Genomic DNA, 71,749 nt, shown 5'->3' with positions numbered 1-71,749 from the left:
GTTGTACAGTAAAACAGTAAATAGGGCACGCATCCAATCTGGAGCACAATAAAACAGTTACTGTTGATATTTAAAGCTCTGGCTTTATGATTTAATATCCTGTTGCATTTCAAATAAGAGTGTTGGGCCTGTCACCGAAAGACTAGGTAAAAAAAATCTGGTCTCAGCTTTCAATAGTGCAACAAGCCTAGCCCAGGCTACATGTAAAACGTGAATGAGAATGTCAGAGCAGCAAAGTCCTGTCTCAGCGTTTTCTTAGTCTGGCAGTGAGCCATCACCGGGTGGTTGTTGACGCGTCTTACCTGGTTCTCTGTTGATCTCCACATCAAAGTAGCACTGAGGACGCTCCTTCACCCCCATCCTGACCACAGAGCAGACTGGGACACCTGCAAGGCAGAGAGCGAGAGAAGGGGGGAGTGAGAGCGAGCGAGAAAAGGGGGAGGGAGCGAGAGAAAGGGCATTACTACTATAGGCAGACCTTTACGTCAATAATATTTTTGCCACATTTGCACAGTTGAGGGAAATGTACGATCTCCCCGCATCTAACTTTCTTTGACATCTTCCGAAACTATGTGCCACTGAGGCAATTACACCTGCACGCGAATTGTATATTTTCATGTACCTCGCCCCTGGCTCCAAGAGTTTGATCTCTTTACAGCATATGACTCTGTATCCATACAACATTTGAAGGAGACCTGGGAGGAAGACCATGGTATGGAGATTACTGATGACTGTTGGGCTGATTGCCTTCGAGATATTCACTTGTGCTCCCGACACCAACTTATTCAATACAAAGTGACTCACAGACTCCTGTCGTGTCTTTGGAATCATTAAACTGAAGACTTATTTTTATCAAAAATTCTCTGTAATTATTATTACGTGATTGAACTGACTTAATTATGTAATTGTAATTAACTAGGAAGTTGGGGCACCAAGGAAATTATTCAGATTAAAGTTATAATTTTTCTAATATAAAACTTTCAAATATTTTAATATCAATCAATTAATCTTCTAATTAATAAATGATTCTTTACCTCACGTTAGTCTCATTCCAAACGTCGTAAATTGTTGGTTATCTGCACGATCCCAGTCTTCACTATGAGTTATCGATACATCAATTGTCTTAAATCATTTATTTACTAACTAAATAATCAATCAATCACAGAAATGCATAAACAAACAGTAGATATGGTTACAAGGAAATGATAGCGGAGGTTCCCTGGTGGGAAAAAACGGTATCGCGGCTTGGTGGACAAAAGGGAAGTGGGGGTCGACTGAGATACAAGACACTACCAAGTGATAATTATAACAATTGAATGCTAATCCTTTGTACATGAACACTCACTCATTCAGGAATAATTGCAATCAACATATATATTTACGCTCAGTGCGTTGTCGTGATCTCTGTTGGAAAGTTTGTTTCTGTTGGAGAGTTTGTCCGCCCTCTAGCTCTCTGCCGTGGTTAGAATGGATTGTTCAGAATAACATTCAGCAATGTTGTTATAGAATAGATGTTTCGGCGGTTGTTGGTCTTCGCGTTCAATGATACCGAATTCCTAGCTGCAGACTAGTAATTAGTATCAAGGATTTGTTCTTATTCTGTCGGTTCGATAGTCTCAGAGTTTAACCTCATGAACCTCTGGGGGCAGTATTTCATTTTTGGATGAAAAACGTTCCTGTTTTAAACAAGATATTTTGTCATGAAAAGATGCTCGACTATGCATATAATTGACAGCTTTGGAAAGAAAACACTGACGTTTCCAAAACTGCAAAGATATTGTCTGTGAGTGCCACAGAACTAATGCTACAGGCGAAACCAAGATGAAATTTCATACAGGAACTGAGCCAGATTTTTGAGGCGCTATGTACCAATGTCTCCTTATATGGCTGTGAATGCGCAAGGAGAGAGCCTACACTTTCTGTCGTTTCCCCAAGGTGTTTGCAGCATTGTGACGTATTTGTAGGCATATCATTGGAAAATTGACCATAAGAGACTACATTTACCAGGTGTCCGCTGGGTGTCCTCCGTCGAAACTATTGCGCAATCTCCAGGTGCGCGCATTTTTCCATTTTGAAGAGAGGAGAAACCAAACTGCCAGTAGTGACTTATCATCGAATAGATATGTGAAAAACACCTTGAGGATTGATTCTAAACAACGTTTGCCATGTTTCTGTCGATATTATGGAGTTAATTTGGAAAAAAGTTTGCGTCGTTATGACTGAATTTTCTGGGTTTTTTCTCAGCCAAACGTGAAGAACAAAACGGACCGATTTCTCCTACACAAATAATTTTTTGGGAAAAACTGAACATTTGCTATCTAACTGAGAGTCTCCTAATTGAAAACATCTGAAGTTCTTCAAAGGTAAATTATTTTATTTGAATGCTTTTCTTGTTTTTGTGAAAATGTTGCCTGCTGAATGCTAGGCTTAATGGTATGCTAGCTATCAATACCCTTACACAAATGCTTGTTTTGCTATGGTTGAAAAGCATATTTTGAAAATCTGAGATGACAGTGTTGTTAACAAAAGGCTAAGCTTGAGAGCTAGCATATTTATTTCATTTCATTTGCGATTTTCATGAATAGTTAACGTTGGGTTATGGTAATGAGCTTGAGGCTATAAATAGGATCCCGGATCCGGGTTTGCTCGTCGCAACTGGTTTTAACCACGTGGTATGGTTAGGAATTCAGCAATCGTCTGAAACCTTAGCCCTCTCGTAATTGAGAGAAGCATGGTCTCCAGATAAATTCCCAAGGTGGGGTTATATTCAGAAGAGCAGAAAGGGGCTGTCCCATGACGCCAGATCAATGTCTGTGCTCATGGGGCGAACCTATGATTTAGTTAAACTCCAAAGGGAATTGGAGTTTCCTTCATTAAACACATTACATAATTTCACAAATATTTTCATTAATCTTTACTCATTCATTTTATACAACAATTAGATGCGATCCTCACAACTGAGACTCATGTATAAATAGGGTTATGGTAATGTGGCTGTACTGTCTCTGAGTTTCACAAAATTGTACCAAACGGACAAGTTCGTAGCTGGCTACTTCACCGACCATTTATACATTCTCCAAAACATGAATATTGTTCAGTTCTCAAGTTCTGTGAGGTGGAAGAAGTTACTTTGTTTGCTCTATGAAAACTCTCTCTCTAGACTGTCTGGCCATGAGGAAGAATCTCCTCCAGGAATGTTTGACCTGCCTAACAGAGTCTGGTGTAGGGGGAAAGAGAGAGAGGGGTGGTGCAGAGAGAGGGGGATGGTGCTCGCTGTAACCAAAGAGGGCAACGTCATGACACTCCACTATTCCTGTACCAAATTACACACGTTCTACTTCAAATCTGCAGAGGGTACCCTGGGTCACCTCTTCTGGTCATGCCCCAAACTGCACACATTCTGGCAGGATATTTATATAAGTGTTTCTCATCAGTATACAGCTGTAACCTCATACCAGCCCTGGATACTGCTGTTTTAGGAAGGTCACAGCACCTAACGACTTTAACCAACTGAGAACAGAAAACATTACAATATGGCATGTTTATTGGAAAAATAACAATTTTGAGCCTTTGGAATAAGGAGACTGTACCGGTTTTTAATACCTGGTTAGCTGAAGTCACTAGCTTGCTACATGTAGAAAGGATTCGACATGACATCTCTGGCAGATCTAATACATTTGTTAACTTCTCTAGGATAGGGAGCAGCATTCAGAATTTTGGATGAAAAGCATGCCCAAATTCAACTGCTTGCTACTCATCCCCAGAAGATAAGATATGCAAATTAGTAAAACACTCTGAAGTTTCTAAAACTGTTTGAATCATGTCTGTGAGTATAACAGAACTTATGTAGCAGGCAAAACCCAGAGGACAAACCATTCAGATGTTTTTTGTTTTTGAGGTCACTCTCTTTTCAATTGGAATCCAGATTTCTAAGGGACCTTCTTGCAGTTCCTACTGCTTCCACTGGATGTCAACAGTCTTTAGAAATTGGTTGAGGTTTTTCTTTGTGTAATGAAGAAGTACGGCCATCCAGAACGAGGGTAACTTGAAGTGTACTGTTAGATAGAGGCGCGTGACCAGAAAGCTAGCTACAGTTTGTTTTCTTCCTGTATTGAACACAAATCCTCCCGTCTTCAATTTTATCGATTATTTACGTTAAAAAATACCTAAAGTTGTATTACAAAAGTAGCTTGAAATGTTTTGGCAAAGTTTACAGGTAACTTTTGAAATATTTTGTAGTCACGTTGCTCAAGTTGGAACCAGTGTTTTTCTGGATCAAACGTGCCAAATAAATGGACATTTTGGATATATAGACGGAATTAATCGAACAAAAAGGACCATTTGTGATGTTTATGGGACATATTGGAGTACCAACAAAAGAAGCTCGTCAAAGGTAAGGCATGAATTATATTTTTATTTCTGCGTTTTGTGTCGCGCCTGCAGGGTTGAAATAATAATATATGCATATAATAATATATGCATATTAGTAGTAGATTTGGGTAGAAAACACTGAAGTTTCTAAGACTGAATGATGTCTGTGAGTACAACAGAACTCATATGGCAAGCGAAAACCTGAGAAAAATCAAACCAGGAAGTGGGAAATCTGAGGTTTGTAGTTTTTCAACTTATTTCTATCAAAAATACAGTGTCTATGGGGTCAAATTGCACTTCATACGGCTTCCACTAGATGTCAACAGTCTTTAGAACTTTGTTTGATGCTTCTATTGTGGAGGAGGGGGGAATGGGAGCTGAATGAGTCAGAGGTCTGCCAGAGTGGCATGAGCTGGTCACGCGCGTTCACGAGAGAGTTAGCTTGTGTTCCATTGCATTTCTGAAGACAAAGGAAATCTCTGGTTGGAACATTATTGAAGATTTATGATAAAAACATCCTAAAGAATGATTCTATACATCGTTTGACATGTTTCTACGAACTGTAATATGACAGCTAGATCTACTGTCTCTATTATATAATGACAGACCAGCTAGATCTACTGTCTCAATTATTAGTAAAACTGATTCAAGTTTGCCTGCATTAAAGTCCCCGGCCACTAGACACGCCGCTTCTGGGTGAGCATTTTCTTCTTTGCTTATGACCTTATAGAGTTGGTTGAGAGTGGTCTTAGTGCCAGCTTCACTTTCTGGTGGTAAATAGACGACTACGAATAATATAGATGAGAGCACTTGGTAGATAGTGTGGTCTACAGCTTATCATACGGTACTCTACCTCAGTATGTCAAGACTTCTTTAATATTAGATAACGCACACCGGCTGTTATGACAAATAGACAAACACCCCCACCCCTCATCTTACCAGAGGTAGTGTCTCTGTTCTGCCGGTGCATGGAAAATACTGCTAGCTCTATATTGTTCGTATCGTCGTTCAGCCACATCTCGGTAAAACATAAGATGTTAGGACGTTACAATTTTTTATGTCCCGTTGGTAGGATAATCTTAATCATAGGGCATCAATTTTATTTTCCAATGATTGCACGTTAGCAAGAAGAACTGATGGCAGTGCGAGCTTACTCTACGGATTCTCAGAAGGCTGTCCCATCTGTGGCCCCTTTTCCTGCGTATTTTCTTCACACAAAAGGTGTGGATCTGGGCCTGTTCCAGTGAAAGCAGGATATCCTTCTCGTCGGACTCGTTAAAGGAAACAGTTTAATCCAGTCCGCAGTTGAAACCCATGCATTGAACGGTATTTTTGCAAAACAGTGATTGACTAAATCTGACAGTGATTGTCTATCCAATCTACTCATCACAGTATGAATAGTAGGCTATCTTACATAGGTCTGCAAACACAATGATGCATGGACTGCTTTATTATAAAGGTGCATTGTTATGGTGAAAATGTGCTTCCCCAAACTTGAAACTCACACAGCCTATGCATAGGTTAGTGATTTTGCCATTTGTTACTTTTCTTATTGGCAGAGGAAAATTAAATGTGGGGGACCCCCACTGTAAGGGACACAGAACACAACACCAGCTTGGCTGTTTAGCTCACATTTTTTAACATGATTGACCGGGACACAGAGTGACACCCCACCCAAAATGGGCAGGGTTTGAGGACAAGGAAATTGATTTGAATACCAGGGAGGACCCAGTGTCTACTTTATTGTATTTAACTAGTCCATAGCCTATTGAAAGTCTGCTAGATTGGTAGGGAAAACACTTTGCCAAGTTACATGACACCATAGGCTCTTTTTGAACTGGGCAAATGTTGTTGATCAAATTGTCGACCCTAGCCCAATTAAGGAGTAACGTTAGGCTCCTTTGGCAGCCCAAAACGCCATCTAAACACGAATGAATTCTCAATTGCTTTAAGATTCATGAAGCCCTCTACTTTCATATTGTATCAAAAAATAATTTCACAAACGCAAAATACATTTACTGTACATGGTTTTAACATTTGGAGCAGACGGTACTTCAGTGACAACGCATTTGTGGCATCCATCTTCCGCTTACACACATGTGTTCAGAGATGCAGATGTTAATTACCGTCTGTTTTCCGTGAACAAGCGCTGTATAACATGAAAATATGGCCGTGTGGGAACCCCAACCCCGTAAAAAGCTGCAATAACTAAACTTTGTTTTTATTAGTTCTCGCTAATATCAACGACATGTTCCTTGTTTCCAAAACCGTAACGCGAGCGATGCGTTTAGATTTAGAGCAAGCGTTGAGGCACTCAACTCAACGACCGGAAAATACCATCTTCATTAAACACTAAAGATAGTTACAGTCGCGCCCATTGTTGACCTACTTTCACTTTCAGTTAGGATATTGTCTGTAGCTACTGCGAAGTACTGAGCCATGGTTGCGAGGTTAATTTGTGTTGGAGTTTGAACAATTATAGTACCAGCACATAGTATGCCTGCTAAATCGACATATCCGCCGTGACTTGATATGCAATGTTTACTTGGCTGTGATCTGGCTATCTGGCTGCTGTTGTTGACTGATCTGGCTGCTGTTGTTGACTGATCTGGCTGCTGTTGTTGACTGATCTGGCTATCTGACTGTTGTTGTTGACTGACTCCATGGCGTTTGTCACAGTTTGTTACAATCTAGCTCTCTTGGAAAGGCACGATACGAATGTGTTTTATCAAGCTGGTTTTATACGCCAACAAGCTAAAGACTCCGTAGTAGGCTACTAGCACACGTACATTAGCTAGCTAACGTTAGCAATCTCAATTTAACACGTTAGTTAGCAAGCCAGCTAACCTTGCGATGTCCAGGCCGTTTGTTGAGCTAAACAAACAACATCGGTTGTTTATTGATTCCCAGAGGTTGACAAGATGCCACCGTTAATAAAAAAATTAAAAATAATAAACAATATCGTTTCGATGAAGCAACCTAAGCAGGCTTTACCTACCTGTGATCTGCGCACCGTAGCTGGGCGTTGTATGAATGCAACAGCCGTGTGCGAGGATCAAAACTGCAATGTATCATGGGTAATTTGTCTGACTGATCAACAAATAATGAGCTGTTATTTGATGCAAGGTGATTTGTAGATCAGTCAATCGACTGTGTCATGTTAAAAAGGTCCGTGCTAAACATCTTCCCAGCGTGAAATTAGTTCCGAGGCGTTCAGATCGTGACGGCATGTTGTAACTTTTTACATGACACCCTGCAGCCGTTTTGATGCCTTCTAACACTGTATGGTGAATGCAGCTAAAATAAGATGTATTTCCCGCTCGAGTTCGTTAGGGATGAGCCTTTCGAGTATTTGTGAGCCGGCTCATTTGGTTAGTTCACATTAAAGAGCAGGGTCTTAGTTCAAAATGCTTCAAAATCGACCTAGAACCATGAACAAAATTGCAAATCTCCAATGTTAAACACAGAAGGTGGGCTACCATGATGTCAGATCGTGAAAAAATACAAATACATTTTTACCTGGCCAAATTAATATAAAATAATAATACAGAAACGCACACACAAAAAGAGAATCAGCGTGGACGAGATTGAGGTGCTCTCCCCACCATTTATTCTTTCTTTAGATAGTTACTGTGTAACTTATCTGCAGAAAAACGTTGTTCTGAACTCAGAAAGCAGTACTAGCGGTATGCAAATCAGGGAGCCAAATGAACGGCTATTTGACCGACGAAATTCGGTTCCCGACTTTAACCAAAAATATCATTTAAAAAAGAGCCGTTCGTTCGCGAACGACCCATCAATAGATCCCGTAGGAACCCAACTCTTCACAATAGAAAATAACAAATCAATCAAAGCGGCTACCAGCCTTTGGAATAAAAGTCTCAGAGGAAGCACTGTAAACTACTGAAGTACAGTATAAAAATAACTAAATAATGCGTCCAAGATGTCTGACCATTGTTTAAGGTGATCTACTCGCGCTCGCATACACCATTCATGGACTGTCTACATCCAGGTTGCAGCCGGTGTACACATGCCAACTTCACATGTGTACTCAGGGAGCAGTGATGACGTCATCCAAAAACATGGCAAACATTGGTTGAATATAAAATGTTAATATCCTCCTAACTGTGAGTCATTAAATAAATAAAAATCCTCTGCTCCGCAGCAATTATTTGAATCATTTAATTTATGTTTTGAGCACAAAGGTGATGACTAAAGTGTGTTCTTAGGAATTATCCAAATCTGACTTCTCTATGGAAATTGGCTTTCTGGGCCGGGCGTCAGTTAAACGGCAGTACCAAAGCAAAACTGTAGGATCAGTCGAAACTGTGCTTGCTTCGAGACTGAAACCCTGGCCCCTTGCTGTAAAAGCATTTATATACACACTAGATGACAAATAGGGGGCGCTAATGTTGAAGCTGTAGTGCCTCCATCTTGGCACTCCCTCACCGTTGTAAATAATATTTTGGAAGCTATAGAAATGCATTTATTAATGCCTACATTTGTTTTATACCATGTGTATTATATTATAGACACCTTAATGCATACTGTAATGAGACAGCAGGGAGCAGGTCTCGAACCCTCAACCTTCTAGCTTGAGGTCCGGGGCGCTATCGACTGTGCCGCAAAAGCGTGCTCGTGCGGCAGGGTCGATTTCCGCGTTTATAAACCCAGGGTCGTTACAATACTTTGACATATTATGTGAGCTAAACATAAAAATAAAAAACATCAAAACATTTTCTTAACATTTTTTGACATTAGTAATGTTACTGGCCCCACTACAAAAAAAAACTTAAATACATGTAATTTTGTCAGTGAAACATTTAATTGAAATACTGTAGAATTCCATTCATTCCTATGGGGAGTGCCAATATGGCCGACATGTGGGTTCAAAGCCTCTCAATGGCCAATACATAGCATCAGCAATCCAGGGTTTATATACTGTATAATTTGTGTAAACATTGAAGCATTGAGTTTATGGTAGCAGCAGCCAGAGTGTGGGTGAGTGGGTGTGTCGAACAGAAAATAGTGAGCGTGTAAAAAGTTGTGGGTGTGTGGAACAGGCTCTAGCAGTCAAACAAGGAAATGGTTCCAATCGTTTTTCCACCATTCATTTTTTTCCATAGGGGATTTTAGAAACATTAAATAAAAGCTGTTTTGTGTACACTAGGCAAAGGTAATCTCTGGATTCACTAATGTTAGCTAAATTTAGTAATTAATAAATTGACTAAATGTCTTTGAATTGACAATTCTATGAACTGTATTGTGCATGCTTTAAATTGACACAATACCTGTTAGCAAAGGTGTCAGCAAGATATAACATGCAGGAGCTGGCAGGGATTTGTAGTCTTGCATGATGCGTACTTTGATGCTAATTAGTATTTTCGAATCAGAGTAGAGCCTACACAAAACACAGCCCTTGTTTTAAGTGTTTCTAACATTCCCTATGGGAAAAACGATTGGAACAATTTCCCTGTTTGACCGCTAGGTTTTATGACACCTCCACTGTGGGGCTCTATAGGTTAGATGGTTTTGATCAAGCAGTGTTTTTATTTTATTTTATTTACCACGCGACTACCACAGAGTTTCTAAACCCAGAGGCGAAAAGTCACGAAACTTCCGGGAACTCTTGTGAAACAGACCAAGCAGACCAGGCTGAGGTTTGGGAAGCCAATAGCCGTGTTTGAGAGCATCAAATACATGATGCATTGTGGGCAAATGACTGAAGGATCGATCTACAAATAATAATGAATATTTATTTATGATCCAAAGTTATTTATAGATCGTCAGTCACCTGCAATGTCGGCTGTAATGTCGAGCAAGCCCATTGAGAGAAGTAAATTTTAAAAAATCTGAAAATGTAAATGCATAACCTAGATTTGAGCCAATTGGCGAGTGACTGACTGATCTACAAATAATATTGAGTAGTTATTTAGGAAGCAAGGTCATTTGAATATCAGTGAGTCTCAACTCGCCTTTAAAGTCAGGTGCAATGTCAAATGCGTCAAATGTCTTAAGTAGTTGAACATGTTATTACTCCAACCTTGTGAAAGTGACACTTTTTTAGTTGTTGTTAAAAACAACTATACTGTATATCGGAGTGCCTTTGATTTGACGGCCCATACATTCGCAATTTGGTGCAAGATGACTGTTTCTGTGCATGAGTTTAGCTAGCCGTTGCCACATTCAAAACAACTGGGAACTTTGAACTCTTCAACTTCCAACTTTTGGACAATTGGGAACTTGAGGGGAAAATTTGCTCAGACTGGGAAAAATCGTTTTGAACAGTCATCCAACTCAACTCGTTTTTTTTCCCAGTTGTCTTGAAAGCACCAATAGGCAAAGTTGGATAGCTAATCTCATGTGCAGAAACACATCATCGGGTCTAACGGTCGTCTCACACCAAACTGCGCATGTGCAGGCCATCAAAATCACTTGTTCCATATCAAGTCGTTTTTGACAAATTAAAACGTGTCAGTTTATCTCTTTCACGACGTTAGAGTAATAACATGTTTAACTTCTTAAGACATTGGGCTCGTTTGAATAGTGAGGTAAAAGCAACCGACTGTTGACGAAAGTCTAGGAGAGAAGTTGGGGCTAGAGCAATATGACTAGCTCCCTGGTATACAGAAAAAACCCGAGCCCTGAAGCTTGTCTTCATGCCTGCTTCGCTGACTTGCCTCCTCATATCATCGCCGCTCTGCTTTAGCTGCCTCCAGTTCTTCCCTTGGACGGTGATACTCCCCAGCCTGTCTCCAGAGTCCCTTTCACCACGCTGCTTGGTCCTTTGGTGGTGGGAAGTTCTGTCACGGCCGTTGAAAGCAGTGTGGTGAGCGTACATTTTTCCTTAATTTAAAATGACGCCAACAAAACAATAAACCATACAAAACGACCGTGAAGCTTAAGGGCAAAAGTGACACAAACAAAGACAACTTCCCACACTGAAAGTAGGGAAAAGGGCTACCTAAGTATGGTTCCCAATCAGAGACAACGATAGACAGCTGTCCCTGATTGAGAACCATACCCGGTCAAAACAAAGAAATACAAAAACATAGAAAATAGAACATAGAATGCCCACCCAAATCACACCCTGACCAAACCCAAAATAGAGACATAAAAAGCTCTAAGGTCAGGGTGGGACAGTTACTGACTTTCCATTTGCATTCATTATCCAAAGTTGTTCTAACAAATGGTCTTGGTAGGGGTCATATTGCATTGTGCAGTGGTACTCTGATTTTGCTCTGCCAGCTTGAGGTATATGAGCCTGAATAAACCTACCCCACTTCCCTATGGTTCTATTCACTTCTTTCTCAATGTTCCCTAACTAATACCCATTTGCTGTCTCTCCTGTCATTATCTCCACCTACCAAAGGACGTCAGAGTACAAAAATCAGTTAACCACCTAACTGAGGAACTCAATTTAACCTTGCGCAATACCGTAGATGCAGTCGCACCCCTAAAAACAAAAAACATTTGCTATAAGAAACTAGCTCCCTGGTATACAGAAAATACCCAAGCTCTGAAGCAAGCTTCCAGAAAATTGAAACAGAAATGGCGCTACACCAAACTGGATGTCTTCCGACGATCTTGGAAAGACAGTACCGTGCAGTATCGAAGAGCCCTCACTGCTGCTCGCTCATCCTATTTTCCCAACTTAGTTGAGGAGAATAAAGAACAATACAACATTTTATTTTTGATACTGTCGCAAAGCTAACTAAAAAGCAGCATTCCCCAAGAGAGGATGGTTTTCACTTCAGCAGTGATAAATTCACGAAATTCTTTGACGGAAAGATCATGATCATTAGAAAGCAAATTATGGACTCCTCTTTAAATCTGCATATTTCTCCAAAGCTTAGCACAACACTGCCAGGACCTAGGATCAAGGGTGACACTCAAGTTTTTAAATACTAGATCACTAGACACATTGATGAAAACAGTCTTAGCCTCTAAACCTTCAAGCTGCATACGAGAGCTTATTCCAACTAAACTACTGAAAGAGCTGCTTCCTGTGATTGGCCCTCCTATGTTGAACAAAATAAACGGCTCCCTATCCACTGGATGTGTCAAACTCACTAAAAGTGGCAGTAATAAAGCCTCTCTTGAAAAAGCCAAACATTGAAAATATTTAAAAAACGATTGGCCTATATCAAATCTCCCATTCCTCTCAAAAATCTTTGAAAAAGCTGTTGCTCAGCTGCCTTCCTAAAAACAATGCATACAAAACGCTTCAGTCTGGTTTTAGACGCCCATCATAGTACTGAGACTGTACTCGTGAAGGTGGTAAATTACCTTTTAATGGCGTCAGACCGAGGCTCTGCATCTGTCCTCGTGCTCCTAGACCTTAGTGCTGCTTTTGATACCATCAATCACCACACTCTTTTGGAGAGATTGGAAGCCCAAATTGGTCGACACGGACAAGTTCTGGTCTGGTATAGATCTTATCTGTCGGAAAGATATCAGTTTGTCTCTATGGATGGTTTGTTCTCTGACAAATCAACTGTAAATTTCGGTGTTCCTCAAGGTTCCGTTTTAGGACCATTATTGTTTTCACTATATATTCTACCTCTTGGTGATGTCATTCGAAAACATAATGTTAACTTTCACTGCTATGCGGACGATACACAGCTGTACATTTCGATGAAACATGGTGAAGCCCCAAAATTGCCCTCCCTGGAAGCCTGTGTTTCAGACATAAGGAAGTGGATAGCGGCAAATGTTATACTTTTAAACTCTGACAAAACAGAGATGCTAGTTCTAGGTCCCAAAAAACAAAGATATCTTCTGTTAGATCTGACAATTAATCTTGATGGTTGTACAGTCGTCACAAATAAAACTGTGAAGGACCTCGGCGTTACTCTGGACCCTGATCTCTCTTTAGACGAACATATCAAGAATATTTAAAGGACAGCTTTTTTTTACATATTCGTAACATTGCAAAAATCTGAAACTTTCTGTCCAAAAATTATGCAGAAAAATGTATCCATGCTTTTGTCACTTCTAGATGAGACTACTGCAATGCACTACTTTCCGGCTACCCGGATAAAGCACTAAATAAAATATAGTTAGTGCTAAACATGGCTGCTAGAATCTTGACTAGAACCAAAAAATGTGATCATATTATTCCAGTGCTAGCCTTTCTACACTGGCTTCCTGTTAAGGCTAGGGCTGATTTCAAGGTTTTACTGCTAACTTACAAAGCATTACATGGGCTTGCTTCTACCCATCTTTACGATTTGGTCCTGCCGTACATACCTACACGTACGCTATGGTCACAAGACACAGGCCTCCTTACTGTCCCTAGAATTTCGAAGCAAACAGCTGGAGACAGGGCTTTCTCCTATAATGCTCAATTTTTTTATGGAACGGTCTGTTTATCCTTGTGAGAGACGCAGACTCGGTCTCGACCTTTAAGTCTTTACTGAAGACTCGTCTCTTCAGTGGGTCATATGATTGAGTGTAGTCTGGCCCAGGAGTGTGAAGGTGAACATAACGGCACTGGAGCGATGAGCTGACCCTTCTGTCTCTGCCTGGCCGGTTCCCCTCTTTCCACTGGGATTCTCCGCCTCTAACCACATTACTGGGGCTGAGTCACCGGCTTACTAGTGCTCTTCCATGCCGTCCCTAGGAGGGGTGCATCACTTGAGTGGGTTGAGTCACTGACGTGATCTTCCTGTCCGGGTTGGCGCCCCCCTCGGGTTCGTGCCAGGGGGGAGATCTTCGTGGGCTATACTCGGCCTTGTCACAGGGTTGTAAGTTGGTGGTTGAAGATTTCCCTCTAGTAGTGCGGGGGCTGTGCTTTGGCAAAGTGGGTGGGGTTATATCCTGCCTGTTTGGCCCTGTCCGGGGTTAGGGCCACAGGGCCACATAGTCTCCCGACCCCTCCCGTCTCAGCCTCCAGTGTTTAAGCTGCAATAGTTTGTGTCGGGGGGCTAGGGTCAGTCTGTTATATCTGGAGTATTTCTCCTGTCTTATCCGGTTCCTGTGTGAAGTTAAGCATGCTCCCTCTAATTATCTCTCCCTTTTTCTCTTTCCATTTCTCCTTCTCTCTCTCAGAGGACCTAAGCCCTAGGACCATGCCTCAAGACTACCTGGCCTAACCCTAACCCTAACCCTAACCCCAACCCGATGCTCCATTTTCAACTGTTCTGCCTGTGGCTATTCGGCGTGTTAATCGGACCTGCTGTTTTGGGCTCTCCCTCTACCGCACCTCCTGTCTCTAACTCTGAATGATCAGCTATGAAAAGCCAACTGACATTTACTCCTGAGGTGCTGACCTGTTGCACCCTCTACAACCACTGTGATTATTATAATCTGACCCTGCCTGTCATCTATGAAATTTTGAACATCTTGGCCATGTACTGTTATAATCTACACCCGGCCCAACCAGAAGAGGACTGGCCACCCCTCAGAGCTTGGTTCCTCTCTAGGTTTCATCCTAGGTTTTGGCCTTTCTCGAGTTTTTCCTCGCCACCGTGCTTCTACATCTGCATTGCTTGCTGTTTGGGGATTTAGGCTGGGTTTCTGTACAGCACTTTGTGACATCGGCATAATAAGATGGCGCCAAAGAACATGGCTGACATTTTACCAACCAATTGTGCAAAAAAATTAATAAATTGGGGGGCGTTTTGTGTAACTTGTTTTTTTTTTATACCTATTGTCTACATAATGTTGCTGCTACCGTCTCTAATGACCAAAAATAACTTCTGGACATCAGAAAAGTAATTGCTCACCGCAGACTGGAAGAAACTTTTTCCTTTAACGAGTCCGACAAGAAGGATATCCTACTATCACAGGAACAGGCCCAGATCCACACCCTTTGAGTGAAGAAAAGACGCCGGAAAAGGAAGCAGATCGGTGATTCTTCTGAGAATCCGGAGGCAAGTGAGCAAAGTCCCAATGCCTTCCATTCTCCTTGCTAATGTGCAACCGTTGGAAAATAAAATTGATGAACTACTATTAAGACTATCCTACCAACGGGATATTAAAAACTGTAACATTTTATGTTTCACCGAGAAGTGGCTGAACGAAGAAACGGGCAATATAGAGCTGGTGGAATTTTCCATGCACTGGCAGAACAGAGACACTACCTCTGGTAAGACGAGGGGTTGGGGTGTGTGTCTTTTTGTCAATAACAGTTGGTGCGTGTTGTCTAATATTAAAGAAGTCTTGAGGTATTGCTCGCCTGAGGTAGAGTACCTTATGATAAGCTGTAGACCACAATATCTACCAAGAGAGTTCTCATCTGTATTATTCGTAGCCATCTATTTACCACCACAAAGCGAAGCTGGCACTAAGACCGCTCTCAACCAACTCTATAAGGCCATAAGCAAAGAAGAAAATTCTCACCCAGAAGCGGTGCTCCTAGTGGCCGGGGACTTTAATTCAGGCAAACTTAAATCAGTTTTACCACATTTTTACCAGCATGTCACATGTGCAACCAGGAAAAATCCTAGACCATCTTTACTCCACACACAGAGATGCATACAAAGCTTTCCTCCTACCTCCAATTGGCAAGTCTGATCATAATTATATCCTTCTGATTCCTGCTTACAAGAAAAAACTAAAGCAGGAAGTACCAGTGACTTGCTCAATACGGAAGTGGTCAGATGACGCAGATGCTACACTACAGGACTATTTTGCTTGCACAGACTGGAATATGTTCCAGGATTCATCCAATGGCATTGAGGAATACACCACCTCAGTCATCGGCTTCATAAATAGTGCATCGATGACGTCGTCCCCACAGTGACTGTACGTACATATCCCAACCAGAAGCCATGGATTACAGGCAACATCCGCATCGAGCTAAAGGCTAGAGCTGCCGCTTTCAAGGAGCGGGAGACTAATCCGGACGCTTATAAGAAATCCCGCTATTCCCTCAGTCTAACCATCATAAAAGCGTAAACAAAGCCTCCTGTATTACCTGTTCACCCACGACTGTGTGGCCAAACACGACTCCAACACCATCATTAAGTTTGCCGATGACCCAACATGGTAGGCCTGATCACTGACTGGCAGTGTGGTGCCAGGACCAACAACCTCTCCCTCAATGTGAGCAAGAGAAAGGAGCTGATCGTGGACTACAGGAAAAGGCAGGCCAAACAGGCCCCATTAACATCAACGGGCTGTAGTGGAGCGGGCCGAGAGTTTCAAGTTCCTTGGTGTCCACATCAACGAACTCTCGTGGTCCAAACATACCAAGACAGTCTTGAAGAGAGCACAACAAAACCCCTTTCCCCCTAAGGAGACTGAAAATATTTGGCATGGGTCCTCAGAAGGTTCTACATCTGCACCATCGAGAGCATCGTGACCGGTTGCATCACCACCTGGTATGGCAACTGCTCGGCATCTGACCGTAAGCCGCTACAGAGGGTATTGCGAATGGCCCAGTAAATCACTGGGGCCAAGCTTCCTGCCATCCAAGACCTACAGTTGAAGTTGGAAGTTTATATACACTTAGGTTGAAGTCATTAAAACTAGTTTTTCAACCAATCCACATATTTCTTGTTATTAAACTATAGTTTAGGCAAGTCGGTTAGGACATCTACTTTGTGCATGACACAAGTCACTTTTCCAACAATTGTTTACAGACAGATTATTTCACTGTATCACAATTTCAGCAGTTTACATACAATCAGTTGACTGCGCCTTTAAACAGCTTGGAAAATTCCAGAAAATGATGTCATTGCATTAGAAGCTTCTGATAGGCTAATTGACATCATTTGAGTCAATAGGAAGTGTACATGTGGATGTATTTCAAGGCCTACCTTCAAACTCAGTGCCTCTTTGCTTGACATCATGGGAAAATCAAAAGAAATTAGCCAAGACCTCAGGAAAAAAATTGTAGACCTCCACAAGTCTGGTTGATCCTTGGGAGTAATTTCCAAACTCCTGAAGGTACCACGTTCATCTGTACAAACAATAGTACGCAAGTATAAACACCATGGGACCACGCTACCGCTCAGGAAGGAGACGCGTTCGGTCTCCTAGAGATGAACCTACTTTGGTGCAAAAAGTGCATATCAATCCCAGAACAACAGCAAAGGACCTTGTGAAGATGCTGGATGAAACAGGTACAAAAGTATCTATATCCACAGTAAAGCGAGTCCTATATCGACATCATCATCATGAATCAAGTCGCCAATCTACTGGCAAATAATTTTCAATCCTTGTCATATATAGATAAAACGTACCGGTGCTCATCAGCCATAAACATTACACAAGTTGGAAATTGCAAATTCAACAATGAGTGGTTTGGAAGGAATCAGTGGCTAACTGCAAGCATTGCAATGCAAGCACTAGCCTGCTTGCTATTCAGTGGAGTGGGTGTGTGGTCCAAGTCTGCGTTTAAGGGTTTCTTTTCCAAGCTTAAAAAGGATAGACAATCAACATTGGCCATGCTGTCAATCCAGCATGACTTCTGTCGTGGAAATTCAGAAATGGGAAATCTCAGACTTCAGTGAGTTCTTGACAAGTGGAAACTCCGAACAAAACGAGCCCCGACTGGGAAAATAAGTTTTGAACGGTCATCCAACTCAGAATTCCAAGTCAGGAACTTGGGCCTCTTTCTAGAGCTCCGACCTGAAGATCACTGACGTCCTGATTCGTCCTTGTTTTTTTCCCCGAGTTCCCAGTTGTCTTGAAAGCACCATAAATCCAGAGAATGTCAGACTTTGATGTCAAAGATTGATGACAAAATTTGCCCACAAAGTCCAAAAATGTCTTGTACGCTGCTGTATAAATGATGTAATATGCCAGGGTGATATGGATAATGTAGTTAAGAAAGTAATACTAAGTATTTTGTGTAGTAAGCTGTTCGTAGCCCATGTGCTTTACCCAAATAATTTGGTCCCTTTTCCTCTCCTAACTTAGCCTACTGTTCTGACTTGGTGGTGCACATGTAGCCTGTAGCCTGTTTTAGAGAAATGTCATAGAATATTGTAAGAGCTTTCATTGTCTGCTTACATGCCCCCTTTATTTATCCTACGGTTCTGACTTGGTGTACAGTGAGAATACTGTAAAAAAGGCCCATGATCTGAATTATGTCCCTGTACATTTCAAAAGTGCTGAACAAATAGTTATATTGACTACGTCAGTCCAGGCTCGCTAATTAATGTCTTATTTTAAAATTACGGATTCCCTCATGCCGTAGTTTGTACATATCAATTGTCAGGACTATGGGAGGCACACAGTACTACATAGAGCCATGACTAGATGGAACTCTATTCCACATCAAATAACTGACGCAAGCAGTGAAATATTTCAAAAACAGATAATAAAAAACACCTGTGAAGCAACACAAACATTGGCACAGACACACATGATAACATACGCACAATACATAGACATGGATTTAGTTCTGTAGATCTGTGTTAGTGGTGGAGTAGGGGCCTGAAGGCACACAGTGAGCTGTACATCTGTGAATGTATTGAAATGTTTTAAAATTGTATAACCTAATTTTGCTGGACACCAGGAAGGGTAGTTGCTGCTTTGGCAGCAGCTAATGAGGATCCAGAATAAATACAAATTAGTCTGAATTAACTGTTTCATTGTGATGCGGTAGCACAAAAAGGACTCTGAGGACACCTTTGCTGGGTCCGTACACACCTTCACCACCGGCTCCACCTCTTAAGTGGGAGCAAAATAACTGGTTCGATGAGATACCTTACGTTCAAGTACCGCACCCAGATGAGAAGGAAGGCGAGCCATCGACAAAACAAGAAAAAGCTAAACCAACAGTAGAATTTGATTGGGTTAACCTGATGCAAGATTTGGGCTTAAAGGATGCATAGACACTGTCACTGTTGATAGTTTCACAGTGACATTTCACAGTGACATTTTCCCAGTGACAGCTTGCCGCATCTAAAAATGTGTCGGTGTGATGTGCCAGTGACATGTCAAACTGACCCTTTTCCAGGAATAGCTAGCCGCAAGATTAGAATGTGCCTCAGAGCATGGGTTGACTTGGTCCTGAAGAAAGAGTATATAGGAAGCATGCTTTCAATGGAAAGGTGTGATAGTGCTACTTGACTTATCACTGGCAGACAGCATGCGATGCTTCAACTATCATCAACCTAAAAGGTAATATCTGACTTTCATACTCTAGAACAATCGTAACTTTTGATTTCTGGATCTTGTAAAGAGACGAACAGAGCTCACTACCCAGTACATTCCTATTGCCTACATAATCCACCCCGTAACTGGAGGAGATACACAGCATCAGTGGAGATACGAAGGGTCTTGATCTCAACACAGCCTTTTAACAAGATTCAGCGAATCATAGTTCAACTTCTAGTAGGAGAAACAGATACTGAGTGACTGGATAAGCCTCTGGAGAAATTGTGAGTGGAAGAACATACTCTTTGGGGACCAATCAGGTCAACCTGCGCTAAGGTAATTAACCGCTTGTTGTAATACGCATTAGTAAGGCATTAGTAGTAAGTGTTTTGATGATTGTTGATGTTATAGATTAAGGACCAAAAATAAACTGTAATAGCGTGTACAACTATGTGAATTGCAAACATTGAATAAAAAGTAGAAACTAGACCCAAAACCCTAGGGGAGAGAACACCTCTGACACTCCTAATCTAGGGGAACAAGGCTAGTTTCTACACTAAAGACAATATGATGGTTTGGACAGAATAATAATTTTATTGTAACAGGTATCCTCTATATTAATACTCAAGTAGTATTAGTCGACGGACACTGTAAATCGTAACTAAGGTATAGCTTGTGTGAGTCTAGATATAAGAGCATACAAAGGGAAAGTGAAAGTAAAGCAAGAGGTACTCTAAGTCTGATTGATATTATCTAAGATCCAGAAACAAGCCTAGCGGCATCACACAAGGCTAATCTCAGAATAAAAGGGCAGGATACACACAGTGGGGCAAAAAAGTATTTAGTCAGCCACCAATTGTGCAAGTTCTCCCACTTAAAAAGATGAGAGGCCTGTAATTCTCATCATAGGTACACTTCAACTATGACAGACAAAATGAGAAGAAAAAAATCCAGAAAATCACACTGTAGGATTTTTAATGAATTTATTTGCAAATTATGGTGGAAAATAAGTATTTGGTCAATAACAAAAGTTTATCTCAATACTTTGTTATATACCCTTTGTTGGCAATGACAGAGGTCAAACGTTTTCTGTAAGTCTTCACAAGGTTTTCACACACTGTTGCTGGTATTTTGGCCCATTACTCCATGCAGATCTCCTCTAGAGCAGTGATGTTTTGGGGCTGTTGCTGGGCAACACGGACTTTCAACTCCCTCCAAAGATTTTCTATGGGGTTGAGATCACTCCAGGACCTTGAAATGCTTCTTACGAAGCCACTCCTTCGTTGCCCGGGCGGTGTGTTTGGGATCATTGTCATGCTGAAAGACCCAGCCACGTTTCATCTTCAATGCCCTTGCTGATGGAAGGAGGTTTTCACTCAAAATCTCACAATACATTCATTCTTTCCTTTACACGGATCAGTCGTCCTGTTCCCTTTGCAGAAAAACAGCCCCAAAGCATGATCTTTCCACCCCCATGCTTCACAGTAGGTATGGTGTTCTTTGGATGCAACTCAGCATTCTTTGTCCTCCAAACACGACGAGTTGAGTTTTTACCAAAAAGTTATATTTTGGTTTCATCTGACCAATCTTCTTCTGGATCATCCAAATGCTCTCTAGCAAACTTCAGACGGGCCTGGACATGTACTGGCTTAAGCAGGGGGACACGTCTGGCACTGCAGGATTTGAGTCCCTGGTGGCGTAGTGTGTTACTGATGGTAGGCTTTGTTACTTTGGTCCCAACTCTCTGCAGGTCATTCACTAGGTCCCCCCGTGTGGTTCTGGGATTTTTGCTCACCGTTCTTGTGATCATTTTGACCCCACGGGGTGAGATCTTGCGTGGAGCCCCAGATCGAGGGAGATTATCAGTGGTTTTGTATGTCTTCCATTTCCTAATTATTGCTCCCACAGTTGATTTCTTCAAACCAAGCTGCTTACCTATTGCAGATTCAGTCTTCCCAGCCTGGTGCAGGTCTACAATTTTGTTTCTGGTGTCCTTTGACAGCTCTTTGGTCTTGGCCATAGTGGAGTTTGGAGTGTGACTGTTTGAGGTTGTGGACAGGTGTCTTTTATACTGATAACAAGTTCAAACAGGTGCCATTAATACAGGTAACGAGTGGAGGACAGAGGAACCTCTTAAAGAAGAAGTTACAGGTCTGTGAGAGCCAGAAATCTTGCTTGTTTGTAGGTGACCAAATACTTATTTTACACCATAATTTGCAAATAAATTCATTAAAAATCCTACAATGTGATTTTCTGGATTTTTCCCCCTCATTTTGTCTGTCATAGTTGAAGTGTACCTATGATGAAAATTACAGGCCTCTCATCTTTTTAAGTGGGAGAACTTGCACAATTGGTGACTGACAAAATACTTTTTTGCCCCACTGTAACCAGGCCAGTCCGGCGGGCCTGTGAGTCAGCTGTTAGCCGGGTGACATAAGAACTTGTATCACTCTCGACGGGGTACCTTAACGGTCCTATAGCAAAATCCCCTACCGCGACAATTGCCAGACAAGGCTCCGCTGATAGCCAGGTGTAGCAGTGGTAAGGTGTTGGGACAGGTTTATTAGGCCCCTGGGTACTGTTTAATCGCACTATAATGGTGACACTGTATTGTTTAGTGGTTTTGCTGGCATGCATCTAAAAAAAAACAAGATTTACATGCTAAAATCGCCACTCTGTTGATCCATGGAGTTAAATAAGTGTTATTGTATTTATTTTCTCAGCTGCTCATATTAAACGCGTTCCACTATAAAACCAAAGTAGCCTACAAAACGGACCATTGGGAAGAGCACAGCCTCCATTCGCTATTCGAGTGCATACACATGACATTTTTCCCCTGCCCCTGTCCATTTGATAATGGGCCATTCTAAATTGAAACTAATTTGACATAGTAAAGACATGATTCAATTGAGAATAGTCTGATGGGTGAAAATATGCTCATATGATGAGAGAACAGCTGTGCAACCTGAGGTAATGAACAGATGACAAGCTTTACTTGCAATTTTCTCAGATCAATAGCTTATAGTCACACCAAGCAGGATATAGTCACACCATGCAGGATATAGTCACACCATGCAGGATATAGTCACACCATGCAGGATATAGTCACACCACGCAGGATATAGTCACACCACGCAGGATATAGTCACACCACGCAGGATATAGTCACACCATGCAGGATATAGTCACACCATGCAGGATATAGTCACACCATGCAGGATATAGTCACACCATGCAGGATATAGTCACACCATGCAGGATATAGTCACACCATGCAGGATATAGTCACACCAATGCAGGATATAGTCACACCATGCAGGATATAGTCACACCACGCAGCACATATATGTTTTGATTTGTAACACATTCCTAGGTTTGTGTCATTCACAACTAAAGTTGCCAAACAATTAAAAATCAAGTATAAGGACTGGTTTCAGATTATCACTTTTACACTCAACATAGCCACTTCATATGCGCTCCGTAATGGGAAACATATCCTTTCTCTTTTTAGTTGTTACTCTGTTTATTTAGACTCTAACGGAAAACTAGGAAAAGCTCAAACCAAGTTTATTCACCTACTGCGTCAAACAGCTGCAAAGACAAACATATATTTACACAAGCACTGGTACTTAAACCTTCCTCCTATGCAGTCTCCTCCTTCCACATCTGGACAGCCACTACATCTCTGTTGCTGGACAAGACTTTAGTGATTCCTGTTCTCTCACTTCATCTGACCTGACCTCGGCCCAAATTCCTCCCTCCTCAATGTTCTGACATAATGTAAACTCTCTGCATTCCCCTCTCTCCCTCATGTGAATAAGGACATTTCATATTTCAATTTTGGAAGTCAGTGCCCATCACTATTTTATTCTGCTAAGTAAATTTATATTCTTACTATTAAATCATATAAAATAATGGCACAGGATTTATAAACATATCTTGTCAGCTAAATGAACAAGCCTACAGCATGAAGCATTGCCAGATAACATAGTTGGCCAACTCATTCTGTTCTTCTGAAATTCATTTTCTTCATATCATGTTTCTTTAAACCGGACTAAAATAAAGAAAATGATTTGTGATGGTGGATATTATATTGACTTTAAAAAAAATATGTTCCAAAAGGCACCTGTATGCCTGGAGATGCTAAACAGGTTTGTTAATTAACTGTCAATTACCGTGAATCCGGCAGAATTTTGCGTGACAATAACCAGCTGACAAAATTTCAGGACGGCCACAGTCCTAATCATGCCTCCATTTGGTTACTCCCCTCCTATAGGCAGAAACTCAAAACAGGAAGCACCTGTGGTAAGGACTGTTCAATGTTGGTCTGACCAATCTATGCTTCAAGATTGTGTGTACACACACACACAACCCTAAAAACTACGGTCTATACACACACCATCCTGTCTATGCTCAACAGGGGTGGCAGGTAGCCTAGTGGTTAGAGCATTGGGCAAATAACCGAAAGGTCGCCGGATTGAATCCCCAAGCTGACAAGGTAAAAATGTGTCATTCTGACCTGAGCAAGACAGTTAACAGTAGTTATATAGGATGGTGTGGATGTTGATTAAGGCAGCCCCCTGGGTTAAATGCAGAAGACACATTTCAGTTGAAGGCATTCAGTTGTACAACTGACTAGGTTATCCCACTTTCCCTATATAACTACTGTCCACACACACACACCATTCTACACTGCTCAAAAAAATAAAGGGAACACTTAAACAACACAATGTAACTCCAAGTCAATCACACTTCTGTGAATTCAAACTGTCCACTTAGGAAGCAACACTGATTGACAATACATTTCACATGCTGTTGTGCAAATGGAATAGACAACAGGTGGAAATTATAGGCAATTAGCAAGACACCCCCAATAAAGGAGTGGTTCTGCAGGTGGTGACCACAGACCACTTCTCAGTTCCTATGCTTCCTGGCTGATGTTTTGGTCACTTTTGAATGCTGGCGGTGCTTTCACTCTAGTGGTAGCATGAGGCGGAGTCTACAACCCACACAAGTGGCTCAGGTAGTGCAGCTCATCCAGGATGAGACATCATTGCGGGCTGTGGCAAGAAGGTTTGCTGTGTCTGTCAGCGTAGAGTCCAGAGCATGGAGGCGCTACCAGGAGACAGGCCAGTACATCAGGAGACGTGGAGGAGGCCGTAGGAGGGCAACAACCCAGCAGCAGGACCGCTACCTCCGCCTTTGTGCAAGGAGGAGCAGGAGGAGCACTGCCAGAGCCCTGCAAAATGACTTCCAGCAGGCCACAAATGTGCATGTGTCTGCTCAATCGGTCAGAAACAGACTCCATGAGGGTGGTATGAGGGCCCGACGTCCACAGGTGGGGGTTGTGCTTACAGCCCAACACCGTGCAGGACGTTTGGCATTTGCCAGCGAACACCAAGATTGGCGAATTCGCCACTGGAGCCCTGTGCTCTTCACAGATGAAAGCAGGTTCACACTGAGCACATGTGACAGAGTCTGGAGACGCCGTGGAGAACGTTCTGCTGCCTGCAACATCCTCCAGCATGACCGGTTTGGCAGTGGGTCAGTCATGGTGTGAGATGGCATTTCTTTGGGGGGCCGCACAGCCCTCCATGTGCTCGCCAGAGGTAGCCTGACTGCCATTAGGTACCGAGATGAGATCCTCAGACCCCTTGTGAGACCATATGCTGGTGCGGTTGGCCCTGGGTTCCTCCTAATGCAAGACAATGCTAGACCTCATGTGGCAGGAGTGTGTCAGCAGTTCCTGCAAGAGGAAGGCATTGATGCTATGGACTGGCCCGCCCGTTCCCCAGAACTGAATCCAATTGAGCACATCTGAGACATGTCTCGCTCCATCCACCAATGCCACGTTGCACCAGACTGTCCAGGAGTTGTCGGATGCTTTAGTCCAGGTCTGGGAGGAGATCCCTCAGGAGACCATCCGCCACCTCATCAGGAGCATGCCCAGGCGTTGTAGGGAGGTCATACAGGCACGTGGAGGCCACACACACTACTGAACCTCATTTTGACTTGTTTTAAGGACATTACATCAAAGTTGGATCAGCCTGCAGTGTAGTTTTCCACTTTTTTCCAGTGTGACTCCAAATCCAGACCTCCATGGGTTGATAAATTTCATTTCCATTGATAATTTGTTTGATTTTGTTAGCACATTCGACTATGTAAAGAAAAAAGTATTTAATAAGAATATTTCATTCAGATCTAGGATGTGTTATTTTAATGTTCCCTTTATTTTTTTGAGCAGTGTATATAACTGTCTATACACACACCATCCTAAATAACTACTGTCCATTGTTAGTTTCTAATTATGAGTAAAAAAAAATATAAAAAAAATAAAAAAAACTCTACAGACACGATGAAAGCGTAACAAAGTTTATTCTGCTCCGAGGATCAATACAGCTGCATTAGACAAAACATGTTGTTTCCACCACCACAAGTATATACAGTGGGGAGAACAAGTATTTCATACACTGCCGATTTTGCAGGCTTTCCTACTTACAAAGCATGTTGAGGTCTGTAATTTATATCATAGGTACACCAACTGTGAGAGACGGAATCTAAAACGAAAATCCAGAATATCACGTTGTATGATTTTTACCTAATTAATTTGCATTTTATTGCATGACATAAGTATTTGATCATCTACCAACCAGTAAGAATTCCGGCTCTCACAGACCTGTTAGTTTTTCTTTAACCTGTTGCATCTCTAGGGGCGCTATTTCATTTTTGGATAAAAAACGTTCCCGTTTCAAGCGCGATATTTTGTCACGAAAAGTGACTATGCATATTCTTGTCAGTTTTGGAAAGAAAACACTCTGAAGTTTCAGAATCTGCAAAGATTTTGTCTGTAAGTGCCCCAGAACTCATTCTACAGGCGAAACCAAGATGATACGTCAACCAGGAAATGAGCAGAATTTCTGAAGCTCTGTTTTCTAATGTCTCCTTATATGGCTGTGAATGCGACAGGAATAAGCTTAGACCTTCTGCCGTTTCCCCAAGATGTCGGCAGCATTGTGACGTATTTGTAGGCATATCATTGGAAGATTGACCATAAGAGACTACATTTTCCAAGTGTCCGCCTGGTGTCCTGCGTCGAAACTGGTGCGCAAAGCCAGGTGCAAGTATTTTTCCATTTGATTGAGGGGAGAAACCATGCTTCCACGAACGATATATCATTGAAGAGATATGTGAAAAACACCTTGAGGATTGATTCTAAACAACGTTTGCCATGTTTTCAGTCGATATTATGGAGTTAATTTGGAAAAAAGTTCGCGTTTTGAGGACTGAATTTTCGTTTTTTTTTGGTAGCCAAATGTGATGTATAAAACGGAGCTATTTCTAATACACAAAGAATCTTTTTGGAAAAACTGAGCATCTGCTATCTAACTGAGAGTATCCTCATTGAAAACATCAGAAGTTCTTCAAAGGTAAATTATTTTATTTGAAGGCTTTTATGTTTTTGTTGAAATGTTGCGTGCTGGATGCTAATGCTAACGCTAAATGCTACGCTAGCTAGCTACTTTTACACAAATGATTGTTTTCCTATGGTTGAGAAGCATATTTTGAAAATCTGAGATGACAGTGTTGTTTACAAAAGGCTAGGCTTGAGAGATAGCATATTTATTTCATTTGCGATTTTCATGAATAGTTAACGTTGCGTTATGGTAATGAGCTTGAGTCTGTATTCCTGATACCGGATCCGGGATGGGTAGATCAGAGAGGTTAAGAAGCCCGCCTGTTCTCCACTCATTACCTGTATTAACTGCACCTGTTTGAACTCGTTACCTGTATAAAAGACACCTGTCCACACACTCAAACAGACTCCAACCTCTCCACAATGGCCAAGACCAGAGAGCTGTGTAAGGACATCAGGGATAAAATTGTAGACCTGCACAAGGCTGGGATGGGCTACAGGACAATAGGCAAGCAGCTTGGTGAGAAGGCAACAACTGTTGGCACAAAAGAGGACTGGCCATCCCACATATGCTCTCTCTAATTCTCTCTTTCTTTCTCTCTCTCAGAGGACCTGAGCCCTAGGACCATGCCCCAGGAATACCTGACATGATGACTCCTTGCTGTCCCCAGTCCACCTGACTGTGCTGCTGCTCCAGTTTCAACTATTCTGCCTTATTATTATTCGACCATGCTGGTCATCTATGAACATTTGAACATCTTGACCATGTTTTGTTATAATCTCCACCCGGCACAGCCAGAAGAGGACTGGCCACCCCACATAGCCTGGTTCCTCTCTAGGTTTCTTCCTAGGTTTTGGCCTTTCTAGGGAGTTTTTCCTAGCCACCGTGCTTCTACACCTGCATTGCTTGCTGTTTGGGGTTTTAGGCTGGGTTTCTGTACAGCACTTTGAGATATCAGCTGATGTACGAAGGGCTATATAAATAAATTTGATTTGAATTATTAGAAAATGGAAGAAGTTCAAGATGACGGTCAATCACCCTCGGTCTGGGGCTCCATGCAAGATCTCACCTCGTGGGGCATTAATGATCATGAGGAAGGTGAGGGATCAGCCCAGAACTACACGGCAGGACCTGGTCAATGACCTGAAGAGAGCTGGGACCACAGTCTCAAAGAAAACCATTAGTAACACACTACCCCGTCATGGATTAAAATCCTGCAGCGCACGCAAGGTCCCCCTGCTCAAGCCAGCACATGTCCAGGCCCGTCTGAAGTTTGCCAATGACCATCTGAATGATCCAGAGGAGGAATGGGAGAAGGTCATGTGGTCTGATGAGACAAAAATAGAGCTTTTTGGTCTAAACTCCACTCGCCGTGTTGAGGAAGAAGGATGAGTACAACCCCAAGAAAACCATCCCAACCGTGAATTTGTGGATGCTTTTCTGCAAAGGTGACAGGACGACTGCACCGTATTGAGGGGAGGATGGATGAGACCATGTATCGTGAGATCTTGGCCAACAACCTACTTCCCTCAGTAAGAGCATTGAAGATGGGTCGTGGCTGGGTCTTCCAGCATGACAACGCCCCGAAACACACAGCCAGGGCAACTAAGGAGTAGCTCCGTAAGAATATTCTCAAGGTCCTGGAGTGGCCTAGCCAGTCTCCAGACCTGAACCTAATAGAAAATCTTTGGAGGGAGCTGAAAGTCTATTGCCCAGCGACAGCCCCGAAACCTGAAGGATCTGGAGGTCTGTATGGAGGAGTGGGCCAAAATCCCTGCTGCAGTGTGTGCAAACCTGGTCAAGAACTACAGGAAACACATGATCTCTGTAATTGCAAACAAAGGTTTCTGTACCAAATATTAAGTTCTGCCTTTCTGATGTATCAAATACTATGTCATGCAATAAAAAGCAAATTAATTAAAAATCATACGTGATTTTCTGGATTTTTGTTTTAGATTCCATCTCACAGTTGAAGTGTACCTATGATAAAAATAAGACCTCTACATGCTTTGTAAGTAGGAAAACCTGCAAAATCGGCAGTGTATCATACTTTTTCTCCCCAATTTAGGCACTCCTATCCTTAGGCACTCCAATCCTTACAGGTTTCATGGTGACATGAAAATGATTAGCCCAAGGAGATCGGACCTGACCGCAACCCCCTTGATGCCTAATCCAAAGACCTCCACCCGTATCGCTCTAGCACTCCTAATCCAAAAACCTCCACCTGTATCACCTCCAGCACTCCTATTCCAAAGACCTCCACCCGTATCCCCTCTAGCAATCCTGCGACTTCCTCCCACCCACCCAATACATGCCAAAGCCATCTGGCCCCTACAGATAACCATTAACTTCTGGTGTAGACCCTCTAAACCTCAGCACTCCATCAGTGACATGAATAAGTAGATATCCTATTCTCAGAACCCAACACCATCCTAAATAAACTACTGTCTACACACACAAGCTTATAGAACTAGTCTATACACACACACCATATATAATTTATATTCTGGAAACTGATTTCTCATTCTGATATCTCTTGGTATTTGTGTATTGTTAAGTATTACTGCACTATTGGAGCTAAAAAATAAAAACAGGCATTTCGCTGCACCTGCAAAATATGGGTATGCGACATGGTTCGGACAGGTCCGTCTGTTTGAAAGGACCCAGAGGAGAGGAGTTCTCATCCTGACCAACCATTGGTCAAGACACTGTGCGCTGATGCATTTAGATCAAGAAAACAACTTGCAGGTACATTCTATTGTATAATGGGTTGGAAAGTCATCCAGAATCTCTCTCCGGTGTGTGTGAGACCCTCTTACCCAAGTGCAGCTTCTATTAAATATAGACTTTAGTGTCCATAGACCCAGTGTGCAGTTCCTTCCATCTCCTAACAGTACAGATCGGGCTCCCTAAAAACACAGGACACCAGTTAAATGAGACATTTTGATATTTAATCTATTAATTTAAAAGGAAAACAACTTTTCGGTTGGAGGTTATCTTAAGAAAACAAAGAACCAGACATATAAAAGAAATACAGCTGCGAGCAATATGGGCTGTTAATTACTGTACTGAAATCCTACTTCCTGATTGGAGGAAATAGTCCTATGGTACTAGAGATCGAGGTTGAGTAGCTGGGTACAGCAGCTGCAGAAACACTGTTGGTCCAGCCGGGGAGTTCTTATAGTGTGACCATAGAGGTAGATAGAGGACTCATCTTTGTATCTATGCCATTATAGCGTATGTGACAGAATGAGCAGTGCCATTGAGTCCATATCCATTTTAAAGTAGTACATTTTCTTATTGGCCAATTGCTCTCCACTCAGTTGACTACTTTAAAATGGTGTAAGCCCTCTATGGCAATGTCCATGCTAAAATGGGTTTTATCCATGAGGAGTCCTCTCTCTACCGAGTGTGACAGACAGGAAGAGTCAAGTGCGGGAGCTTTTCCAGTGTGACACAGGAGGGTGTCTTCCTCAAGAAGTCTTCTCAACAGCAGCAGCCTCCTCCCTCTCCATCTTGGCCTCCTGCCTCCATCTTGCTTTCTTTTCCATGTTCTGAGCGGTTAGAGACTCATGCCTGCCGGCAGCCTGGGGAACACACACACAAAATTGGTCAGTCGATCCTTCTCACCACACACACACCTGGGGCAGCGAAACGATTGCCGGGATTCAATTCCAGGCGCATTATAGCAGACAATTTATGCTTGAGCCGACATCAAATCAAATGTATTTATATAGCCCTTCGTACATCAGCTGATATCTCAAAGTGCTGTACAGAAACCCAGCCTAAAACCCCAAACAGCAAGCAATGCAGGTGTAGAAGCACGGTGGCTAGGAAAAACTCCCTAGAAAGGCCAAAACCTAGGAAGAAACCTAGAGAGGAACCAGGCTGTGACATGCACAGCATTTTCCTGTGAATGTGAACTCCGTGAACGTAAGGGAAATTACTTTAAAAAAAGGGGCATTGCTGGCTGTCCAGTGTATTTATTACGGATTAGGGCTGTTGCAGTAACCATATTACCGCCACACTGGCAGTCACGAGTCATGAAGGCAGTAAAATGCCACATGACCTTTTAGTCACAGTAATTAGGTTTCTCCAAGCGCGGATGCTGCTGATGGGCATTTGTAGCCTACCAAACTTTCTGGTACTCCGCACTATACCGTCCCTCTAATCACTCTGACATCAATTCAAATGTAAACGAAAACCTAATCAAACACTTCATGAGAGCCCATGTTGCACAACATCTCTATTTAAGATGACATGATTTTTTCCCCGCTGCCCATTTCGATACAGGTGCATAATGGTCCATTTTAAAATCAAAACAAATGTCACATTATTTAGTATGTAAAGACAAGAATAAATACAACTTGTTTTTTTACTTGTCTGATGGTGACAATAACCTATCACTTGTGAATTACCAAACTCATCAAAAAAAAGTCCTCACTGTCAACTGCATTTATTTTATTCACTTGACATGTGTAAATATTTGTATGAACAGAGGTTTCAACAAAAGCCAAACTGAACAAGTTCCACAGACATGTGACTAACAGAAATGGAATAATGTGTCCCTGAACTAAGAGGGGGGTCAAAATCAAAAGTAACAGTCAGTATCTGGTGTGTCCACCAGCTGCATTAAGTACTGCAGTGCATCTCCTCCTCATGGACTGCACCAGATGTAACAGTTATTGCTGTGAGAGGTTACCCCCCTCCTCCACCAAGGAACCTGCAAGTTCTGACATTTCTGGGGGGAATGGCACTAGCCCTCACCCTCCGATCCAACATGTCCCAGACGTGCTCAATGGGATGGAGATCCGGCCTCTTCGCTGGCCATGGTAGAACACTGAGGTTCCTGTCTTGCAGGAAATCCCGCACAGGACTAGCAGTATGGCATTGTCACTCTGGAGGGTCATGTCAGGGTGAGCCTACAGGAAGGTTACCACGTGAGGGAGGAGGATGTCTTCCCTGTAACGCAGTGTTGAGATTGCCTGAAATGACAACAAGCTCAGTCCGATGATGCTGTGAAACACTGCCCCCGACCATGAAGGACCCTCCACCTCGATCCCGCTCCAGAGTACAGAGTGTAATGCTCATTCCTTCAATGATAAACCCAAATTCAGGTATTAACCTCTCCATGGTTGCAGGATCTTGTCTATTTTTACAAGTTTTGTATTGAAATTCATTGTGGAGAGCTTATTTATATATTTTGTGTTATGAATACCAAGTATGTCTACTTCACCATCAGCCCATTTTATAGTTAAACTGGAGGGTATTTTAAGGATCCAATACTTATCATAATCCGGTTATAGTCCAGAGAGTACAGAAAAGTACAGAAAAGTTATCTAGATCTTCAATGAGACATTGCAGGGATCTAGCTTGCAGACTTAATATAAAACTAGAGTCATCGGCATACATGGACACCTTTGTTTAAGCCTTGGATTTCAAATCCTCTAATGTTGTTATTGGATCTGATTTTAATAGCTATCATTTTGATGGCCATAACGAATAGATATGATGACAGCGGACACCCTTGTTTAACTCCTCTTGACAATTCAAAACTGAAGTAGCCGTTATTTACTATTTTACACCTGGGATTGCTATACATTATAAATACCCATTTTTAAAAGATAATTACCTAAATTAAAAATCAGGTTTTAACATCCAGTCTTACGTTATCAAATGCCTTTTCAAAATCCACTATAAATACCATTCCTGGCTTCTTATACGTATATTATCTCCAATGTATCGGCCATGTAAAAACATGTCTGATCAGGATGAACAATACTTGGTAAAAATCATTTTAATTCTGAGTGCTATTCATTTTGCTAGTATTTTAGCATCACAACATTGACGTGTAAGGGACCTCCAGTTTTTAGATAGATTGGGTCTTTATATTTTCCATCTGGGTCTTGTTTTAATAGTGAAATCAGACCATCCTGCTGAGTACCTGAGACTATCATTTCTATAGGAGTAGTTAAAACAGTATATAAAAAAAAATACTTGATATACCATCAAGCCCTGTTTTTTTTCCCCCCAGACTGAAAGGATTTAATATCCTCAAGAAGTTATTCCTCTAATTTGGCCTTCGCATTGATCTTTCTGTACATTTTAGTTAATTTTCAATTTTAAAAATATTATTTGGAAAGAATTCCTGACCGTAATCGTCATTCAGTGGGAGAGGATGAAGGATCTCCCTAAAATAATTAGCTTCCTCTTTTAAAATATAATTCTGAGAATCATAGATGACTCCGTCTTCAGTAACGAGTATCTGCAAATTATTTTTGTTAGCATTCCTGTATTGGAGATTCAGGAAGAAATGTTGTGCATTTTTCTCCATATTCCATCCAGTTTGCTTTATTTTTGTAATAGATTACATTAGATCGTTCTTGAATAAGTTACTCAAGTTTTGTTTTTCCTCTAACTTTTGCCATCTACCTGCACTATTAGTTCATGGATTTCCCTTGTTAGTCTTGTTTCTTTAGCCAGAAACTGCTTTTTTATTATTGATGAATATTGAATGACCCCTGAAGGTACATTTATTTAATCTTACTTCTACCCCCTCCTTTTTCGAACATTCTGTTAAAAATCGCGCAACTTTTCAGCGTCCTGCTACTCATGCCAGGAATATAGTATATGCATATGATTAGTATGTGTGGATAGAAAACACTCTGAAGTTTCTAAAACTGTTTAAATCACGGCTGTGACTATAACAGATTGTGTGTTTCATTGAAAAACGCAAGAAAAACTGCTCTCTGAAAGCTAAAAATAATTTCCATAAGTCACTTCCATGGGTTGTTAAAAGGGGACAAAATTTAATATCGACCTGCATGCAATTCATACAAATTCCACACGATGTCGCCATTGTCGTCATTTTCAATTGAATTTTTTGTTGGAAAATCCAACTATCTGGATTCCGTTTCTTCCGGTCTCCACCAGGATGCTTTGAATGTGGACATTGGCAGCCATTGATTTGCAGACGAGGAGCTATTGAATATACATCGCCCTGTAATCATTTTGATAGATTATAAACGTTTACTAATACCTAAAGTTGGATTACAAAAGGATTTCGAAGTGTTTTGTGAAAGTTTATCGTCAACTTTTTTAATTTTAAAAAATGACTCAGCGTTTAAAAACAATGTTTTTTTCTGAATGACACAGCTTCCATAGAAAGCTATTTTGGGTATATATGGACCGATTTAAACGAAAAAAAGACCCAATAGCGATGTTTATGGGGCATATAGGAGTGCCAAGAAAGAAGCTCGTCAAAGGTAATGAATGTTTTATTTTATTTCTGCGTTTTGTGTTGCGCCGGCTAAGCTATATCTTTGTTTACATCGCATTCAGGCATTTTGGGGTGTTGCATGCTATCAGATAATAGCTTCTCATGCTTTCGCCGAAAATCATTTTAAAAATCTGACTTGTTGGCTAGGTTCACAACGAGTGTAGCTTTAATTCAATACCCTGCTTGTGAATTTTGATCAAGGTTTGAGTTTTAACGAGTACATTTAGCATTTAGCGTAGCGCATTTGCATTTCCAGGTGCCTAGTTGAGACATATGCGTCTCAAGTAGAATCAAGAAGTTAAAAGGCATCCCAAACAATAACGGGATTTTCTGAACCTATATTATACTGAAAAAAAGGAGGACAACTTATTTTTTTACTTTGATTACATTTCCAATATCCCCCGTCCACGTGGAACATATTTAAGAGTTATGTGAATGCCAATTAGATTATCCGATCGCATTGGATTGAATTCCGGGCTATATGTCCCACCATATAGATGTATATAGGATTCTAGTGACCAAAAGTATTTTTAGCATGGGCTGAAGTAGACAACTGGGTGGGACTTCCTATGGGTTAAGGAAGGATCACATGATGCCATCCAGGTCATCAGGAGGGATCAGCCAATGAATTATACTGCTGAGCAAACATTGGTAACTCCAGGGGGCAGTAAATCACCAACCTTCGGTTTATACCCATTCTTCCCCAGGATGACAGTGAACAGGCAGGCTCTAATGATACTCACCCTCTTCCCCAGGATGACAGTTAACAGGCAGGCTGCAATGGTGGCAATCATCATCCCGTAACACGCTTTCACTCTCACCCTGTTCCTGGCTGCATCTAGCATCTCAAACCTGCAACACACAAAAACAAATATAGACACAGTGACTGAATTAATCATGAAGTGTATATGGGGAGGTTGTCCCCACAGACTATTTAAAAAATAAAAATAAAAAATAAAAACATTTGAGCAAAACAGAGGGCGAACCACAGCATTTAACCCCAGCAAGGTGACTGGGAATATGGTTGAATATAAACAGTGTAGCTATTCCTTCCGCAAGACAATCAAACAGGCACAATGTTTGTCTCTGTACTATGATGGACGACCAAGGGAAAACCACATCGCAGACACCGAAGTCTTGATCCAGGGTTTTACCAGCCCTGGTTGCGCAATCTATATGCTGATACAATTTAGGGAGTCTTGTTTTCAGATTAGCCTTGTTAAAATCCCCAGCTACAATGAATGCAGCCTCAGGATATGTGGTTTCCAGTTTACATAGAGTCAAATAAAGTTTGTTCAGGGCCATCAATGTGTCTGCTTGGGGGGGGGGGGGGGGGAATATATATATAAAACCAGAAAGAACATTTCAAAACTCTACATGAGTTTTCCTGTTGGAGTGACCATGTTAAAGAGGGATCCTTGTGAGGGTGATTAAGTGTATTGGACAGAGGGGTGTGTGTGCGTGCCAGTGTGCTACTTCTGCTTCATATCAAACCAGCAGATCATTTCTCAGATGTCAGGAACCCGAACCACAGCAATTACTTAAAACATTACCTGCTACAGAGACACACACCTGAAAGAGTGAGAGGCAGCGAGACCTCATTTGAACTATTAAGAGCCAATCAGGGGCGGGTGTGTTGGGAGGTCTGTTTGTAAACAGGAAGTGTCCACTTACGACACTTGCTCTGGGATCTGGTCAGGGGTCTTGAAGCGTCCAGACCAGACCAGGATCCTCCGGTCCATGGGAGAGGGTCTGTAGCCAGGGAGTTTAAAGGCTGGACGGGGATCTGGGAAAGGACACAACAATCAATGCACAGACAAGGTCACGAAAACCATGTGATCCTGGATGGCCAGATAGCGAGCAACAATGAAAAGAAACTGCCACGTGAGGAATCTAGGTGGCTCGTTTTAGCTTGTTGATACCATGTCTTGTTTTGAGGTGTTTAACTGATGTCTATGCCAATATGGCTAAAACTCACTCATTATGCAAATGTATTCATGTTTCAATAAACATTGAAGAAATGTAGTTTACGTGTCATCTATCTAAACCAACCTTGTCTGGTTTGCCCCAACCAAACAGTCTATTTCAGCAGTTTGGTTGTGCATCATGAATTCAGCATAGCAAGTTTGAATGAAGGTCTGGTTATTAAATGGGTAAATAGTTTAATCCATTCTCCGAAAGCCCTGTCCGAGCCAGAGCAGCCCATAGGACAGGACCCCATCCCCTGTTTCTGTAGCAAGTCAGCTTGATGTACTGTATGTACACCCCCTTTTCAACGCAGATTCCGTTTATTGGAGGACCAAAAAAAGCCCATACCTATTAAACCGGCCTATCTATCTATATGTAATAATGACAATTACAACACTGAATGAACACTTATTTTAACTTAATACATAAATAAAAATCTATTTAGCCTCAAATAAATGTTCAATTTTAGTTTAAAATAATGCAAAAAGTGTTGAAAGTAAAAGTCCAATATGTCAAATCAAATCAATATGTGCCATGTAAAAAGCTAATGTTTAAGTTCCTTGCTCAGAACATGAGAACATGTGAAAGCTGGTGGTTTCTTTTAACACGAGTCTTCTATATTCCAGTTAAGAAGTTTTAGGGTGTAGTTATTATAGGACTATTTCTCTCTATACCCTTTGTATTTCATATACCTTTGACTATTAGATGTTCTTATAGGCACAATAGTATTGCCAGCCTAATCTCAGGAGTTGATAGACTTGAAGTCAAACAGCGCTGTGAAGCAAGCATTGCAAAGAGCTGCTGGCAAACGCAGGCAAGTGCTGTTTGAATGGATGCTTACGAGCCTGCTGCTGCCTACCACCGCTCAGTCAGACTGCTCTATCAAATCATAGACTTAATTATAATAAGCACAGAAATACGAGCCTTTGGTAATTAATATGGTCAAATCCAGAAACTATCACTCTGAAAACAAAATGTCTATTCTTTCAGTGAAATATGGAACAGTTCCATATTTTAGCGAACGGGTGGCATCCATACGTCTAAATATTGCTGTTACATTACACAACCTTCAATGTTGTGCCATAATTATGTAAAATTCTGGCAAATTAATTACGGTCTTTGTTAGGAAGAAATGGTCTTCACACAGTTCGCAATGAGCCAGGCGGCCTAAACTGCTGCATATACCCTGACTCTGTTTGCACAGAACGCAAAAGAAGTGACAATTTCTCTAGTTAATATTGCCTGCTAACATTAATTTATTTTAACCTAACATGCAAGTTAAAAATATATACTTGCGTATTGATTTTAAGAAAGGCATTAATGTTTATGGTCAGGTACAATGACAGTGCTTTTTTTGCGAATGCGCTTGTTAAATCATCCCCCGTTTGGCGGTAGGCTGTGATTCGATAATAAATTATCAGGCACAGCATTGATCATTTGCAATGAGGGACAAGCTAGTAAAACTAGTAATATCAACCATGTGTAGTTAACTAATGATTATGTTAAGATTGATTGTTATAAGATATGTTTAATGCTAGCTAGCAACTTAACTTGGTTCCTTGCTGCACTCACGTAACAGGTGGTCAGCCTGCCACTTAGTCTCCTCGTGGAGTGCAATGTAATCGTCCATAATGGGCATCCAAAAATGCTGATTACCGATTTTCAAATTTTCATTACATCGGCCCTAATTTGAGTCGGCCATGCCGATTAATCATTCAACCTCTAATAGAGACAGTTAAGACTCAGATTTAGGAATCATTGAATTTCACACGCTCCGGCTGTTAGCGTCGACCTACATGGTTACATCCCTTCCCTCATTCTCAGGAGTGAACTTTCTCCCAGTTTCTATGGCTACTAAATGTCAGGCACCTCTGTGGCTTAAGACTAGACTGAGATCAGATGATTAATGAAGATATTATTACTGAGATATGAATGAAGAGTTGGCTCAGTGATTTACTAACAGGTAACTCCAGTACACAGCTGATGTTGACATGACTAGCTGTGCTATCTTTTGGAGGAACCTCTTCCGCCACATAAGTATTTATTTTTTTATGTACTGTGGGTCCACTGGGAACAAAAAGACTCTGGAATGACTTCCTGACTGAGCACACAGCCAAAGGCTGGAGAACAAAACAGACAGGGTTAGAGGGTGGAGAACAGGATCAGGATAATTAAATCAGCTGAACTCCTCCCTTACCAGGGAATCAGGTGTGTGTTCCTACCATGTGCTGGGACTGCAGGTGCTGCAGGCGGAGGTTCTGCGTTTCCTGTCTGAGGTTTACTGCACATCCTCCTCAGTCCCCCCAGCTCAGCCAGAGCTCTGCTCCGTCCCCCCATCGGTCCCACCTGTCTGCACCATTGACCTGTGAGAGAGACCACCACATCAGTCAGAAGAGACCTTTAACCCCCACAACAGAAAGAGAGCAGCATCAGCTTCAATGAGAACAGTCTAAGTCTCGAGTAGCTCAGCAGTCTAAGGCACTTCATCACTACAGAACCCAGTTCGAGCCCAGGCTGTGTCACAACCTCCCTTCACCAGGAGTCCTATAAGGCAGCGCACAATTGGCCCAGGGTTGTCTGGATTAAGGGAGGGTTTGGCCAGGAGGCTTTACTGGGCCCAACGCACTCCAGCTACTCCTTGTGGCAGGCCGGGCGCCAGCAGGCAGACTTCAGTCATCAGTTGACCGGTGTTTACTCCGACACATTGGTGTAGCTGGCTTCCGGGTTAAGCGGGCTGGTGTTAAGAAGTGCGGTTTGGTGGGTCATGTTTCGGAGGACGCACGACTCGACCTTCACCTCTCCCGAGCCCGTTGGAGAGTTGCAGCGAAGAGACAAGATCGGAGGAAACACTGCCGAACTGACAACCAATACCAGTCCTCAACCAATACCAGTCCTCAGGAGGCCCGGATTACTTTTTTTTTTTTTTTTTTTTTAAATAGTTAAATCAGGTATTAGCTAGGAACAGCCAACAGCAGGTGACAACATACCCAAACCACAAATTGTGTCATTATTATACTGCGCTACTCACTCTGTGTTCACTAGTTTACCGCCCTCTTGCACAGTTAAGTTGCTTTGAGATTCGATATTCCCATCTTAATAGCTCGCAAACAACTAAGTCCGGGTCTGAGGAGCTATTTGGCATAGATGCTAGGCTAGCTGCCCATCACCCTAGCAGGGTTTTCTTGATGGCATGAACACAGCCCGCAACGCGGTTAGCCCTTGAGGCTGGGCCTGAGGATTGTCTCGGGTCGGTGGCTGTCTAGATCCCTGCTGTTTTCAATCTTCTCTGACCTGCCCTGTCTGGAACTGAAGCCACTCCGACATTGTCTTGGCTGTGTGCTTAGGGTCGTTGTCCTGTTGGAAGGTGAACCTTAGGAATTCAGACTGGGGCTGAGTGGTCTGGAGCAGGTTATCATCAAGGATCTCTGTACTTTCTCTTCTTTCACCTTTCCCCTCGATCCTGACTAATTATAGACTTAACAGCCTCAAATTGCAGCCCAAATAAATGCTTCAGCGTTCAAGTAAACAGACACATCAACTGTTCAGGTGTGAATCAGGCCTTCATGGTAAAATTACTGCAAAGAAAGGACACCAATAAAGAGACTTCCTTGGGCCAAGAAACACAAGCAATGGACCGTTGGAAATTTGTCCTTTGGTCTGGAGGCACAATTGGAGATTTTTGGTTCCAACCGCCGTGTCTTTGTTAGACACAGAATAGGTGAACATATGATCTCTGCATGCGTGGTTGTGATGGTGTGGGGGTGCTCTGCTGGTGACAAGGTCTGATTTATTTAGAATTCAATGCACACTTAACCAGCATGGCTACCACAGTATTCTGCAGCGATACGCGATTCCATCTGGTTTGCGCTTCGTGGGGGTATCATTTGTTTTTCAACAGGACAATGACCCAAACACACCTCCAAGGCTGTGTAAGGGCCATTTGACAAAGGAGAGTGATGAGTGCTGCATCAGATGACCTTGCCTCCACAATCCACCAACCTCAACCAAATTGAGATGGTTTGGGATGAGTTGGGCCGCAGAGTGAAGGAAAAGCAGCCAACAAGTGCTCCGCATATGTGGGAACGCCTTCTAGAAACTGTTGGAAAAGCATTACAGGTGAAGCTGGTTGACAGAAAGCCAAGAGTGTGCAAAGCTGTCATCAAGTCAAAGGTTGGCTACTCTGAAGAATCTCAAATATATTTAGATTTGTTTAACACTTTTTTGGTTACTATGATTCCATAGGTGTTAATTCATAGTGTTGATGTCTTCACTATTATTCTACAATGTAGAAAATAGTCCAACTAAAAGGAAAACCCTTGAATGAGTAGGTGTTCTAAAGCTTTTGACCGGTATGCATGTATGTATACACACAAATGTTGGAATAATTTTCTGTGCAGACTAAATTGTGCGCAACTTGCCTCCTTATCTAAGAGATAATCACAAACATTCTACTCCCTTTGCGGAGTTAATTTTTCCAAGGTAATGTACAGAACTGAGGCATTTATCCCGCTTATACTACAGCTGCCAAAGAAAACAATATGAAAGCACACATTTAACGGTAGAAATGTATTTTCGCTGATATCTTCATTTATAAGCAAATTTCATACTTTCTCATCTTTTGGTATATTATTGTATCATGATTGCAAGGTGCCCCAATATCTGGTTATAATGTCCATTCTAGAATTCCCTTCCAGCCAATCAGAAATTAGTATTCAACAATATCGTGGTATAAATAAGTAAGAGATTAGAAGAGCTAATGAAATTGTAATGTTTCAAATATTTATATAAAAGTGTGCAAGTGCTTTATGGGAAAACCGAAGGGTGTGCAATGTGTTTCCCTACGCTGTGAACAATCTAATGTTGGTTTGATGTGCCTAGGTCATGTGATCAAGAAGCTATTGAAATTAGTCAAACTAAAACTAACAAAATTAAGGTCAAAGAAATTCATGCATTTTTCAGAAAACCAAAGGTTGTGTGATGTTTGTTCCTACCATTTGAACAGTTCAAAGTTAGTTTGGGTGTGTCACATGGTCAAGGAGATTAAAAAGGGGTGCGCAACACACTGAGGTTGCAAGGTCACATGGCTGAAGTGAAATTTTGAATACCGAAATTGTAAAAAGTTCCAGATATAATTGTGTAATTGCGTTATGGGAAAACGAAAAGGTGTGCAGCATGTGTCCCTCCCTTCTGAACAGTTTAAAGTTGTTTGAATTTTCTCGAGGTGGTCAGAGTGATTGAAATTTGAATATTTTAATTATGCAATTTGTTGACGGTACCTAACTAGTTGCATTAGACCGTGGGCCAGGCTGCCTACTCCATGCCGTGTGATACTGACACTCAAGTCGGAATAGGAAAAATAAGAAATGTCCAATGTTGTACACCATTTTTCCTAACCTGAATACATTTTTCCTAACCTGAATGCTGTACTTCAAATCGTTTACGAGCTATTTAAGTTTGAAACTCCAAATGTCTGGTGAATATCGAATCTCAAACCAACTATCACGGTTCTCGACCGTCTGTCGTACGTGATAGTTGTCCCACAATGTTCTTCAAACCAGATATAGAACGTTTCAAACACCGACATGCCATACTCACCAATGGTCGTGCCAATGGCATTGTAGGGTCTGATGAAGTTCATGTTAAAAGGTCTTAAATAAGATGCGACCTTTTTATGCCATGAAAACGTAACAAAAATGTTATTCGACAGTTCCCTTCAGCTGTTGAAAGTCACGCAGCACAATACACGTACGACCCAAGATATATAACTGCGACTGCGAAGGGGGTGGAGAAGGCTCTTCACTAGTTACCACAACCACAAAGTGGGAATTATGTCTAAACCACGCTTATTTCTACAATGTATCTCTTTAAAACCTGATTTTAAATCTAACCCTAAACATAACCACACTGCTAACATTATGCCCAACGTAGACCAAAAAGCAAATGTTAGTTTTCATGAAGTTTTACGATATTGCCAATTTTGACTTTGTGGCTGTGGTAACTAGGGACAAATGCGTTGCAGGGAAATAAGAAGGACCCTACATGAGCGCAGGGGGCCTTACTATCGCCTGCTCAATAAAACATGTTATACAAAGATATTGTAAGGACCCTGGGTTTATAAGCGCGGATATCGACTCTGCTGCTTTTGCGGCACAGTCGACAGCGCGCTGGACTTCGGGCTTAGGTCGAGGATTCGAGGCCTGCTCCCTGCCTGTTTCATTACAATACATATTTCAGAAGTGTTATAAAAATAAAAAAATGCTATTCAGTGTCTTTGATGGTACTTCAGACAGAGCTCAGCTGGTAACTTAGTACCTGTTCTGTTCTTCTTCTTCTGTGGATTTTATATGGCTGTTGGCAACCAACTTCAAGGTGCATTTACAGTCACCACTTTCAATACAGGTGTCTTCACTTACTCTCCCTGTTCCACAACTCTTGCCACTTATTTTTAATCACGGTTCTACATGTACTGTACATTGACATGGGGCTTGAAAGAGGCACCTTTCAGAATTAAATGCCATGTTAATTCGGCGAATCTTTGGTTCAAAATTATGAACGGACATTTCTTTATCATATGTATGTTAATTGGTTTGTTATTTCAGTAAATATCGTTTTTATCATTTGGATTTGCTTATTATGTTCAGGCAGTCGGACAGGGCACGTATTTCACGTGTTGCGCATGTAGGACCCGCGGGAGGACCTTGTAGTCCACAATGGCGGCGCCCGACGGAACTTTAAACTGTGAGGACTTTTCAATGTTTCAGGTAATACTGGTGTCATCTTTTTGTATTCCATGAATAGCATTTTAGTATGACATTCACGACAACCGATAAACACGGATAATTGTGAAGCTCTGTGTCGTGATCGGATTGAATGAGTGACACCTGTATGGACCTAGCTCTCAAACTTGTGCAACCCCGTATTATCGGTATATTCAACAACGTTTAAGAAATATATTATTTTCAACGGTATTATCCTGCGATCAAAAAATGTTAGCAATTAGCATGCTTGACATTTCAGTGGAAATACTAATATTATCAGCTGTTTTGATTAGCGGTTTAGCAAATAAAATACATCCCGTATCGGCATACGGTCTTCAGTTATTGGCCACCATACAACTGTGTTCAATTACAATATCTATTTAATTGTTTAAAAAAAAGAGAGACTAACCTCGTCTCCGAAGTGTTTACTATACTGAATACAAATATAAACGTACCTGAGGGTGGTGGCGTGACAGGTTGCTGGTGAGGTTTTTCCTTTTCTGTGCTGCATGTTTTGTGCCCCTGAGAGCCAGCACCTTCTACCTGTTCCGGTCGCTAGATACAGTGCTGCAACAGAATTTGCCTCCTCTGGTGCAAGCAATGTGGGGGATCCACTGCGACAACCATTGGTCTCCTGGCCACTCAGCCTGTCCACCAGGGTCTGCCGAGGTACACCATGCACCTTGGTAGATAAGAATATAAATACTCGTGGTATTCTCCTAAAAACAAAAAACATCCCTGCCCCGCAGTCCTCCATGGCTTGGTACATGAACATGTCCACCTGACTAACCTTGGCAGCCCGGTGGATAGCCATCCCTGCCCCGGACAGACAACTCCAATTTTGATACGGTAAAGCTTGACTACAATCAAATCAAATTTTATTTCTCACATGTGCCGAATACCGTCAAATGCTTACTTACAAGCCCTTAACCAAGAGTGCCGTTTTAAAAATGAAAATGAAGAGTTCAAATAACAATAAGGAGGCTATATACAGGGGGTACCAGTACCAAGTCAATGTGCGGGGATACAGGTTAGTCGAGGTAACTGAGGTAATATGTACACGTAGGTAGGGGTAAAGTGACTATGCAAAGATAAAACAGCGAGTAGCAGCAGCATGCAAAAAAAAGGGTTGGGGTTAATGCAGATAGTTTGGGTTGCCATTTGATTAGCTGTTCAGCAGTATTACGGTTTGCGGGTAGAAGCTCATCAGAATTCTTTTGGACCTAGACTTGGCACTCCGGTACCGCTTGCCGTGTGGTAGCAGATAGAACAGTCTATGACTTGGGTGGCTGTAGTCTTTGGCAATTTTTAGGGACTTCCTCTGACACCAACTGGTATAGAGGCCCCAGTGATGTACTGGGCCCTACACTCTACCCTCTGTAGCGGTCGGAGGCCGAGCAGTTGCCATACCAGGTGGTGATGCAACCAGTCAGGATGCTCTCGATGGTGCAGCTGTCAAACGTTTTGGGGATCTGAGGACCCATTCCAGATCTCTTCAGTTTCCTGAGGGGGAATAGGCTTTGTTGTGCCCTTTTCACGACTGTCTTGGTGTGTTTGGACCATGATGATTTGTTGGTGATGTGGACACCAAGGAACTTGAAGATCTCAACCTGCTCCACTACATCCCCGTTGATGAGAATGGGGGCGTGCTCGGCCTTCCTTTTCCTGTAGTCCACAATCCTCTCCTATGTCTTGATCACGTTGTGGGAGAGGTTGTTGTCTTGGCACCACACTTCCAGGCCTCTGACCTCCTCCCTAGAGGCGGTCTCATCATTGTCAGTGATCAGGCCTACCACTGTTGTTGTCTACAAACTTAATGAGTCATGCTTGGTCATGCAGTCATGGGTGAACAGGGAGTGCAGGAGGGTACTAAGCACGCACCCCTGAGGGGCCACCGTGTTGAGGATCTGTTAGGGCGGTATGCAAATTGGAATGGGTCTAGGGTTTCTGGGATGATAGTGTTGTGAGCCATGACCAGCCTTTCAAAGCACTTCATGGCTACAGACGTGAGTGCTACGGGTTGAAAGTAATTTAGGCAGGTTACCTTGGTGTTCCTGGGCACAGGGACTGTGGTGGTCTGCTTGAAACATGTAGGTATTAGAGACTCGGTCAGGGACATGTTGAAAATGTCAGTGAAGACATTTGACAGATGGTCGGCGCATGCTCAGAGTCCACGTCCTGGTACTCCATTTGGCCCTGCGGCCTTGTGAATGATAACCTGTTTAAAGGTCTTACTCAAATTGGCAAGCATGATCACACAGTCGTCTAGAACAGCTGGTGCTCTCATGCATGCCTCAATGTTGCTTGCCTCGAAGCGAGCATAGAAGTCATTTAGCTCGTCTGGTAGGCTTGTCACTGGGCAGCTCATGGCTGTGCTTCCCTTTGTAGTGCCCTCAATCTCACACAAATTATCAAGGAACCCACCAGGTACAACCCTAAATCCGTAAACATGGGCACCCTCAGACATTATCCTGACCAACTTGCCTTCCAAATACACCTCCGCTGTCTTCAATCAGAATCTCAGCGATCACTGCCTCATTGCCTGTATCCGCTACGGGTCCGCGGTCAAACGACCACCCCTCATCACTGTCAAACGCTCCCTAAAACACTTCTGTGAGCAGGCCATTCTAATCGACCTGGCCCGGGTATCCTGGAAGGATATTGACCTCATCCTGTCAGTTGAGGATGCCTGGTCATTCTTTAAAAGTAATTTCCTCACCATCTTAGATAAGCATGCTCTGTTCAAAAAATGCAGAACTAAGAACAGATATAGCCCTTGGTTCAACTCCACCCCCCCCCCCCCCCCCCCCGTAGCTACTCGCCCAAGCCTCCCCAGCTTTTCCTTTACCCAAATCCAGACAGCAGATGTTCTGAAAGAGCTGCAAAACCTGGACCCATACAAATCAGCTGGGCTTGACAATCTGGACCCTCTATTTCTGAAACTATCCGCCGCCATTGTCGCAACCCCTATTTGGGGCGGCAGGGTAGCCTAGTGGTTAGAGCCCCGAGCTGACAAGGTACAAATCTGTCGTTCTGCCCCTGAACAGGCAGTTAACCCACTGTTCCTAGGCCGTCATTGAAAATAAGAATTTGTTCTAAACTGACTTGCCTAGTAAAATAAAGGTAAAATTAAAAAAAAATTAAAAAAAATATTACCAACCTGTTCAACCTCTCTTTCGTATCGTCGCATTGCTTACGAACTGGTGTTCAGACCAGATTGCAGAATAATAGTGAAAACATCAAAACTATGAAATAACACATATGGAATCATATAGTAACCAAAAAAGTGTTAAACAAATCAAAATATTTTATATTTGACATTCTTCAAAGTAGCCACACTCTGCCTTGATGACAGCTTTGCACACTCTTGGCATTCTCTCAACCAGCTTCATGAGGTAGTGATCTGGAATGGATTTCAGGTGACTACTGTCGGCGATGGAAACACATTGAACTTTAGATTGTTATTCGGTACATGAAAACTGGAGCAAAAAAGCAAATAAGAAAATGTGTGCATCATCGCGCACTGATTTTTATCCACAAGTCAGTTTGGTGGAAACACACCACTGTTGGGAAAATTTGCATATTTTCTTTATGTTGATTTTAGAATACTCACATGAAAATCTGTCACGGATTGGATGGAAACCTAGCTAGTGACGCCAAATTCACTCTGCTTCTTCCATAGCCTGAATACCTGACTTGAATTTAATTCACGACCTCTACAAGCCTGATCGTTGAAGAAAATTATATTTTAACGTACTTTACCGGTTGTCTGTGTGGTTGGTCCTTATGCAGGTAGGAATGTGAGACAATACTGTATATCCACAGGAATGTATAATTACATCAACTTTTCAAAGCGCTGGTTGTGTGTTCAGATTTTTAATACATGCAGGACATGCACACATACTTGACGAGCTGGTGCACGTGTTTACATGGTTCCGCACATGCTTTAGGTGTTAGAAATCTGAATGCACTACCAGGTTATTTAATTATACTTTCCTGTGGATATTTTCTTACCTGCAAAAGGACCAACCACACGGACAACCCGTAAAGTAAGTTAAAATGTAATTTTATTCTACATTCTGGCTTCTAGAGCTTGAGAGGAAATTTTGCAAAATAATGTATGGCATTAATTTGACTGTGAACCAGAAATGCATAAACCAGAGGTATCACAGTCTGATGTCAGGCAACATCTTCACTTGCATTGAATGCTGAATGCACTCTGCTGTTTTAGGAATCATACTGTTTCCCCTGGCTTAGATTGTGCAACGTGCATAACAGAATGGTCAGGTGACACCTATTATTTATGCACGTAATACTGTGTTACAGTCAGCTAGCTAAATATGTAGCCTAATGTCTATGTCAGTTAGCTATGAGTTCTACACATTCATTCATGCTTTTAAAGAAGAGATAGCTAGGGTCAATGGATGTTTCACACCCCATATGTAGTTAGCGCTTGACAACCTTTTGCTTGTGGTCTAAGCAGGGGTGGACTGGGACCAAAAATCAGCCCTAACACAACTTTTTTTTTCTTTGAAGCCCCAATTTTTCTTTCAGAAAACAATGATTTTGCACAACAACAACAATTTTTTTATACAGGCCCACTGAGCTAAAGATGCCCGAAGTACCAGATGGCCAGTCCGCCCCTGGGTCTAAGGACAGTGTCTCTGCCTCAGTTGGCCTCTCAGAAGATCTGCACTCTTCTATATTGTCAGTAGACTGTGTCTATTTTGTCAGTAAACTCTGTCAATAAACTGTCTGGTCTGTCTGTCAGTAACGATCTGTCTGTCCCTCCCTAACCCCCAGGATGTTCTGAAGGTGATGCGTAACATAGATGACCGTATTGTCCATTCTCTCAACACCACCGTGCCGACTGTCTCCTTCTCAGGCAGAGTGGACGCCTCCCAGACATGCAGACAGCTCTATGAGTCTGTGAGTCACAGCTTTAACCTTTAACCTCCCCCTCCACACAGTATACCTTTAACCTCTCCTCCACACCAGTATACCTTAAGCCTGTGATATCTGGCATGCTGTAGCCTTTGCATTGGATAGTGCTAGATTCTAAATAAACAGAGTAAAACTCACGGACGGCTAAGAAAAGCTCAAACCAAGTTTATTCACCTACTGTGTCAAACAGCTGAAAAGACAAAGATATGTTTCCACAAGTATATATATTTATACCCTCTACTGGGTGGAGTCAACTAGCCAATACATCTCTGTTGCTAGGCAGGAAATGAATATGGTCAAATCCGGAAACTATAATTTCAAGAACAAATGTTTTTTCTTTCAGTGAAATACGGAACCGTTCCGTATTTTATCTAACGGGTGGCAGCCATAAGTCTAAATATTCCTGTTACATTGCACAACTTTCAATGTTATGTCATAATTACGTAAAATTCTGGCAAATTAGTTCACAACGAGCCAAGCGGCCCAAACTGTTGCATATTTCCTGACTCTGCGTGCAATGAAAGCAAGAGAAGTGACACAATTTCCTTAGTTTAATATTGCCTGCTAACATTAATTTCTTTTAACTTAATATGCAGGTGTAAAAAAGTATATACTTCTGTGTATTGATTTTAAGAAAGTCATTGATGTTTATGGTTAGGTACATTCGTGCAACGATTATGCTTTTTTCGCAAATGCGCTTCTGTTAAATCATCCCCCATTTGGAGAAGTTGGCTGTCTTTGTCAGGAAGAAATAGTCTTCACAGTTCGCAACGAGCCAGGCAGCCCAAACTGCTGCATATACCCTGACTCTGTTGCACAGAATGCAAGAGAAGTAACAACATTTCCCTAGTTAAAATAAATTCATGTTAGCAGGCAATATTAACTAAATATGCAGGTTTAAAAATATATAATTATGTATTGATTTTTAAGAAAGGCGTTGATGTTTGGTAGGTACACATTGGTGCAAGTACAGTGGTTTTTTCGCGAATGCGCTTGTTAAATCTCCCGTTTGGCGAAGTAGGCTATGATTCAATGATAAATTAACAGGCACCGCATCGATTATATGCAACGAGGACAAGCTAGATAAACTAGTAATATCATCAACCATGTGTAGTTAACTAGTGATTATGTTAAGATTGATAGTTTTTTATAAGATAAGTTTAATGCTAGCTAGCACCTTACCTTGGCTCCTTGCTGCACTCGCATAACATGTAGTCAGCCTGCCATGCAGTCTCCTCGTGGAGTGCAATGTAATCGGCCATGATCGGTGTCCAAAAATGCAGATTACCGATTGTTATGAGAACTTGAAATCAGCCCTAATTAATCGGCCATTCCGATTAATCGGTCGACCCCTGGTTTGTTGTGGTGTTGGCGGTCTATGTGGTGCTGTGTTTGTGGAGGTGTGATTTTTGTGTTTTGTGTTTGTTGTGTATTTGTGGTGTTGTGTACAGTTGAAGTCAGAAGTTTACATACACTTACTTAGGTTGGAGTCATTAAAACTCGTTTTTCAACCACTCCACAAATTTATTGTATACCGACTTGCCAAAACTATAGTTTGTTATGACAATTTTCCAACAATTGTTTACAGACAGATTTATTTAACTTATAATTCACTGTATCACAATTCTAATAGGTTACAAGTTTACATACACTGAGTTGACTGTGCTTTTAAACAGAAAATAAAGTCATGGCATTAGAAGCTTATGATAGTGCCTCTTTGCTTGACATCATGGGAAAATCAAAATAAATCAGCCGAGACCTCAGAAAAACAATTATAGACCTCCACAAGTCTAGTTCATCCTTTAGAGCAATTTCCAAATGCCTGAAGGTACCACATTCATCTGTACAAACAATACTATGCAAGTATAAACACCATGGGACCACGCAGCCGTCATACCACTCAGGAAGGAGACGCATTCCGTTTCCTAGAGATTAACGTACTATGGTGCGAAAAGTGCAAATCAATCCCAGAACAACAGCAAAGGACCTTGAAGATGCTGGAGGAAACAGGTACAAAAGTATCGATATCCACAGTAAAACGAGTCCTATATCGACATAACCTGAAAGACCGCTCAGCAAGGAAGAAGCAACTGCTCTAAAACTGAATAAAAAAGCCAGACTATGGTTTGCAACTGCACATGGGGACAAAGATCATACTTTTTGGAGAAATGTCCTCTGGTCTGATGAAACAAAAATAGAACTATTTGGCCATAATGACCATCGTTATGTTTGGAGGAAAAAGGGGGAGGCTTGCAAGCTGAAGAACACCATCCCAACCGTGAAGCACGGGGGTGGCAGCATCATGTTGTGGGGGTGCTTTGCTGCAGGAGGGACTGGTGCACTTCACAAAATAGATGGCTTCATGAGGATGGAAAATTATGTGGATATATTGAAGCAACATCTCAAGACATCAGTCAGGAAGTTAAAGCTTGGTCGCAAATGGGTCTTCCAAATGGACAATGACCCAAAGCATACTTCCAAAGTTGTGGCAAAATGGCTTAAGGACAACAAAGTCAAGGTATTGGAGTGGCTATCACAAAGCCCTGACCTTAGTTCTATGGAAAATATGTGGGCAGAACTGAAATCGTGTGTGTGTTCAAGGAGGCCGACAAACCTGACTGTTACACCAGCTTTGTCAGAGGGAATGGCCCAAAATTCACCCAACTTATTGTGGGAAGCTTGTGGAAGGCTACTCGAAACGTTTGACCCAAGTTAAACCATTTAAAGGCAATGCTACGAAATACTAATTGAGTGTATGTAAACTTCTGACCCACTGAGAATGTGATGAAAGAAAGAAAAGCTGAATAAATAATTCTCTCTACTACTATTCTGACATTTCACATTCTTAAATTAAAGTGGTGATTCTAACTAACCTAAGACAGGGAATTTTTACTAGGAGTAAATGTCAGGAATTTTGAAACTGAGTTTAAATGTATTTGGCTAAGGTGTAGGTAAACTTCCGACTTCAACTGTATGTGGTGTTTGTTGTATTTGATGTTGTGTATATGTGGTGTCATGTTTGGTGTTTTTGTGTATGTTGTGTTTGTGTTATGTTTGCTGATGTGTTTGTGGTGTTGTGTTGCAGCTGATGGAGGCCCACCTGAGCAGAGACCGAGCCATTAAGACGTGTATAGCCCAGACCTCTGAGGTGGTGGGCCAGCTGAGAGAGCAGAGGGCCAAGGACGGAGACAACATGACAACTGTCAAACTACTCAGGAAGGAACAGACCAAGGTAATACATTACCTATACTACACTATGATCCACACCACACTGTACCAAGGTAATACATTACCTATACTACACTATACTAAGCTACAGCCCTTCACGTAGCTGCCCCCACCCCCAAACATCTTCCCGCTGCTACACCCCCCCATGGTAATGTCGGTAGACCGCTGCCATTTTTTGACAACACAAGTTTATTTATCACGTACGCTGAATATAACCTTACAGTGACTTACTTACAGACTCTAACCAATAGGGCAAAACAGGTATTCGGTGCAACACTATGTTGAAGCCAGCTAGCCAGGCTAGGTTTATAAGATTCTCTACATATTTTATAGATAAAAACAACTAAATTATATATGCATACAATGTTGTTTTCATTATTGAACAGTCGCTAAGATTATTTGCTTTTGATCCTTGCAAAATCCCTATTTTGGATGCAGCAGATGTTAGCTAAAATGCCAACACCAGACCACAACTAATGTGGAAAAGACACACGAGGAAAGACACAGGCTAAGTGAGGCTACATGCTAAATACTTTACACAGTAGATTGAGGCGTCACAAAGGTTATAAATGGCTATAAACTTAACCAAACAGAATAATATATATCTTAAACGAGGCATGTGTCACACAGCATAAATGAGCTAGCATGGCTGGCTAACATCTTGGCTAGCAGGCTAGAAATGACGTGACGCACATGGAACAGGAAAATACCTTGTAAACATTATTAACATGGTAAAGTTCGCCATAACAATGGCTCCCTTAACAGCAATGAAGTAATGACCTAAAGAAGCAATAACAGTACTGACACTTCGATGCCCTAAAACACAGGTCAAACAGTCAGTCCATTCTGTCCACGATCTCACTCTGACGGCAGCAGCGAGGTTCAGTGAGGCACACTGGGAATGGCGAACTGTGATTGGCTGATACAAGTGAGGTGACTTGTAGGTACCACTAATAAGAAAATAAGGAGTGATGGACAAGCAGAACAAACTACCAGTTCAGGGTTGCTAAAACTGCTAACTAGGAGCTGGAATTCTTAACACTAGTCCTCAATAGTCTCCAGGTTTCTGTTGTTGGCAGTATTTGACTGTATTAGAAGCAGGGTTCAGTGTTACCTTGTTGTAGTGTGTCTGAGTGTCTGTCGGTCTTTTCTCCTCCAGTTAAAACTCATGCGGTCGGAGCTGAATGTTGAAGAGGTTGTTAATGACAGAAGTCTGAAGGTAAGAACATCACTCTGACCTCTCATCTCATAGCCTGTTTGACCTCTCAAGCACACTCCCAGGATCTCTCACACAGACACAGATATATGCACTTCAATGACCTCCTGTGCTGTTCCTTCCTCAGGTGTTCAGTGAACGGTGCCGGACCCACTACACGCCTCCTACGGTTAAGTGACTATCTGAGCTGCTCTGATGAGAATAGAACCAGACCGAGCCATTGAGTCATCCGTGGACTTGACCTGAGGGACCCCTGCCCTCCAGCCGACCACACTGTTATCATCCATGGGGACCGCTGCGTTGCCTCACAACAAGGCCACCTCTGTCAAGCAATCTGCTCTGTTTATTTTCATGATTGTAGTTTTTATTTGAATTTTTTTAAACAATGAAGTGTTTTCCAATGGCCCTCTGGTGTCTGACTTCTTTTTTTAAACAATGAAGTGTTTTCCAATGGCCCCCTCCCCAGTTGAGGCGTAACTTAATGTCCTGCTACACTAGACTTGCTGAGCGTGAGACGCTCCTATTAATTTCAATGAAACCTGGGTGGAAATGTCTGCTCAATCTAAAATTACAACCAACTGATTGCAGCATTACTGCAAAAATTGAGAAGGAAAGGGGAGAAGGTAAGGAACTTCTGTCGGCCCTGCATTAAAGACCAAAATTGGCTAAAGATAATTGTGATGAATGAAGTACACCAGTTTAATTTTTTAAAATTGACAGCTGTGCCATACATGTTGCAAAATAGTTGGGAGGAGATTTTCGTACTGATTACATGGTTTATGAACTGATACACAAAACGATGCCGAATTGAAATTATTATACAAAATTCTTGCAACCGATAGAATGTTATATACTGTACAGTTGAAGTCGGAAGTTTACATACACTTAGGTTGGAGTCAATAAAACTCGTTTTTCAACCACTCCACAAATTTCTTGTTAACAAACTATAGTTTTGGCAAGTCGGTTAGGACATCTACTTTGTGCATGACACAAGTAATTTTTCCAACAATTGTTTACAGACAGATTATTTCACTTTTAATCACTATCACAATTCCAGTGGGTCAGAAGTTTACATACACTAAGTTGACTTTGCCTTTTAAACAGCTTGGAAAATTCCAGAAAATAATGTCATGGCTTTAGAAGCTTCTGATATGCTAATTGACATCATTTGAGTCAGTTGGAGGTGTACCTGTGGATGTATTTCACAGCCTACCTTCAAACTCAGAACCTCTGCTTGACATCATGGGAAAATCAAAAGAAATCATCCAAGACCTCAGAACAAAAATTGTAGACCTCCACAAATCTGGTTCATCCTTGGGAGCAATTTCCAAATGCCCGACGGTACCACGTTTATCTGAATGAACAATAGTACGCAAGTATAAACATCATGGGACCAAGCAGCCATCATACTGCTCAGGAAGGAGATGCATTCTGTCTCCTAGAGATTAACATACTTTGGTGCGAAAAGTGCAAATCAATCCCAGAACAACAGCAAAGGACCCTGTGAAGATGCTGGAGGAAACGGGTACAAAAGTATCTATATCCGCAGTAAAACGAGTCCTACAGTGGGGCAAAAAAGTACTTATTTTCCACCATAATTTGCAAATAAATTTATTAAAAATCCTACAATGTGATTTTCTGGAATTTTTCTCAATTGTCTGTCATAGTTGAAGTGTACCTATGATGAAAATTACAGGCCTCTCATCTTTTTAAGTGGGAGAACTTGCACAATTGGTGGCTGACTAAATACTTTTTTGCCCGACTGTATATCGACATAATCTGAAAGGCCGTTCAGCAAGGAAGAAGCCACTGCTCCAAAACCGCCATAAAAAAGACAAACTACGGTTTGCAACTGCACATGGGGACAAAGTTTGTACTTTTTGGAGAAATGTCCTCTGGTCTGATGAAACAAATATAGAACTTAATAAGGCCATAAGGCCTAATGACCATTATTATGTTTGAAGGAAAAAGGGGGATGCTTGCAAGCCGAAGAATACCATCCCAACCGTGAAGCACGGGGTGGCAGCATCATGTTGGGGTGATTTAAAAAATATATATATATTTAACCTTTATTTAAACAGGTTAGTTGAGAACAAGTTATCATTTACAACTGCGACCTGGCCAAGATAAAGCAAAGCAGTTCGACACAAACAACACAGAGTTACACATGGAATTAACAAGCGTACAGTCAATAACAGAATAGAAAAAAATTAAGTCTATATACAGTGTGTGCAAATTACATGAGGTAAGGCAATAAATAGGCCATAGTAGCGAATTAATTACAATTTAGCAAATTAACACTGGAGTGATAAATGAGCAGATGATGATGTGCAAGTAGAGATACTGGTGTGCAAAGGGTTAACCCTAATCCAAACCCTTTCCATCTACGTAACATTGCAAAAATCAGAAACTTTCTGTCCAAAAATGTTGCAGAAAAATTAATCCATGCTTTTGTCACTTCTAGGTTAGACTACTGCAATGCTCTACTTTCCGGCTACCCGGATAAAGCACTAAATAAACTTCAGTTAGTGCTAAATACGGCTGCTAGAATCCTGACTAGAACCAAAAAAAAGTATCATATTACTCCAGTGCTAGCCTCCCTACACTGGCTTCCTGTCAAGGCAAGGGCTGATTTCAAGGTTTTACTGATAACCTACAAAGCATTACATAGGGTTAGGGTTAGGGGTTAGGGGTTGGGGGTTAGGGTTAGAGGTTAGGGTTAGGGGTTAGGGGTTGGGGTTAGGGTTAGGGTTGGGTTTCTAGTTTTGAGTCGGTTGATCCACTTCCATCTCTGACACGTGGAAACCGGAGGGGGGAAGGGAGGGGTTAGGGTTAGGGGTTAGGGTTAGGGGCTAGGGTTAGGGTTAGAGGGTTAGGGGTTAGGGGTTAGGGTTAGGGTTAGAGGGTTAGGGGTTAGGGTTAGGTTTAGGAGAAAATTGCCCTTCAAGAGGACCAAATACACGGGCACCTGTTCTCTAATTCTATTGCTCCTAAGGATACATAATTGTTCTACGGGAAATTAGGAGGTATTCCCCAAGAGCAGGGGTTATGGTTCATACCGGAAGGAAAGCAAATGAAATGAACCTTTTCCTCCAAGAGGATAAACCCCAGGCAATGCATCGACCCCTGCTCCCTAATTCCCAGGCTCTTCAGGATGCCTCTTTATGGAGCCCGAGTTCAAGTTTAAGGATCCGGTTTAGGGTTAGGCTGGTTAATCTCTATCAGGCCTGAAGGGATTCCTTATGTCCACGTTTTGAGTCCAAGGGTTAGGGTTAGGGTTAGTTTAAAAGGCTTGGGTTCGAATTCAAGTCAGAATCTAGGTCAAGGTTCAGGATTAGGGATTAGAGCTTGAGATGGGGTTAATCTCAGGATTATGTTCAGGGTCAGGATTAGATCTGAGGTTATTGTCAGGGCTGAGGTTAAATTCAGGATTGGGGTTAAGGTTAGAGCTAGGGTGGGGATTGCTGCGGTTAAGGGTGAGGTTAAGGTCAGGGTTAGGGTCAGGGTTATAGTCAAAATTAGGTTTTAGGATTAGGTTTAGGGTTATAGGGTTAAGGTTAGGGTTAGAGTTAGGGTTTAGGATTAGGGTTAGGAAAAAATTGCCCTGGGATTAGGGTTTATTAAAGTGGGGTTAAAATTAGGATTATATTTACGGTCAGGGTGAGACCTGAGGTTATTGTCAGGGCTGAGGTTAAATTTAGGATCGGGGTTAAGGTTAGAGCTAGGGTGGGGATTGCTACGGTTAAGGGTGAGGTTAAGGTCAGGGTTAGGGTCAGGGTTATAGTCAGAATTAAAATTAGGTTTTAAGCTTAGGTTTAGGCTTAAAGTTAGGGTGAGCCAAGGGGTTAGGCTTGGGGTCCAAATTAGACCTACATTTGAGGCTGGGGTTGAAATTAGGTTCGGTATTGGGGCCGAAGTTTGGGGTTTAGGGGTTAGGGATTGAAATAGACTTAAGGTTAAGATTGTGGTTAAGATTAGGAATGTGATACTGGGCTAGGGTTTGGAGTGAGATTGCTCAAATTAAGGTTAGGGTAATCTGGGATTAGGATGGTTCAGGTTTAATGTTCAGATCAAGGTTGGGAGGGTTAGGGTCTCTAATACTTTTCATTAAGACCTGTGGGATTACAAGTACCCAATTTTTTGATCCAACTTCGCTCCTTGATCTGTCTCTGTTTTAGCGACCACCCTTGGTTAGATTCCAACCCTGCTATTCTTAACTGGGCTACTGGATGAGATCTAAAGTGTGTGTATAATGTGGTTTTAACTGACTCTTTACTTATATGATATAGATGTTGTTTGAGTCTGGCTTCCAGGGAATTCCTAGTTTCTCCAATATACAATTTCCCACATTTCAGACACTCAATTCCATATACAATGTTGGTGGTCTTCAATTGGAATCCCTCCCATACTGGGGCCCCTAGACCCGACCATTTATTCTGCAAAACAGCTCGAGCTCAGTGAGGTTGGATGGAGAGCATTTGTGAACAGCAGTTTTCAGTTCTTTCCACAGATTCTCGATTGGATTCAGGTCTGGACTTTGACTTGGCCATTCTAACACCTGGATATGTTTATTTTTGAACCATTCCATTGTAGATTTTGCTTTATGTTTTGGATCATTGTCTTGTTGGAAGACAAATCTCCATCCCAGTCTCAGGTCTTTTGCAGACTCCATCAGGTTTTCTTCCAGAATGGTCCTGTATTTGGCTCCAACCATCTTCCCATCAATTTTAACCATCTTCCCTGTCCCTGCTGAAGAAAAGCAGGCCCAAACCATGATGCTGCCACCACCATGTTTGACAGTGGGCATGGTGTGTTCAGGGTGATGAGCTGTGTTGCTTTTACGCCAAACATAACGTTTTGCATTGTTGCCAAAAAGTTCAATTTTGGTTTAATCTGACCAGAGCACCTTCTTCCACATGTTTTAATGTTTTAAACTTTAAACTTTAAACAACACTTTTTATGGATATCTTTAAGAAATGGCTTTCTTCTTGCCACTCTTCCATAAAGGCCAGATTTGTGCAATATACGACTGATTGTTGTCCTATGGACAGAGTCTCCCACCTCAGCTGTAGATCTCTGCAGTTCATCCAGAGTGATCATGGGCCTCTTGGCTGCATCTCTGATCAGTCTTCTCCTTGTATGAGCTGAAAGTTTAGAGGGACTGCCAGGTCTTGGTAGATTTGCAGTGGTCTGATACTCCTTCCATTTCAATATTATCGCTTGCACAGTGCTCCTTGGGATGTTTAAAGCTTGGGAAATCTTTTTGTATCCAAATCCGGCTTTAAACTTCTTCACAACAGTATCTCGGACCTGCCTGGTGTGTTCCTTGTTCTTCATGATGCTCTCTGCGCTTTTAACGGACCTCTGAGACTATCACAGTGCAGGTGCATTTATACGGAGACTTGATTACACACAGGTGGATTGTATTTATCATCATTAGTCATTTAGGTCAACATTGGATCATTCAGAGATCCTCACTGAACTTCTGGAGAGAGTTTGCTGCACTGAAAGTAAAGGGGCTGAATCATTTTGCACGCCCAATTTTTCAGTTTTTGATTTGTTAAAAAAGTTTGAAATATCCAATAAATGTCGTTCCACTTCATGATTGTGTCCCACTTGTTGTTGATTCTTCACAAAAAAATACAGTTTTATATCTTTATGTTTGAAGCCTGAAATGTGGCAAAAGGTCGCAAAGTTCAAGGGGGCCGAATACTTTCGCAAGGCACTGTATTTAACTTGTCTAAAGTGTGGTCCCCGCCCCACCAGCTTCTCCTTGAATCCAGAGTGTACCAGCACATCTTTCAAATTTTTATTTTGCCGATATGCTGATATTACTCTGAACTGTTGGAGGGTGTCCCCATCCTCCCTTGTCTGCTTAAAATGATCCTTCACTATGGAATTAAACTTCATAGAAGACTGTGAATACGTGGTGACAAATGGGATAATACATCCATCATTGTTAGTCCTCCCATGTATAGGTTCAGTTGCCACCATAGTGTTCACCTCCGCTCTTATAGTGCGGAGGAAACGTTTTGAGTATCCTCTGGGTCTAAGAGCCTTAAAAAGAATTCCTATAGCCTCATTTACATGTTTTTCCTGTGTACAAATCCTATGAAATCTTATAAACTGCGACTTTATCAACCCTCTGTAGGTGTGTTTTGGGTGAAAACTGGATTTATGTAAGAGGGAGTGTCCGTGGGTTTAAAATAAACCTTTGTTGCTAATTGCTTCAGGTTATCACTCCCCTCTACAAAAAATACCTCGGTGTCCAAAAATTATATTCGTTCCGGCTGAACGTTGTATTTAATCGTAATCGACGAATGATGTGTATTGGTTAGGGTTAGGTTGTTTGGTGGAGCAAACAAAGAGACACTGAGGAAGGCAGGAGAGAGAAGCTATGAGCAGCAGACCAAGACGCGACTGTGGGCTTTGTTGTAAACATAATATCGTGCGGCTAGACCGACATTTCAAGTCTGTACATGCACTTAAGTCCGGTACTATGGAATGGACGAATGCTATGCAATGTTTCTCACTCGAAAACTCGGTTTTCGAGTGAGAGACAGCAGCCCGAATCAGGGCAGTATATGCAGCCTGACAACGGTGTTGAACCGCGGCCGGAGGACCGTGTGGTTTTGCAGTGTTTTGAAAGTGAGTTGTCCGTGGAGCAGCAGCTGGTGGACGAGGGTGATCAGACGGCAGGTGCGTCGGCGGCGGTGTAGCCAATCAGTCAGGTCGGTAGTGAACTGTGCTCGGATCCGAGGGAGCAAGGCTGTGTCGTGGCGACTTCCACGGAGAGCGAGAGTGATGAAGACGGCGGCATGCCGTCCAGAATTGAGGTTTGGAGTAATGCAATTTTGACTCAATATGAACACTATATTACGGGTATACACCCTTTAGTTAAACGAATTGACAATAGTCGCACCAGTATATCCCGAGTACGGGAATTCCTCCGCATTATGTCAGAGGGCAAGGCCGATGAAGGACTGTGTTTTCTGGAACTACAGACGTGTGTCTGAGTGGTATGGTCAATGTGATGACCGTGGTTTGGCACCATCCACGTTAAAAATGTACCGAGCCGATGTTCGAGGTTTCCTGAATTATCTTATTCAGTTCCGGCCAAATGGTATGCAAGCTAAGGTCGTTGGAATTCGAAAGATGTTACTCTGCTTGGCGAAGATGGACAGGGACTCGCGGCAGAGCCAGGCAACACACAGGGCAAAATTCCGCCAACGCTGCAGGGACGAGGTGCTCAGCGCTGCGGAGTTAAAACGCTTTGTTGAGCTAAGCAATCAAGCCATTCCTTCAATTCTCAGTAGGCTGGAGGTCCGTGCCACCTGCTCTGACAGGCGTAGGTTTGCAGCTCTCATGTCCAGCCGGTTGGCCATATTTAATGGTACTCGACGATCCCCAGTCACCATGTTTAGTGAGAGTGATTTCACTGAAGTAACCCCGGAAGGTGGGGGTTATCAGATGTGCGTAGCGAGCCACAAAACAAACTATAGCTTCGGGGAGTGCAGAATTGTTCTATGTCAGGAGGAATACACTTGGCTTAAACGATTCCATCAAATCAGGCCTCATCTGAGTGGAATGACCTCAGAAATAGAACTCTTCTTTTTCACATCCTGCGGTCAACCTTACGGTAATCTGTGTGAGTATGTGGGGCAAATCTTTGCAGAGTTTGGCATTGGAAGTAAAGTGACCTTCGGTACAATTCGACGCAGTGTTGCCACATTGAACTTTAACCAAGGCTCGGATACAGACCAAGGAACTGTGGCTGACCATATGTGTCACTCTCTGGAAACGCAGGCACGCCACTACCGGTACCATAATTTGCCCAAAAATGCCAGCTGGGCCCGGACACTGATTGAGGGACAAATCAATCCATGATTAACTGATTAAATAAAGCATATTTGTTTGAAATTCACCCTTGTATTTGTGTCATTATGCATTAAAATGATTAAAAATGTGTTTCAAAATACATTTACCTGGACTCCTAATATTACTGCCCACTATGAAGCCCCACTACTGGAGAAAATTCACTGGATGGCGCCAAAGGTACAATATATGGAGGATTCTAAAATAGATGTACCTTTGGCGCCCTCCAGTGAATTTTCCATTCATGAATTTTTGCATTTTGAACAGTATTTTATTTTTTGGGTTACCAGATGCACATGGGCCTTTTTGGGTTCCTAGTTGCACAACAATCACAATCTGCATCCATCGTCATATCTTAAACTGTCCATAAAGCACTCAGGACGGCCCCGACGGAGAGAGGGCCGTAGTGGGGTGCTCCCATAGCGGGCATGAATGACAGGAGTACCTTTAAATGCATTTTGAACAGTATTTTATTTTTTGGGTTACCAGATGCACACAGGCCTTTTTGGGTTCCCAGTTGCACAACAATCACAATCTGCATCCATCGTCATATCTTAAACTGTCCATAAAGCACTCAGGACGGCCCCGACTGAGAGAAGGCCGTAGTGGGGTGCTCCCATAGCGGGCTATAATAATAGAATGACCGGTAAATGCATTTAGAACCATATTTTATTTTTTGGGTTACCAGATGCACATGGTCCTTTTTGGGTTCCCAGTTGCACAACAATCACAATCTGCATCCATCGTAATATCTTAAAGTGTCCTCTCATGCCCAGAAAAAGGCATGTAACCCGGGTAGGGATGTAAGGCCTTTAGGCCTGTCTGTCCCTTCATCCCATGAGAGAGAGTCCTGACCTTTATGCCTGTCTGTGTCCTCTCATGCCCAGAAAAAGGCATGTAACCCGGTTAAGGCTATAAGGCCTTGAGGCCTGTTTGTGTCCTCTGATGCCCAGATAGAGGCATGTAACCCGGGTAGGGATGTAAGGCCTTTAGGACTGTCTGTCCCTTCATCCCATGAGAGAGAGTCCTGACCTTTATGCCTGTCTGTGTCCTCTCATGCCCAGAAAAAGGCATGTAACCCGGTTAAGGCTATAAGGCCTTGAGGCCTGTTTGTGTCCTCTGATGCCCAGATAGAGGCATGTAACCCGGGTAGGGATGTAAGGCCTTTAGGCCTGTCTGTCTCCTCTCATGCCCAGATAAAGACATGTAACCCGACTAGGGATATGTAGGTACCAGGCCAGGGCAGTGGCTTTTGTCCCAGGCCAGGCCAGTGGCTTTGTGGCCTATGGGCCTTTTTGGGGTTACCAGGCCCCTGTGGAAACAAAAATTGATTACCCAGTCGGGTCTCGAACACTGACCGTCCGATTGTGAGGCAAGTGCGCTACCCATAAAGCCACACAACCTTTCACAAGTAAAGAGACAACGAGGTGAGCTTTATGGTCAAATTCTCCTTCCCCGTCCAATTAGTCCCATATTGGCCCACAGCTGGGGTTAGGGTTAGGGTTAGGGTTAGGGGTTAGGGGTTAGGGTTAGGGGTTAGGGTTAGGGTTAGGGGGTTAGGGTTAGGGGGTTAGGGTTAGGGGTTAGGAGTTAGGGCTAGGGTTAGGTTTTGAATATAATTGTGTTTCGTTTCAACTAGTTAGTTTTACGGTGCACAGGCCTATCCCCTGTTTATCCCTCCCATTTCTGATGATCTAATATAATAGGTGTAGTACTTAAAAAGGCCCGTAGATGTCCTCTTAGGATCATAAATTAAACTGAGGTAGGCTCCAAGTTGCCTCTTTTTCTGGGTGGCAGTGCAGAAGTCAATGTGGTGAGAGATTCATTCAACCATAGTGTTGTTAAATATGAACATAAACGCCATATTGTGTATTTAAATGGTTTTATTGTTTTGTTAAAGGAAAGGAAAAACCTAAAAGAGGAAGTGCCAAACTAAAACCAAACAAACCATAAATATATAGAGAGTAAAAATAAAACATGAATAAAACCATGTTCTTCTCCATCCATTTTGCTGTCTGTTAAAACCCATTTTCTAAAACCTCTCGTTCAGGCCATTTGGCGTTATTGTCTGTAGGTGCTGGATCCACTCCCGTTCTAACCTCTTTCGCTGCCCACAGGTCCAGCCTATATGTGACTGTAACCCTGATATGGTAAGGTGAGTGATGGGGTGCTCCTGGAAGTGGGTTATGAGTTCCGTTTGTAGGTGTGCCCTTTTAATGTTATACAGGTGTTGTTTGAGTCTGGTTTCTATGGTGTGTTTGGTTTCTCCAATGTATTGTTTATTGCAAAGTGTACATGTAATGATATAAATGGTGTTATGTGTGTTCAATGAATAGGATTATTGTACTGGTGCTGATGTGTGGCTGTGTATATTTGTAATGAACTTTATCTGTCGAAAATGGAAATGATGAGGTTTGAGGTCTTGTGGTGGCTTACTACTGAATTTTGCTTTGGTGAGGAGGTCCTTTTAAGTTTTTGTTTTTTCTAAATGCTGAAATGATTCTGTATGGTTTGAGTGGTATGTAAGTGTGCTGAACTGTAGAGAAGTTGTGTTTGATTGATTGATGTAGTGGTCTAATTCTATGTGAAAATGTGGTTACTAGGGGGATGATAATTGTCTGTTGATTGAGTATTGATGACAAGGGAGGAGAGACAGAGGAAGTGTTTCGGTTTAGTGATTGGTGCAGATCACTTTCCATAGGGGAGTCAGGATTAGGGTAAGGGAGGGAGATAGGATGAGAACCCTGGTTAGGGTAATGGTACACATTAGGGTTAGGCGTGGGGTTTGGGGAAAGGTTGAGGTTAAGGTTAGGCATGGGGTTAAGGGAAAGGTTAAGGTTAGGTGTGAGGTTTGGGAAGAGGTTAAGATTAGGCGTGGGGTTTGGGGAAAGGTTAAGGTTAGGTGTGGGGTTAAGGGAAAGGTTAAGGTTAGGCGTTGGGTTAAGGGAAAGGTTAAGGTTAGGAGTGAGGTTTGGGAAGAGGTTAAGATTAGGCGTGGGGTTTGGGGAAAGGTTAGGGTTAGGTGTGGGGTTAGGGGAAAGGTTAAGGTTAGGTGTGGGGTTAGGGGAAAGGTTAAGGTTAGGCGTGAGGTTTGGGGAGAGGTTAGGATTAGGCGTGGGGTTTGGGGAAAGGTTAAGGTTAGGTGTGGGGTTAAGGGAAAGGTTAAGGTTAGGCATGAGGTTTGGGGAGGGGTTAAGGTTAGGAGTAGGATTGAGGTTAAGGTTAAGAGAGGTGAATGATTTGCTGTGGTCTGTGAGTGTTGGATGAATGGGAGGGAGGGCGGCCAATGTGTTGTTTTTAATGGTTAGGGTTAGGGTTAGGGGTTAGGGGTTAGGGTTAGGGTTAGTTTCTAGTTTTGAGTCGGTTGATCCACTTCCATCTCTGACACGTGGAAGTCGAAGGGGGGGAAGGGAGGGGTGTGCACTCCACATCATATACGCGCGGTCCGGGTGGGTCCGGGCGCGGCCGGCCAAAGTAGTAGGGTTAGGGTTAGGGTTAGGGTTAGGGTTAGGTTTCTAGTTTTGAGTCGGTTGATCCACTTCCATCTCTGACACGTGGAAACCGGAGGGGGGAAGGGGGGGGGTTGCACTCCACATCATATACGCGCGGGCCGGAGGGTACGGGCGCGGCCGGCTAAAGTTGTAGGCCCCATGGTTGCCTACTTGTAGATTAACCCGTTGGTTGGGTTAAAGGACTGTCTGTCTGTAGGGTTAGGGTTAGGTATGGTTTTTGAAAATAGTTAAGGTTAGGGTTTAAGGTTGGGGTAAGGTATAGATTTTTAGGATGGTAGAGCTTAGGTTTAGGGTAAGGTATAGTTTTTTAGAAGGGTTAGGGTTTAGGTTTAAGTATGGGTTTTGGAATGGTTAAGGTTAGGGTTAGGGTTAGGGTAAGGTATAGTTAAGGTTAGGTTTAGGTAGGTCTGTCAACTCAACTTAGGATCAGGCAAAACCCATGAGTTGCGTACCTTATGCAGGTCCGGTCCTCGGTTGGTTGCCATGTGTCCATGTCGAGTGGTATGGTCATGATGTCTGGGTCCGCTATGTCAACGGAAGTGGAAAGCATAGTGCAACCTAGGAGTTTTACTCTCTTTCGGATCCTTCTTTTTAAGCTCCATGTTGTCTATGTATTTACTTCAGTGTTCGTCAGTCTTTGGTCCTGGATGTTTTCAATCATGTGTGTAATTAGGAGTTATTCCCTTCCAGGATCCTAATTCCAAATTAACCCATGTCTAGTCAAATCCAGCTGGTCTGTATGGGTATACTCGGCGTAGGATCAGGCAAAACCATCGAGTTGCGTACCTTGTGCAGGTCCGGACCTCAGTCGGTTGCCATGTGTCCCTGTCAAGTGGTCAGTCTTTAAACTACCAGTGGTTTGAGCAGACAAAAACCCAGAAGGCGAGCCCTCTATACGGTTGTCATGCATCCGCCCTTGGAGTTTCGTCCTGTGTTTCGGTAGGTGTATGGAGGGTTTAGGAACCGGCAAACCTTCTCTGGCTTACGTATGAAACGTCCGGCAGTAGTAGAAGTTAATTGGGTGTTTCTATCCCCACCATCTCAGTCGTAAGTGATTCAGTGGTTTTGGGTGATAGTGACCAGTGGAGTTACTCCCTTCCAGGATTGTAACGTTTCCAGAGGTATATCTTCCCTAGACAGTGAATTTGTTCGTTGTCCATGTAAAAAAATTGGATCGGTTGTCCAGGCTAAGTACGGCGGGGTAAGGAATCCCCGCATGGGAAATTATTCCGTGGGATCCAATTCTCCGCCAGACATTATCTGGGCACCCCAGGGATTACACGGCCAATGCGAGTCCTCCAGCCGCAGCGCCTGACCCAAAAGCCCCTCTTTTCGAGGACTTAACTGCCCCAACCCGCTAGGACCACCCACACGCTACTGAACATACTGCCAATCCAATTCTAAACTGGGGTAGATAGTCGTCCAGCGCGTTACGTGAGTCTCCCGTGTGTAAAGGGGCTGGGAGGGTTGAGCCGATTGGTCTGCCAACAGAACCCCGAGAGGTCCCGAAGGAGTTCGGTCTATCCATATCCTCCTGTCTTCTTGCTTGGTGTATGGAAGGGCCCAATTGCTTAGGGTGTAATTGCTGCGGGGGAGTCGCCAAGGTCGGGGTCCCCAGAGTAGTTGAAGAAAAAAGGTTCTCGTCCGTTGGGGGGGTGGGTGTCTCCAAAAAATATTTTAGAAGGATGGTAGGTTGGTGAAGGTTTTTTGTTTAAATTTGGTCTATTTGTGTTCTATTTTATTGTTTCTTTCCATCAAGGGTCCATGGTCATGGTAACCCTTACTTCCAGAAACAAAAAAAGAAAAAATCATATAGATATAATTTTTTTATTTTTTATTTTAATTATTTTTTTTTTTACGGTAACGGTAAACGGTCACGGTAACTCTATAGTGTTTGGTAAAGTGGCTCAAGGAAAGTGTTATTGAGAGTCCATGGTCATGGTAACTCTATGGTGCTAGTAAAGTTGCTACAGGAAAGTTATATTGAGAGTCCATGGTCATGGTAACTCTCTGGTGCTATTGGAGGTCTGTTTTTGTGGTCTTAATGACTCCCTGTCTTTTGTATGGGATGTGGGGTGTGTAAGGTGCAGGTGCAGTGTATGTCCAGATGTTCCTCCGCTGTACTGGAAGCCTCAGTGGTGGTCCAGCCCGTGGTAGTGGTGTTGGTCCTGGAGGGTTATTTTTGGGAGGTCCATCCTTGGTCCGTGAGTCTCGGTGGGATTCTTTGATGTCTACGTTGTGGTTTTATTTTGGAGGTGGCTGCTGACCAAGGAATCCTTGAGGTGTTTTTTGTGTTCCCTTTGAAGAGAGAGTAGTTTTTTGGATTTGAGACATCATTTTTTGGGGGGATGCGAGTAGCCACTCGGAAGCTGGGTGAGTTGTATGGTGGGGGTAGGCCATCAGGTATGGTGGGGTTGATCCGCTTCTAGGGAGAGTTCTTTAGACATCGGTTCCCGTGGGAAGTGGTGTTGGTCCTCGAGGGGTTTGGGAGGTCCATCCTTGGTCCGTGGGTCCCGGTGAGATTCTTTGGTACCTTTGTTGTGGTCTTTAGAGGTGGTTGTATACCAAGGAATCCTTGAGTTTTTTTTTGTTATTCATTTGGGAGGCCAGGATCGGTGTGTGAAGAGGGAGTAGTTATTTTGGCCGAAGTCTCTTCTGGATGTGGGTCGCCACCCGGTAGTTTGGTGAGTTGTATGGTGGAAGTCGGCCATCGGGTGTGGTCGGGTTAGGCCTCTATCTTGGGAGAGTTCCTTTAACATTGGTTCTTGTGGATCTTGGGTTGGTGAGACCAGGTTGTCCCGTGTTTTTCAGAGTGGTAGTGGTGGGGGTCTGGTGTTCCAAACGGTTTCTTATATTTTGCTGTGGTATTGTACCACCTGTGGAGGTATTAACCCTGCGGTACTGGATCGGTGAGGGCTTCGCCTTTCGCTGGGTTTTGCTGCTGGATGGAGCAGGTGGGTTGATCCGGTCCGTGGAGTTTCTGGAGGGGGACAGAGCACGGGGTCAGGGTCCACAAATCAATAGCTTCTGTTGGTTTGTAGGAAGTTTATGGTGTTTTTGGAATTTCCTGCAGCGTCTTTAGTGTTTGTAAAGGTGGTTTGGTTTTGGGGCCCTCTGGTCCTGTGTGGGGGACCGTCCTCTGGGGTGTCCACATCCTATCTCTCCACTGGATTGGTGAGGGCTTCGCCTTTTGGCTGGGTTTGCTGTTTTGATGGAGTGGGTGGGTTAATCCGGTCCGTGGAGTTTCTGGAGGGGGACAAAGCACGGAGTCAGGGTCCAAGAATGGATAGCTTCTGTTGGGGTGAAGGAAGTTGGTGTTCTTTGAGTTTCCCGCAGAGTCTAAGTGCTCATAAAGGTGGTCCGGTACTGGTGCCCTCTGGTCCTATGTGGGGGACCGTCCTCTGGGGTGTCCACGTCCTATCTCTCCATCCTATGGTGTGGTGAGCGGTGGTGGTATTCTGTTTGAAGGGGTGACCTGTTTGGCAGGTTTGAGGCGTGTCCTTCTCGAGGGGCTAGGTGTCTAGAAGGTCCTGGATTCCCATCATGTTGGATTGGCTGTGGGTTTGGTTGCCTGCTGGGGATTTCATCCAATGGTTCTGTCCAGCAATCCCATGAATGATGGTGTTGACTGGGAAGAGTATGTGGAGATAGATGGTTGTGGAGTTATAACCTGTTCCTGCGGATTATCATTCCATACCACCCAGGTCTGGGTATGAGATGGAGATGAAAATGCAGAGGCCACCTTAACACTCTGCCTCTGCTCCGTTCCCTCAATCACCCTGGTCAGGGTATGATGTGGGGGAAGGTTAGGAGGGTTTGTGTTGCCCAAAAGGAGCCCTTCCCTATGTCAACCTTGTGAGGGTATGACTGGGTCTCTGGGTCCTCTGGTATGGTGGGGGTTTGGCCGCTTTTTTAGAAGGGTTTCTTTGTTCTCGGTTCCGGTTGGTCTTGGGTTTGTGAGGCCGGGTTGTCCTGTGTGGTCGGGGTTGTAGTGGTGGGAGCCTGTTGTGCCATTCGTTGAAGCCTGAAAAAAAGACGTTATGTTAGGCGAAGTCGACGTTCCTACAATGAGACTAGGTTGCCAGTCGAAACTTTTTTCGGCTGGCCCCTCTGAGTGTCTCTTTTTTAAAGGTGTAGAGGGTCTAAGTGATTATCTATGCCCCGTCGAAATTTTTGGGCCCGGTTTGTAGGTGGAGTAGGGGGTCTGGGTTGCCATCAGAGTGCCCGGGGTCCTTGTTGTCTCGTAGATCATCCGTTGTAGTGTGTCCCTGTGTAAAACTCAAAATAAGGGTAAGAGAAAAGTACAAATGAAAATAGGTAGCCAAAAGGAGATACCCCCGAAGTCCGTGTGGAATCTGCCTTCCTTACAGCATCACACGGATCTAGGGGCAGCCCAGCCACGACGCGTTTCTGCCTTACTCGGCTTCATCAGGTGGCAGGGAGGAGAAAAGAAAGGTGCAAAAATAGGTGCACTTGGTCGTAGTACGGTAAGAAGGCCGTATTTTGGACCAGGGAAAATGGGGTGTGTGTGTGGGTATATGTGTAGTTGAGGCTAGATGGTCTTGGAGATCTATGAAGGTCCGTTGAAAAAAGGCCAAAAAGGGCGTTGATTCTCTGGGAGGTGGGTTCCGTGGTGTAGGAGTACCTAGATTAGGGGAGGAATCGCAAGGATTTAAAAGCGGCTCGGAGTGGTCCAGATTTGGGGTGTAGCATGAAGCTATTTAGGGGCCTTTTGTTCAAAAGGAGTAGAAGGATATTCGTGGGGAGTGTGGAGTACCAGCTGGCGGCTTGGTCCAGGTGAGGTGTATCCATGGTGTAGCATGGAGCTGGGTTCTGGTCTTTCAGTTGGAGTAGTCATCTTGGGTGCATTTCTTTGGTAGAGGTCCAGCTTGTGTCTTCTCCAGGTGAAGTGTCTTCAAAAGATGTTCAGGCGAATGGTACTGAGGCTGAGGGATGCTCCTCTTTTATAGGGAATGAGGGGGGTGTGGTTTTGCCAGGTGTCGAATCCGATTGGTGCATGAGGTGTGCATGCGGTGTTCATGTGAGAGGAACGGCCGTGGCTTGTCCAATGAGATCGCTTGGTTTTTGGGGAGAGGCGCCTAGTAGTCTGTTATGTGATGGAAAGGCCTCCGTCGTTGATTCCAATGGGGAATTGTATAGGAGAAGTAGACACTTTGCTTTTGGGGTGCTGTTTGGGTTGTGGTAAGTTAAGTAATTTTAAGTAAGACTAGAAGTCCTAGGGGTCAAGAGGAGCCATACGTGGAGTTCCTGTGATTTGTAGAAGTATGTTAGATCCTCCTGTAAAAAGTGTGTGTTTGACCTTTGTGTCACCCTTGACTTGTGTGTTAGCGTTGGGAGCGGTCTGCTCTGGTAGGGGGGTTGGGGTTGGAAATACCCGAAGGTGAGGTTCTGTGGGTCCAGGAAAGGTAGAGGATAGAGTGGACATCTGTGGGTTCCTGTAGAATTTTTAGTTGGGGTTCTAGGTGACCCATAGGTCTGGTTATAGCTCTTTGAATGTGGTTGAGTTATTTTTTCCTCCGATTTTTGTAGAGTCACGTTTACTCATATGTAGTAAGGTGCGATGTGTAGGGAGAAGTTATGGCCGTGGTTTTTTGGTATTTTTGTGGTGTTAGAGGGCTTGAACCTTGTTTCTTTATTGAGGGGTAGTTGCAGGTAGGGTTACTAGGGGGGTGTTCCTTTTACCCGGATCGAAAATGGTGCTGTTATTATCTTTTCTAGTTGGCGCTTATTAGCAGAGTTTTAGCTTTGATCGCGTTCCTGTCCACTTGGGTTCCCGGATATGCGGTAGATTTGGCCGTTTTGCTGTGTTCAAGTCCACTTGGATTATCGGATGTACGGATCCGAAAAAACGTTTTTATGCTGTTTCCAGTGATGTGTGTCCTCCGGAGTTGATGCAACCTGTCCTGTGGGGGATACTTCCCTGGGGGGGGGGGGGGGGGGGGGGGGGCGGTCCAGTGTAGAATATGGGTGTTTACTTGTGTGAGAGAGGTTTTTGATCCAGATGGGTGGTTTTAGGTGGTTCCTTTTTGGTTGTTCCATGTAATGTACCTGTGATGTACAGTTGACAGGCATTCCTGGTTGAGGCTTGTAGTGTGGGTGGGTCTCCTATGGCATATTGTGTATTTAAATGGTTTTATTGTTTTGTTAAAGGAAAGGAAAAACCTAAAAGAGGAAGTGCCAAACTAAAACCAAACAAACCATAAATATATAGAGAGTAAAAATAAAATATGAATAAAACCATGTTCTTCTCCATCCATTTTCCTGTCTGTTAAAACCCATTTTCTAAAACCTCTCGTTCAGGCCATTTGGCGTTATTGTCTGTAGGTGCTGGATCCACTCCTGTTCTAACCTCTTTCGCTGCCCACAGGTCCAGCCTATATGTGACTGTAACCCTGATATGGTAAGGTGAGTGATGGGGTGCTCCTGGAAGTGGGTTATGAGTTCCGTTTGTAGGTGTGCCCTTTTAATGTTATACAGGTGTTGTTTGAGTCTGGTTTCTATGGTGTGTTTGGTTTCTCCAATGTATTGTTTATTGCAAAGTGTACATGTAATGATATAAATGGTGTTATGTGTGTTCAATGAATAGGATTATTGTACTGGTGCTGATGTGTGGCTGTGTATATTTGTAATGAACTTTATCTGTCGAAAATGGAAATGATGAGGTTTGAGGTCTTGTGGTGGCTTACTACTGAATTTTGCTTTGGTGAGGAGGTCCTTTTAAGTTTTTGTTTTTTCTAAATGCTGAAATGATTCTGTATGGTTTGAGTGGTATGTAAGTGTGCTGAACTGTAGAGAAGTTGTGTTTGATTGATTGATGTAGTGGTCTAATTCTATGTGAAAATGTGGTTACTAGGGGGATGATAATTGTCTGTTGATTGAGTATTGATGACAAGGGAGGAGAGACAGAGGAAGTGTTTCGGTTTAGTGATTGGTGCAGATCACTTTCCATAGGGGAGTCAGGATTAGGGTAAGGGAGGGAGATAGGATGAGAACCCTGGTTAGGGTAATGGTACACATTAGGGTTAGGCGTGGGGTTTGGGGAAAGGTTGAGGTTAAGGTTAGGCATGGGGTTAAGGGAAAGGTTAAGGTTAGGTGTGAGGTTTGGGAAGAGGTTAAGATTAGGCGTGGGGTTTGGGGAAAGGTTAAGGTTAGGTGTGGGGTTAAGGGAAAGGTTAAGGTTAGGCGTTGGGTTAAGGGAAAGGTTAAGGTTAGGCGTGAGGTTTGGGAAGAGGTTAAGATTAGGCGTGGGGTTTGGGGAAAGGTTAGGGTTAGGTGTGGGGTTAGGGGAAAGGTTAAGGTTAGGTGTGGGGTTAGGGGAAAGGTTAAGGTTAGGCGTGAGGTTTGGGGAGAGGTTAGGATTAGGCGTGGGGTTTGGGGAAAGGTTAAGGTTAGGTGTGGGGTTAAGGGAAAGGTTAAGGTTAGGCATGAGGTTTGGGGAGGGGTTAAGGTTAGGAGTAGGATTGAGGTTAAGGTTAAGAGAGGTGAATGATTTGCTGTGGTCTGTGAGTGTTGGATGAATGGGAGGGAGGGCGGCCAATGTGTTGTTTTTAATGGTTAGGGTTAGGGTTAGGGGTTAGGGTTAGGGTTAGTTTCTAGTTTTGAGTCGGTTGATCCACTTCCATCTCTGACACGTGGAAGTCGAAGGGGGGGAAGGGAGGGGTGTAGGGTTAGGGTTAGGGTTAGGGTTAGGGTTAGGGTTAGGGTTAGGGTTAGGGTTAGGGTTAGGGTTAGGGTTAGGGTTAGGGTTAGGGTTAGGGTTAGGGTTAGGGTTAGGGTTAGGGTTAGGGTTAGGGTTAGGGTTAGGGTTAGGGTTAGGGTTAGGGTTAGGGTTAGGGTTAGGGTTAGGGTTAGGGTTTAGGGTTAGGGTTAGGGTTAGGGTTAGGGTTAGGGTTAGGGTTAGGGTTAGGGTTAGGGTTAGGGTTAGGGTTAGGGTTAGGGTTAGGGTTAGGGTTAGGGTTAGGGTTAGGGTTAGGGTTAGGGTTAGGGTTAGGGTTAGGGTTAGGGTTAGGGTTAGGGTTAGGGTTAGGGTTAGGGTTAGGGTTAGGGTTAGGGTTAGGGTTAGGGTTAGGGTTAGGGTTAGGGTTAGGGTTAGGGTTAGGGTTAGG

At 42.9% G+C, this 71,749-nt stretch overlaps 3 protein-coding genes across 8 annotated transcripts in view; 1 reads left to right on the top strand and 2 right to left on the bottom strand.

The window, feature by feature from the left end:
- The window catches only part of LOC139420111 (natural killer cell triggering receptor), an 88,434-nt gene extending 80,998 nt beyond the window's left edge, over window positions 1–7,436 (bottom strand). For 3 of the 5 annotated variants that reach the window (XM_071169835.1, XM_071169833.1, XM_071169834.1), the window contains exons 1-2: window positions 7,370–7,433; window positions 303–386 (exon numbers count right to left, since the gene is read on the bottom strand). In XM_071169835.1, coding sequence (XP_071025936.1) covers window positions 303–360 — 58 coding nt within the window. In that variant the 5' untranslated portion in view covers window positions 361–386; window positions 7,370–7,433. Of the gene's footprint in view, window positions 1–302; window positions 387–7,369 lie in introns of all 5 variants that reach the window. The other 2 variants (XM_071169838.1, XM_071169836.1) reach the window with 2 other exon arrangements.
- Window positions 7,437–29,772: 22,336 nt separating this feature from the next.
- LOC139420120 (family with sequence similarity 162 member A) lies at window positions 29,773–42,135 on the bottom strand. 2 transcript variants are annotated; one of them, XR_011635473.1, is made up of 6 exons: window positions 41,686–41,875; window positions 38,313–38,453; window positions 35,797–35,908; window positions 34,430–34,974; window positions 32,602–33,385; window positions 29,773–32,537 (listed from the first exon to the last, which is right to left on the bottom strand). XR_011635473.1 is itself a non-coding variant. In XM_071169855.1 (5 exons), the coding sequence occupies exons 1-5, from the start codon at window positions 41,726–41,728 to the stop codon at window positions 30,317–30,319; spliced, it is 519 nt and encodes a 172-aa protein (XP_071025956.1). In that variant the 5' UTR covers window positions 41,729–42,135; the 3' UTR covers window positions 29,773–30,316. The 2 variants fall into 2 exon arrangements, 1 of the variants encoding a protein (XP_071025956.1); XM_071169855.1 differs by lacking the exon at window positions 32,602–33,385 and having other exon boundaries at window positions 29,773–30,430; window positions 34,866–34,974; window positions 41,686–42,135.
- A 609-nt stretch (window positions 42,136–42,744) lies between these two features.
- On the top strand, window positions 42,745–52,642 carry LOC139420572 (mitochondrial matrix import factor 23). The gene is made up of 5 exons (XM_071170756.1): window positions 42,745–42,851; window positions 47,652–47,777; window positions 50,878–51,024; window positions 52,180–52,239; window positions 52,364–52,642. The coding sequence occupies exons 1-5, from the start codon at window positions 42,801–42,803 to the stop codon at window positions 52,412–52,414; spliced, it is 435 nt and encodes a 144-aa protein (XP_071026857.1). The 5' UTR covers window positions 42,745–42,800; the 3' UTR covers window positions 52,415–52,642.
- The last annotated feature ends 19,107 nt before the right edge of the window (window positions 52,643–71,749 follow it).

The sequence above is a fragment of the Oncorhynchus clarkii genome, chromosome 11 (genome assembly GCF_045791955.1).
Source record: "Oncorhynchus clarkii lewisi isolate Uvic-CL-2024 chromosome 11, UVic_Ocla_1.0, whole genome shotgun sequence".
NCBI classification, from domain to species: Eukaryota; Metazoa; Chordata; class Actinopteri; order Salmoniformes; family Salmonidae; genus Oncorhynchus; species Oncorhynchus clarkii.
The sequence above is the reverse complement of the archived record's forward strand: the minus strand, read 5'-3'. Positions and strand labels throughout refer to the sequence as shown.

Bases quoted from the DNA above. Each gene is read 5' to 3' on its own strand.
- LOC139420120 (XM_071169855.1), bottom strand. From the start codon at position 41,728: ATGAACTTCATCAGACCCTACAATGCCATTGGCACGACCATTG. The intron at 38,454-41,685 runs GTGAGTATGGCA...TCTCTCTCACAG, and splicing joins TGCCATTGGCACGACCATTG to GTCAATGGTGCAGACAGGTG. The intron at 34,975-35,796 runs GTAAGTGGACAC...TGTGTGTTGCAG, and splicing joins CAGATCCCAGAGCAAGTGTC to GTTTGAGATGCTAGATGCAG.
- LOC139420572 (XM_071170756.1), top strand. From the start codon at position 42,801: ATGGCGGCGCCCGACGGAACTTTAAACTGTGAGGACTTTTCAATGTTT. The intron at 42,852-47,651 runs GTAATACTGGTG...CCTAACCCCCAG, and splicing joins AGGACTTTTCAATGTTTCAG to GATGTTCTGAAGGTGATGCG. The intron at 51,025-52,179 runs GTAATACATTAC...TTTCTCCTCCAG, and splicing joins TCAGGAAGGAACAGACCAAG to TTAAAACTCATGCGGTCGGA.